Below are 51,965 nucleotides of genomic sequence, written 5' to 3' on the forward strand. Positions count from 1 at the left end.
AAAGACAGCTTTAAAGATCGTCTCAGACCATCAATAAACTTCTTATGCTGGGCTTTTAACTGTTTCAGCGTTCGTGTTAAATCCCACCTTGAGCCTTTCTTGGGGCTCAGCAGCAAAACACACCTCTGGCACATTTCGGGGTGGGCAGAGCGGCCCCTGAAGCCCTGAAGAACAGTCCAGGCAGCAGCAAAGCAGCTGAATGTCAGCATTCGCAGCCAGGGCACATCTCTTCCCACAACTTTTCTCTGCATTAATAAACTCAGGCCCAAGAGGATTTCTTGCCACAGGCAAAGAGCTACGTAAACAAGGCCAATGTCAAGCTTCAAGCCTTCTCTTACTGGATTCTTTATAGATCTCATTCAATATCTGTACCACGGGATTCCCGATGCTTCGTAGGTGTGGCATCCCGATCCATCAACAATTCAGAGCATCCTTCTCTCGGGGAAGGAGATTTCCTTTGGCAAGTTCTCAGCATCACCACGGACTGAGGCCACAGCTGGGATACAACCACCTCTCCTAAGAGCAAGGAGCGTGTGGAGCATCCGTGAAGTCAAAAATCAAAAAACCATTTCCCCACACAACGTCAAAACTGCTTGTGCGCTGAGGGAGTGAGGGATAGGTAGTCCACTTCCCTCTCCTAAACTTAGAAGATATATAGCACAACGTCACACTCTAATGCAGTGCTTCAGAACAACAACCAAGAGCAATAAATCAGTACCAAATCAAACTGTTTTCCTGAAACATTAAACACTTCTGAACAAAGAAAATAACAGCGTGGTCATACCGGTGGCTTTTGCTACTCCAGGCAGCCTTCCTTGGCAGTTGCTCAGCCTTCTTCCCCTCTTCTCAAGTTCTTTCTCAGGCTGGGGAACCACTGCAAGTAGGAACCGCAAGTGGCTAAGCGAGCAGCTGGGAACAAGGCAGCTAGCGTGACAGGAGGGACAAGCAGTTTCAGAGACGGCGCTTGGTCACACAGCCCGCTGGCACCGCACAGGCCAACCTCGGCACTTCTGGGCAAGTCTGTTCCTCACTTCCTCTTTCCCTGCATAAGGAGGAACACAGAAAAGAAAGACGGCATCAACAATGGCAACTCTCAGAGCTCCACTTTAGACTGATGTCCCTTTTGCCTAGACCTTACCGGGTCACGGCGAGAGGGCTTTCTACTGCACATCTCTTCGGTGAGCCCAACGCAGTATAATCTGAGAGCCTCTCTCCCTCTCCTCCCAGTGCTGCTACTCAATTCACATCTGATTTCCCATCCGTTTCCCCGAGGGGGGAAGTCACATGTGAATTGAGTAGCTCCTGCCCAGAGAACCGGGCCTCCACTCCACAGAGAGCGCAGACAGATCCGTTCCGAGGCACAAAGAACAGGCGCCGCCTTTGGCAAGTCAACTGGCCTTGTAAAATGGGCAAAGCTCATACAGGTTGGTGGATCCTTTCATCATTTGGAAGACGAACACCCACACAGGGACCTTACAAAGTTAAAAAACTGCTTTTGTCCCTTACCTCTGGCAGTCAGAGATTCAGTATGAAATGAACATGGGCTAGCATGGAGAAACAGACTTCTGCACGAAAACAGCCTGAAGTCTAGAAAAGACAGCAAAAATCAGAGAAATAACCCTCAATGCACTTGTTCCCACGAAAGACCAAACCGATGCATTGCACCTGGTTATTTACTATCGTCGTATCTCCACCCCACAGGAACACCAACGTTTCCACCTGTTCTAGCAAAACAGCAGCACTAGTCCCAAGATGCCCAACAGCGACTGCAAGAGTCGCAGCACAGTTACAGGCTGCTCAGTTTTCTGCTGTGTTCAAAGTTTACTGACAAATCTATTCGTACTGTTATGGTCGTCCAGCATAAATGGCGCTGCCATAAGTAGAACAGCGGGATGCAGAGCAAGACGTTGGGCCTCGTTGGGAAATCTTTCTGTCTGATCAGGGTCATCTTGGCTCATTCCTCTTGGTTGCCTGGAGTAGGTATAAATGTCTTCCACCGACTTGAAGAAGACAACTGGTATTGAGGACTCTTCAAGAGAGGGAAGTGTCTGCAAAGGTATATCAAAAACTCATGAGAAGGCATGATTAGTACATTCGCTTCATCGGCTGCCCTGGTCTGTATCCTCTCTCAATTGGAAGGAGAGCAACTGGATAATTTAAAAACAAAACACCAGTAATTACTAACAACTTTGGCCAAAGGGCAGCTCTCCTGCACAGCAAGCTGGAAAGAGGGACACGTTAGCACAAGATACAAATCACCATGTCTTAGCAAAGAGCGAACAGCTGGCTCACCTCTCGGCAGCCCCACGCAGAACAAATTATGGCAGCAGAGGGAGTTTCTGCAAGGGAGCGGGAACACAGTCAGAGGCCGTCGCTCTGCATTTTTGCTCAAATTAAGCAAGTTCCAGGGACGATTACCCACCTTTCGGCCACAGACAGGTAATACAGCCAACGTTTGTATTTGTTAACGCAGCCCGGACGAGAAAAATAGCGAAACAACAGATAAGCAACTATTCCCCTTGCCCAAGTACGGCTGTTCAAAAATCCGGCACTTGCTCTCTAGGCTTCTTCTGTTGTCAAGGCAGCAGAAGAGAGCCATCCATCCTCACAAGGGGTGAATCGCCATTCAAAGCTGCTTCACACTTGGGTGGAAGTGTGTTCAGAGGATTAGCCCACAACAAAACAATTGTTTTCACAAAAAAAAAAGGATTTAAACAACATAAACTGGCCTCCCCAGGGGACCACAAGGTGCTCCTGAAGCAGCACGGAGAGCTACACGGCTGGGCAGCAGAAATTCTGTGCTGATAGGACACCCATACAGAATAACTTGGGTGAGAGGTGAATCCAATTAACCAACCGGACTCTGCTCGATACCCACCAGCCCACTGTAAAATCCCCACCTGACATGCAGTAAAAATAAAAACTGCTAGGACAAGAGTTTAAAAAAAAAAAAAAAGAACCAAACAGATGTAAAAGATGACTATCACCTCCTCTTGCCACCCATGCTATCCTCACTGGGACAGGCAGCATCACTGCCGCTCCACAGCAAAGCAGAAACAGACAGGGTGCAAGGGTGGACGCTAAAAACGTCTGTTAGCACACAAGAGGCAGATGAGAGCAGGTACCCTAGAGAGTGTCGTGAGGAGCAGGGAGTAGCCAGGCCTTCTCTGCTCCAGTTAGCAAATCCCTATGCTTTGGAACTCGCCGTTTAATACTTGTGGGGAAGTACTTAAGTCAGCTCACAAGGACCCTATTGCTATCTGCTCATCTGCCTACTTCTCATCTCACCTCATTGTACTTTCTCCCCACGCTTCCTAGGAGAGGTTTTCCCTCCTCTCTCCTTCTCTCAAGGTCCCTTTCCAGCTTGCTTTCCCTCCATCCCCTTCAGGTAACATCTCCCAGCGCCACCAGTTCTTCCAGCTCTGCTTTAGACTATCTGAGAGCCAACTTCCCCCTCGGCCTTCTACAAAGCGCTTTGTCTCAGTCACTCTCAATCTCCAGATGGGTAAGGAGCTGCGGATATCCAAAACCTTGCAGGCACACTCCCATTTCCAGCTCTATAACACCTTCTGTGACTCGACAAACCCTGAGTGACGCCGGCTCCCTGCTGAACCCAAAGGAGAGCGCAGGCCAAAGGCCATGCTGCAGGCCCGGCCAGACTCATTACCATTATCATTAACCACTATTTAAGCAGTAAAGTTGTGTTACTGGTGCCACACAATGCCTCAAAGCACAGCCCAAAATGCCACGCTCTCAAACCCATCCCCCTAACCCAGGGGGGACCTCTGAGTGATCCAGGAAAACCCCACAATGACTCCCAGTAACCCTCAGGACTGTGCATGAAAGAGAAAGAAGAGTAGTCTGCTGCCCACCACACCTCAATGCACCAGCAGAGCACTAGTCGAGCACCCAGAAACAACAGCAAGGAGGAAAACACAGCCCCGAGGCCATGCCAGACACTTTAAAAAAAACAAAACAAAAACCACAGGTCAAAGCAATTCACACAACCTAAAACCAAGAATAACCCTCCTCAACTGCAATAGCTCTGCTCAGGGCTCTCACCTTAGCCTCTGTGATGAGCTCTGGAGGACTTTCTTTTGTATCCTCCTGGGCAGGTTCAGGGTCTCGGTCCGTTGTGCTTTGGACACTGGCTTCATCCAAAGCTGGCCACACATCCCCCTCTAACTCCTCCTCAGCAGAGAGGTGCCACTGCCAAGGAGACGGACAAAGCAAGGAAAGCTACTGACTCCCACTTTCATTTCTGTACTCCACAGGAAAACTTACCACCTGGAAAGGACAGCTTTATCTGAGCAATCTTTTCTGGTTATTGCTTGCTGCCTTCTGAGGAATTTCACCATGGAGAAGTGCCTTCACACAGCACAGCTGAGACAACTCAGCGTCCAGCCATTTCGCACTTAAGGGCAGAGGAGGGGGTCGAGTTAATCCTGACAAGGCAAATCTAAGATTGGACAACACAAAGGGAGTTCCCCACTGCCAAAGAGGAGTTCCCAGAAAACGCTAGCCGAGCAGTACCAAGAGTCAGACGTATTTCATCCCAGTTCTAAACACTTTGAGCAATTATTAGAGCTGATACCGATGGTGACATCAGTGATGCACCGAGGAGGAGAGGAATCGTTTCGAGCAACTAAACAGAATAGCAGAAAAGAGAGGATTACTGTTCGTGGAAAAGGATTCTAAGACCCTTCAACACAGAAGAAAACCTGAAGGCACTTACATTCCTCTAGTCTCCAAATTGCCAGCTCTGTCTGACATTTACACACATGGATCTTGCTGCACTTAACCAGATTTTACCATAAAAATCACAATAAACTCAGATTTGCAGAGTCTCGGTCACATTCATTTCTCCCACATAAAGACGATGTTTGGGACCTTCAGTTCAGATGATGTATTGACAGTGCAAGCCCACCAATATCCAACACGTGCAGCTTATAGTTTCCCTAGCCCAGACACACAGTTGGCTAAAATAAAACCTGGCTAAAATGACCGCTTTACAAGTTACCGACATTACAGTAACTCTTACGTTTTTACGTTTCAGAGGAATGTCAGAAAAACAGCCCTGGAGCCGGCCCACTGCTGAACACTTCAACAGCTGACAGTTACTTGGCGTCAGTAGTAAAATGTGTCATGAAAAAACTACAATTTAAATCACACAAAAGTAGAGAGACTGACCTGTAAAACAATACCCCTGGTGTTTCTAACGGTACCGTGCTAGACTGCACTCAAGACCTGGATTTTACTCCCTGCTTAACCCCTCTGTTCATCATTCTTTTTCATCCATTAAATAATAGCAAAGGGCTCCTCTCTTCAACCTGCTCTGAAATCAAAGGCGTACAGCAGTATCCAGACCTGGGTATCGGTCGCTTTTAGAGTTAACTTTTAAAAAAAACTCCAGTCGTGTACAACTTTAACCCCTGTAACAACCAAGACTGCAAATGGATTCCTTTCGGAGAAGTTTAAAATGAGCAAGACCCTTAAGGCAAACAAGACATCACTAGTTCTTCTGGTCCTTTCCCACACGTAAATGACACCCCGAGTTATTACACATCCTTTGCCAAACCCCAGAGACACTAGAGGAGACCACACCACCTCTTGGCTCCTGGGGTGCAAACTAGGAAAGTGCTAAGTCAAACTGATCTCAGGGATCTGGTACTGGTCTGAGTTCTTGGAGTCCATTCTCCCTCTAACTCAAAAACGATGGTGCGTATGGAAGGTTGGAGAACTCACTGAGCACAGACTCCCTGACGTCTGCAAAGGGATCAGAGGTCAAGCAGCGACGGACGTATTTATGGTCCACGTGTAATTGTTGTTACGTCACGGTTCTGCTTGCTTTTTATAAAAGCAAAGGAAAAAAAACCACTCCACAAGACACTGCATAGGACTAAGCCAACACATCTACTGATCCCTGGAGCCAATTCCACTGAACGATAGTCACACCGCAGCCAAACTCTCACCTGTTCCCACAGTTCATCCTCATCCAGCTTCGAGCTTGCTATGTCACTATTTACGTTCAAAGATTCCTGCTGCAAGCGAAGGTGTGGCTCCACGGGTTCAGCATTCTCCTGCTTTCTGCTGGGCTCAAGATACAAGGCTGAAGGATTCACTTCCTCAAATCCCTACGAACAAATAAAACCCCAACAGCTGAGTCAAGAAAAGTAAGTTGTCACCACCATAAAGAATAAAAAGAATTCTAATGGGTTTTACAAAGAAGCACACCACCCACAAGTGAGCTCTGAATTCTTGGAGAAATTGTCTTACTAAGAAAATCAACTCCCTCCAGCAATAAAATCACCCAGCAATAGCCCCCTACCCGCTAAATGGAACACACACACGCAAAAAGACAATTATTGGATTTAATCCTGCCAAAATACGCATTCTGCATCTACTAAACGAAACAACAGATACGAGCACTCCGGGCTGCAAAGCCTGACTTTCTGCTGAGATACAAAACTGTTGCAGCACCTTTCTAAAGGTTTTCGTATCCACAGACTTCTTGCTGAAACGGAGCTGAGACATTCAGGCAACACTGATGGGCCTAAATCATAAATGCTCTCTGTGCTGGCTCACAGCTTCAATCTCTGCTCAAGGCACAACATGCAATCTACCCTGGTTACACCGTCCAGCACTATACATGTCACTAGCAAAGAAAGAGACTTTGTAAGCCAAGACCATATCTATAATTCAGTTTAACGGCACAACCAATCTCCGGGGCCTAGAGCAGGAAAGGCCAAAATTATTTATTTAACTACCCTGTTCCTCACTCAACTGCCCGTGCCACTGGCTAGCAGAAAAAATGGATATCAGACTGGATATCAGACAAAAAAAATTTCACAGAAAGGGTCATCGGGCACTGGTAGAGGCTGCCCAGGGAGGTGGTTGAGTCACTGTCCCTGGAGGTGTTTAAAAGACAGGCAGACAAGGCGCTCAGGGACACGGTTTAGCGGCAGATAGGAATGGTTGGACTCTACCATCCAACCTGGCAATTCTACGATTCTATGCAGCGCTACTTGAAGCCAGACAGTAACATCTAATGGACTTGCTCTCATGGTCTGGATGACTCGGAGGCCTCAACTTATGACTAACAAAACCTACCGGATTTAACAATGTTTAGAAAAGTTACAAATACAACTCCTCAATTCCATCCCAGCTTGGCCTCATGTTCAGAACATCTATTTTCCTTTTCGGCAATATTAACAAGCTAATCCACTTTAAAAATCCGTACCGAAACCTTCTAATCCACTCTTAGAAGTCAGGATGAAAAGAGTTTGTTCTGCTAAACCAGAACATCTCTGCTGTATCATCGAATTCCACCTTAACCAAAAAGAAAGCCGTCACCATAGACACCGTGGGATACAGCCCCAAAACAGTAAATTGCAGGGAAGCAGGGAATACCGGTTTTGCTCTTCACAAAACTACTTGCTTCAAGGTAAAGATCTCTCCACTACAGGCACCCAACCAATCCTTTCCCTGCCTTTCCTGTCAGAAGCACACGCCTCCCTCCTGACCTGGGAAGGAACGTTCTTCCCACAGATGTCAGCACATCCCCTACTGCTCAAGACAGCGTGGAAGTAGATATCGTCCTTAGTGGCTGCGTCACACAGGAAGAGATGACAAATGCCAGAACTTCCTCCTCTTCTGGGTTTTAAGATCAGCTTAGGAATAGAGAGGCACATATCGCATTTTGTGCTTACGAATAAAGCCCGACAGCAGCTTTGGAAAACACTCCGTAGCCAGAGAAGGGGCACAGCAGAAATAGCAATAACAACTGGTCCCTTACGCCTTCCCTTGCCCAAGCATCCTCTCCTCATAACCTCTTTTGATAAGAAAGTTATGGACAGAGAAAAATCACTTTTGAAACACAGAATGCCTACGGCCAGGCATGAATAGAGGCAAATGAGAGGGCAGAAGCAAATATGGGGAAGGTACTGAATTACAGAGGAGAACGAGTACCTCTGACACCACAAATGCTCCCAACTGGGAGGATGTCTGTTCAAGAGATGTTTACCTCCATTCACAAAACTCAGGGAAGAGGATTAGGGAGCTTGCTCGAAAGGGACAGAAAGGGGCAAGAGTGAATAAAGGAAGAGGAAAGGGTTTAGCCCACAGCGATGATAAGCAAAGGGCTTGGAGTGATCTGCACCGCAGATCTTGTTCTTAACGTCACCTCACGCATTAACATGTAAGCAAGGAAGTACCTGCAAGGCACTGCTACGGGAAAAAAAAAATCCAAATAGACACTTTCTAGGAAACCCGCGTGGTGGGACGTCTTCCTGGAGAGTGACAGGCCCAGCAGCCTCACCCTCATCCCTGGGAAGGCGATGGAACAGCTAATCCTGAGAACCATTTCCAGGCAAACCTTCGGACGATTCCCAGGTTTCCGTAATCTGCGTAGAACACCTCTGCTTCTTGGTCATTGATCACGCGGTGGATGATAACGCGGTACCACCATTTTGAGACCGTTACACAGCAAAGCTGTCCAGGACGTACTGAAGACTCAGGCATGACAGAACGATCAGAAACAAGTTTACTCAAGTAACAGTGTCTGCCAGAGATCACAATGAAAAACTGTGCTTGGTAGGACGCAGGAGATGGATAAACAGAAATACACTTCAGGGTTCAGAAGAATCCTCATTTCTCAAAGCCTCCACGAGACCGATTTTCAGGAGTTGTTCTAATAGATAGTTTATGTTTCTGTTCTACTTAAACCAAGTGACAATAAATACACAAACCTAAACTTTTAACATTTAAATTGTATTCTTGGGGTCCAACAAAAAGTTAACTAATGGGCGCTAATCAGCGACTAAATACAGCCATTCTAGTCGTTCACTTTTAACATTACCCTGACTTGGCACAGGGCTTCTTACGAGCCAGGTTCCGGAGTCCTGGCTTACACACACAGTACCTGTCTGCAGCCTGCGATCACACGTTTGCCCCACGGACATCCAGTATTTACTTTGGCACACGACTAACAGCAACTGCAGCGTAGTGGAAGAGTCCCAAACGCACAACGTACCTGACAGACAAACCCACTGATGGGGTTTTGCTTTCAAATATAGATATGACTAACGCTTATTACCTGCTGCTTTTGGTAAGTGCTGGAGATGGAAGTAAAAGCCTTAACCAAGCACATCAGCAATAGCAATGTCAACAATACAGAACCCTCAAGTTCCTTTCCACAACTTTTCCAGGCTTTTAAAGTTTAAGACCGTCTAGGACACAGCCAAACTATTAGCGATACTTACTGCTTGCTAGATAAAAGGAATGCGGAAGCATTATGATTATGTGATTTAGTACGGCACTGGCATCTCCATATCCAGAAGTCAAGCCTGTAGTGACGGTAACAAACAGCCGGGTGCCCTGTTCCCTCAGTGCAAATACCCAGGTAATAGCACAGAATCAGCATAGCACATCCTCACCTCATCTCAAACATCATATCCTGGAGTTTATCGGATGTTTCTGCGTGGCACGCTTGGATGTAGAACCGGCTAGGAGAGATTATACATTCCACAAAGACTCCCACCAAACACAAGCGCTCCAATGGTGGGAAACTGCAAAGGCTTCTGTCCTGAACAGCATCAGGGGGAATTTCTGGAGTCGTTGCCAGATTGAAGATTGACAGCTTCAAATCTAAATCTTGACACTACAAAGGGACAAGAGGAAAGTAGCGCTCAGAAGTCTTGCTACGCCCTGAACACACATAACTGGCCTCTGCATTAAGGTAAAAAAGTAGTTCTGCTTTCCTGGGAACCCATGAATTACTGAAGATCAGAGAATCCCAACAAATAGCGCAAACTCGGATTAAAACTGTCCCTGGGATCCTAACACCTATTTTCACACCCTCCACCTTCCTTCTCTCTTTCCTCCCTCCAGTGTAAAGAGGGGTGCAACAAAAATACCTTCCTCATATTCCTTCAAGGAATAAAGAAGAGGAACCGATGACACGTTAGGTATTTAGACAAAGATATTGAATGGCTACTGATAAAGAGAAAAAAAAAAAATCAAAAACTCACACCAAAAAAACCCACCTGCTTGTTGGATTTTACCCCAAAGATGCTGTTTCTATCTTCTGTCCCCATGAAAGAGCACATGACTGAAGTAGAAAAACTATCTGAAAACAATTCAAGACACAGAAGGCACAAATGCATCTCACACACACCAGAGCTATTTCCCAAAAGATAAAAACATACAAACGCTACAAATCCTATTCTTTTCTCATTCTAGGCAAATTTGTACATCAGTTCTTGGCACAGCTTGCAATTTTGCATCATTCTTTAGCTGCTGTAAACTTTATTCCACTTGAACCAGCGTGCATGGAAACCTTAATCAGACATCAGCTACTTTCACTGCCTCCAGAGATTCGGTTTGTGCCAACAAACAGCACTCCTCCAGCGTCCAGAAGTCAAAACTATTCCAGTTTTACTCATTGTGAATATGCTACGAGTTACCACTGCATCACACACCAGACAACTTACAGGAAATTTGTCTTCCAGCACACCCCACTGCTTACACGGCTACAGTCAACCGAGAGACAATACTAGCCCTTCGAACCGTTTTTTAAAAAAGCAGATTAGAGTCTCTCCTGCAGACTGAGCGAGGAAGAACACCCTTGAATTCTTTTTGTTAAAAACTTTGACTAAAACATTGAGTTAACCAGGCAGTTAACATTTTTGAGTTAAAGAGTACCTGAGGGAATTCTTGCCTGAGCAGCAGCAGCACCTCTAAAATCCCCTTACATTTCATGGATTTCCTCCCAGAAGTGCCAGTCAACAGTGATATTGCCAAGGGACAGGTTTGCTCCATGAAAGCTCCTCGTGTCAGACTGTTACGGGCACACGTGATGTTTATCACGTAGTTCACACGTTGGCAGAGACAACAGACACTTCTTTGAAAGACGTAGAAATGTCTACTTAAAAAACACCTTCACAAAATAGCAAGAAAATTATAAGAAAAAGGTAAACAACCGAACACACTGTAAAACTAGCCCTAGAAGAGGCACGGCTCGTAAGACTGGCTAACTCCTTGCCTTAAGCCAGAGCGGCAGCTGCCAAGAGTGGTGTGGATGACAACTTTCCTTCTGCTCGGCACGGCAAGAAAAAGCTGCCAAGAGCAGCAGCTCTATATATTTGACCCTTCTCGGGGCCGAGCAGATTGACTCGGCCCTTGTCCCTCATTTGTCCCTTACAACGCTTCCGCTATTGGCGTCTCATCACCAGATACTTCCATACCTTACAGCAGGCCAGGAATCAGGTCGCATCTTTCCCCTCGACTTTGCAGCATCTTGAAATCTTGGTTCACTGCCTACCCAAACACATTCCAGCTCACTTTCCTCCTCTCTAGGGCACTTTTAAAACAAACCAGCAAAACTGGTGCTTCACGGCAAACACGAGTTGTACAAACACGTTCCAAGACTCGCCCTGCTAGAATCTTTAAACAGATTCCCTTTGCGACACATAACAAGAAAAAAATGGGGCTACGTGGACCATCTCTCTCCCTTTTCTACCCTTCCCACAAGCAGACTTTGTTTGATCTAGGGAAATTCCCCACGGACTTCATCCCACCAGACGACAAGGTCTTATCAGAAGAGCCTGCCAAAGTTTTCTAAAGGGTATGTTTCTTGAAACACCGCAGAAAGTCCGACTCGTAGCCCTAAGCTTTCAAGTTCATTAAGTGAACAGCACACCAAATTCAGAAAGAATCCCTGCAACCCTTTCCCTGTCTAGGTACTCCAACTGTACAGTTGTGTAGAACCACCAGATGAGCTTGGCAGAGGAAATAATTCGCAGCAGGAGAACTTTCCTGAGAAAACAAAGGCCTAAAGATGCTCAAAAGAGGAAAAAAAAATAGAGGGGGCACAAAGAAATTCTCCCAAGCAGGTCTGGCAGGTCAGAGCCTCTGTACTTCTCCATCCCTTTCTAAAAATACATTGCTAAACCACAACAACAGCAACAAAACTTTCAAGTCCAACCAAAGAGCAGAGTGGCAACGACAGGACTGAGGTCTCCAAGGACCATTCCTCAGCTCTGCCACGTAGCTGCTAGACACTTAAACCCATGCTACTGCAGCAGGGGAAATGCCACACAGCTACTCTCAGAAGAAGGCTATTAAGAACACAAAAAGAATTGTCTCCACTCTTATTGGGGAACAAGATTATGCTTTACTGGCTTTGGACGATCTCCAACAGAGATCTCAAGACCAGAAAGAGACAAGAAAAAGACCTAGGCTGGAGGGCACATAGAGTTATATATCAGGTCAGTATGACTCTGGTCACCTCCAGCCTCATCTAAACTAGGTACAATTTTTTTTTGGAAGCAACAGTGCATCAACAATACAAACCAAGCAAAAACAAAAGCAGTGAAAAAAATTATCACCCCCTGGACGAAGACATGACAAAGCTACAGATCACTCATCCTGCCACTTACTTGTTTGAGGACATCACTCATATCTAGTGCTTGTCCTTCCACCGGCTCTGACTTCTCTTCTGCCGGCAGGTGAAACCACTTGGCATCACGGATGGGTTCCAAAGGAGGCATCTCAATTGCAGGTGCAGCTGTAAAGAGAGTTTAGTTGTTATTCTTTATTTACATATTAAGCAGAAGGAGAATACACCTGGCCATGAAAGCGTACAAGTACTAGTGCCATTTTCCTCATCTCTTGTAGCACCCACAGTCACAGGGATTTGCTTGAGAGGCATCCTTCGCCGTACTAATAAATTCAAGCAAAATAAAACACACTTGCTCTTGCAAGCATGACAAGGGCTAAATAAATTCCTAGAATGATGCTAAGAAAAGTCAGGCATTTGGCAGGAACCTTATGCAATCCTCTGCTTTCTCTCATAGTTGTTAGGGGAACGCTGAGGATATCTACAGGCTCTTCTTCAGAGAAGCAGTATAGCTATGCCTTTCAGATTAGTGCTTCAGCCTCAAAAAGCGCATCTGGAAGGCTTTACCAGCCTGCGGAGCCGACGTGCCAGAGATCCTTCTAGTTTTATTACCTGTTGCCTGGAATTACTAGAAATTCCAGTCCTATACACGCATTCAGAAAGGGCCTTAACATCCCTTCTTTCACCTCGCACTGAAAAACAGTGGCAAACCGTAGAAAACTTCCAGTTAAGCTCTCTGCTACCACAACAACACCCTTGTAACAGCTGCTTCTACAGTACCTCGCAGCCCTTCTGCGCTAAAGCCTAGGGAAACCAGGACTACGACAGCTACTGGAAAGGCAGCAACATCACTTGAAACACAGCTGCTTGGCAGCTACATACTTTCAGTTAAATAATACCCTCCCTCACCTTCTGGCACCTCTTTGCGTGCCCCACCGTGCGGCACCTCTTCCTTCGCTGTCTCACCTTCCAGCTACTTCCTCAGGGTCAGCAAGGAACCTGCTTTTGTCTGCTCAACAACAATGATATCGGACACACTTTCAAGGACTTGAAATACAGAGACAAATCCATATCGCCTATACTGGAACGGCCGGCCAAAGCGTCTGCGATAGGCCCTCTCAAAGTTCCTGAGCAGAAGTGGTGAGGAACTCAGCAGATCCTGCAGCTCAGCCTTCCCAGTCGCTGGCTGCGAGGGAGACACTTTGTGTTCCTAGAGGGAAAAGCAGCACGTGCCTTCACGGCATCATTCTTTCGTGACTTAACACTTTCCTCCTGCCTGGCAACCAGTTTTGCAATACCTTTGGTGGTGTCATCTGCAATGGCTACCAAAGAAAGAAAGAAAGAAATTATGAGATTACCAAGACAGCAAACTACTGAAAGCTTTATACAAGCAAAGGTCCTCCTCTTTCCTATTCTCCCCACCCTCTTCAGAAGCAGGCGTGTCTTTCAAAACCAATCACGCTAGATCGCATTTCCAACAGGGTAACTTTTACTCTCCCTTTGTGAACTGAAATGAACCAGATGAAACAGCCAAGAACCAACCTGCACCCTCATCCCTAGAAATCCAGATCCAAGCAGAAAGGCGGGTCCAATTCTTGGATACAGGATCACAAAAGGAAACTCATCTGCTGCAAGTTTTGTTGGGAAAATGATAAAAGTTCTTTGATACAGACTGAACTTCCTATAGAAACGTTACTGCAGTTTCTAAACCAAGAGCAGAGTGCAAAATGTACAAAAAGAACTGGAAGCCTCTGTTATTTTCCAGGAGGAAGGAGGAGAAAGGTACAAAAAGGCAGATTAAGACACAGCAAAAAACATCAACGGCAAAAAAATTAAACAGAGCTATATGAGAAAAAGAGTGACAGAGATACATGACCTACAGCTCTGGCAATTCATTCTGCACCTCCTGGTTTTAGAGCATCGCTTCATACCAGTACGAGGTTCCAAACAACTCCTCCACTTTTACGGAAATAAAACCTCACCTTTGAGGATAAACGTGCCTTTCTCCTGAGGACAGATTCTGACAACGTCAGGCATTTTTGCCACCAGCTCCAAGGTGGATTGGAAGCCCAGGTCACGTAGAGGGAGAGGTTTGCCCATCATGGCCATGTACTCCCCTCTCCAGCTGTGCTGGGGTTAAACCCTCTTTATCGGTAATAAGCAGCGACCTCACCTCCTTCTTCCAGGCGTGGGGTCTCCTTGCTCTGTCCTACGTGCCCCCTTGCCCCTCGCAGAGCTCCCTGCATCCCTAATCCCAGGCATGGGGAGTCCCCCCTGTACCCCTCACACAGCTCCCTGCATCCCTAATCCCAGGCATGAGGAGTCCCCCCTGTACCCCTCACACAGCTCCCTGCATCCCTAATTCCAGCCCCAAGCGCTCCCTTGCCCCTCACAGAGCTCCCTGCACCCCTAAACCCGGGCATGGGGATTCTCTGCCCCCCAGAGAGACCCCCCCTGCCCTTAATCCCAGGCGTGGGGTCTCCTTGCTCTGTCCTACGTGCTCCCTTGCCCCCCACAGAACTCCATGCATCCTTAATTCCAGGAAGGCACCCTCGCCCCTCACAGACCATGAAGAACCTTCCCTGTACCCCCAAGCGCTCCCCTACTCACCCCAGAGCTCCCTGGGCCCCTAATTCCCTCCTTCTCCTCCTCCTCCGCGAGGGCGGAGCCGCCGCCTCCTGGCGGGAAAATGGCGGGGTGGGGGAGGAGGAGGCGGGAATTTTCCCCTGTTGGAGCAGCCCCTGCGGGTCAGTGGCACCTGAGCCCCCCTTCTGAGGGGGGAAAGGCAGAGCCCGAGGGCCAAAAAGCACCAGCTGTGCTTCCCCGCTGGGCTCCACGTGCCCCCTTGCCCCTCGCACAGCTCCCTGCATCCCTAATCCCAGGCATGGGGAGTCCCCCCTGTCCCCCTCACACAGCTCCCTGCATCCCTAATCCCAGGCATGGGGAGTCCCCCCTGTCCCCCTCACACAGCTCCCTGCATCCCTAATCCCAGGCATGGGGAGTCCCCCCTGTGTCCCAAGTGGGAAACGCTCATTCACTGGTAAAACCTTGAAAAGGATCAAGTCTTTGAGGCAAAGGCAATAACATTTTTGGTTTACAATTCGGCGCTGAGTTGGATGCCCTTCTAGAAAAAGGCCTCACGCTTTACAAAAGCAGTGGGTATATATACTAGTTTTAGGCAAAGAATAGTGTAAATCCTCAAAGAATGAAACGGAGGCAATGGCATTGCTGGACAGTGAGCAGCAAGAGGGAGGTATGGATTATGGAAGGGGAAGGGCTGGAAAGCTGTGGGCTCTTTGACCCTGTACGGCCACAGAATAACTCCGCACGGTGAGTGCCATCGCACCCACCTGGCACAGACACAGTTTTCCTTGGGGTGAGACACGGGAGACCCCAGCCAGCCTCACAGCCTCCTGGTGCTGTAGAGCTAGAGTGATCACGCAGGTTCTTGGCATGTGAACCTCCCTCCAGACCTGCTGGCTCTGCAGAGAGCTCCAAAGGCAAAGGGGCAAGAAGGGAAGAGCTCGAGAAGATCTAAGTGGGAGACGTGCAGGGACGCTAACTTCACTGCTGGTCCGCCCTCTGGGTCTAGGTACCCCAGAAGGAATCTATTTCCAGGCCATACCTGCAGGTTTTCCCTCACAACAAAGGTCAGCCAGGTCAAGACGCCCCGTCCTGGCTTTGGGGAGATGGGGAAGGTCATTTTGACCCGAGCACCCCAGTCAGCCCCCACGCCTCGGTGTGACCGCTGGAGGGCGCAGGGAGATTTCAGTAGCACCAGCGGCTCGGTCCCACCGCATCAGGGAGCTGGGATGCGACTGAACTCCTGTTCCAAAGGGCCTGAGATCCTCTGACAGGGAAGGGCGCTTCAGGCTGTGCACGTTGAAATCAACTTCCTATTCGCCATCTTTCTCTTTGCCCTTAGCTCACCTCTCCCGACGAACTTCTGGGCTCCCAGGTCAGCCAACAAATTGCTCCTTCCAAACCCTTGGACACCGCTTGGTGGCTGCAGGTCTTCAGTCTGAAGGCTGCTCTCCAGTCGAGGCCCCACGGGGAAGCACGGCTCCATTTCTGGCAGTAAAGCGGGGACGAAACCTGTCGGTGCATCCTGGCAGCTCCTGCTCACCTGAGCCAGCTCCAGGGAGAGCAAATGGTTCACACGCGCCGGGTTTAGGCAAAGGCCAACACTGAAGCTGACGGGCCCGGGCGCTTGTCAGGCTGTCGGTATTTTGGGAGCTGGCCTCTGCTAACACAGTCCTTTTGTATTTCTCCCTAGGAGTAAAGTCTCCAGGTCTGGGCATCTGTGAGTGGCTTCTGACCATCTTGTCTTTCCTGTTCATCATAATGACCTTCCCCGTTTCTGTCTGGTTCTGCATGAAGGTGAGAATGGTCATGGGGCCTCCCCAGGCTTAGTAGTCGGTGTCTGATGTGGACGTAACTCACTGGTTCGGCACGTTTTGGACGTGAGCATAAAGCTTTTTCTGGGTCTAAGGTTCTATTTACACTTCTTCAACCCATCGTTAATTTTGACTTTCCTTCCTCGCACATTGCTGCAACAAAGGGCTGCACAGGGATCTTCCGCTACCTCTCAAATACTCCTGCTGAATTATCAGCAGGCAAGGGCTTAGGTTTCTCTTTTGCTGAACAGCTTGCAGGTCTGTTCACTTTCAAACATCGCCTTCAGCACACCCAGCCCAGAGAGAGTGGCACTTCAGCAGCAGGTAAATAGGTTTTGAATGTAAAATGTTAAGAGAGTTTGGTCTCTCAGGTACCGATGGATTTGCCCTCTTTTCCCCCTTTTCTCACATTTCTAGCGTGGCTACAAGTAGGCATATTTTGGTTCCCACTTCTGGGGAAATTTCACGTGAATCTTGCCCTCAACAAGGGTGTCAGTGTCATCCCTCGGATCTCACAGGGGTGAGCACATGCACACACGGTTCCCTCGGAGGCAAACAACCAGCACGCAAAATTTTAGCTCAGGATGTTTGAGTTTGGCCAGGCTCTGAGGAAGCAGAACGCTGGCCTCATCCTGGGAAAGCCCAGGCCCCTCTAACATGGGCTGCTCTCCCAAATCCTGGGTGTCTCGTGGCTGCTCCTTCTCTGCTCACACACAAGGCCAGCCAGCAGTTCTGTGTCAGGTCCTCTGCGGGGGTAAAGGGACACAGGGACAGGTAACTCCGGCAGCTCACACCTGCTGAAACCCTCCCTTTGCAGCGCATCCAGCTTTTGTTTCCCGTGCAGGTAGTGCGGGAGTATGAGAGAGCCATCGTTTTCCGACGTGGGCATCTCCTTCCTGGCAAAGCCAGAGGGCCTGGTAAGGTGGTTACTGAGATCCCTCCAGCTGCGTCACTCCCCTTCCTCGTGCGGAACCGAAGCTCACATGCTGGTGCCCTCCAAGCAGGCACAGCTACACAGGAGACGGGAGGGCTTTGCTCCCTCTTAGGGCCAGTGGCTTCTAATGCCTTTTCCCATCACAGAAGCAGCCTCTTAATTAAAGCCCACGTATGTTCCTTTGCAGTTTTGCATGCGAAACCCTCCCCTGTTGTCCAGAGCAGGAGAGGCAATTCCTGAGAGCTGTCCCAGAAACGGGGCCCACGCCGCCTCTGGTCAATCGGAGTGGAGCTGGGCTACTGGCAGCCACCAGCGGGTCCTGGTCTGGACGCAGGAGGGAAGGCAGCCCAGGCGTGTGACGTGAAGCGGGTTGCGCATGGTTCCAGAAGCCTCTGGTTTTTTGGAAAGGGAAAAATATAGAGCGTAAGGAGCAGTGGCTGAGGGAACATGGGTGTCATCCCTTCCCCTTCACAGGGCCAGATGCACCTTGACACCCTAGAGCCTCGTCTTTCAATCCATCACCTCCGCAGGAAGGACAGACATAAACGTCCCCGTCCTCAAACCAAACAGGCAGGAGGACGGCGCAGGGTGAGCCTGGAAACGGGAAGGGGCTCAGTGTACAGGCAGGTTCTCCTGGGACAGGGGAACAAGCTGGGTCCCGTGTGCAGCCCCGGGCGTGAGATTTCACTCACACACAAACGCACACAGGTAACCAAGGATTTTGTCCCTAGTTCTGAGCTGAGAGGAAAGGGAAGAGGAGGAAGGGGCAGCCTTCATGGCTTGGCACTTCCCTGCAAGGTCCATCAGCTCTCTGGAGGGAAGGGAGGCTGTGCTGCTCCCGCTTCCGCTGGGGGTGCGGCAGGACAAGAGCTCAGCTGAGGGGCATCCGAAGCGTGAGAAGCGATCCATTGAACCAGCTCCCACCGAGCTGACAAGGGGGAATCCGGCTCACGTTGTATTTAACCAGCCCCTCGGCTCCCTGGAGTCGCCTCCTCAACACTCGGAGCTCCCATAATACTCTCTCTGCGAGTGCTTGCCGGCTTTTTCACAGCAAGGGCACCGCGCAAACCAGGCCACTCACAAGTGGCTGGGAAGTGGAAAAAATCCCCCCCTTCGCGTCTCTCTGCTCACACGAGCATCTGAGCTCCAGGGGCATCCTCACGTACCAGTCATAGAATCATAGAATCATAGAATAACCAGGTTGGAAGAGACCCACTGGATCATCGAGTCCAACCATTCCTATCAAACACTAAACCATGTCCCTTAGCACCTCATCCACCCGCGCCTTAAACCCCTCCAGGGAAGGGGACTCAACCCCCTCCCTGGGCAGCCTGTTCCAGTGCCCAATTGATGGATGGTTACGAACCAGAGGACGTTTAATGAGCACCCCCAGCACTGAGCAGCTTATGCTAAATGAAACAAAGGCACCTTAGCATAAGGCCTCACAGCTTTTGCACCGGAATTAAAGCTAACTTTGCAGAAGCAGCAGCTGCTGTAAATGACACACTCCCTTCAAGGTTTCTCTTTGCAACAATAGAGAGTCGTTCTACCCTAGACGCCTCTCATTTCTCAGGGGAAGCTTTCCTCGGTAGTCCTTGACTTGTTACTTTGTAGTCTATCAATTTGTAGACTGAAATGCTCACACAGCTATTTCTCATGGGAAAACATAATAATGTATTGTAACTAATGATTACTTGTTGCAAATGGAGAATTGTCAAATCAGCTTGTAAAACAATGGCTTGCTTCAGCAAGTAGGGTATAAAATGTGTTGGGAACTTCGATTAAATGGCTTCACTTGGATCATATTGATCACTGCGTGTTGTCCCATATTTTCTTCCGTCACCCAATGACCCTTTCTGTGAAGAATTTTTTCCTAATGTCCAGCCTAAATCTCCCCTGGCGGAGCTTGAGGCCATTCCCTCTCGTCCTGTCCCCCGTCACTTGGGAGAAGAGGCCAGCACCCTCCTCTCTACAACCTCCTTTCAGGTAGTTGGAGAGAGCAATGAGGTCTCCCCTCAGCCTCCTCTTCTCCAGGCTAAACAACCCCAGCTCTCTCAGCTGCTCCTCCTAAGACCTCTTCTCCAGCCCCTTCCCCAGCTGGTTATAAAACCTGGTGATTCTGTGTGTGATTCTGTGTGTGTGAAGAGCAGCGGAGATGCTGAGACCCCACGGAGCTGTAGGGGGAGGAGGTAAGGAGTAACAGCAGGGGACGAGGAGTGCAATGCTACTAGGAAAGGACACCAAGAATGTACTCGGGCACTGCTGTTCTTTAATGTTTGCTTTGTCTCGATCCCTGGAACTGGCCAAGCCTTGACTCCGGAGAGACTTCCTTGGAAACACGTTTCTGAAAGGAAAACTAAACAACAAAGCAAATCCATTAAAAATTCCATGGAGTTAAAACATGCCCAAGGTATCACATCCATAAGAAAGTTCATCTCCCCTCCCGCTTTGATGTCAAAGAGACAGGACGCACGGAAGGACTAAGGGAAGAAGTTTTAATTGCCATTCTTTCTCCTTCTCCACACTGACCCACGCTGTGGATCCAGCTGGGAAAGGACACTGGGGAATGCTTTCACCCACAACAAACGTGCAGCCTAAGGAACCACTGTCACACCCTCCGGGCAAGACCACTGGGTCAGCAGTGTTCACACAACTCCTGGAGACAGCAGGAGAGCCCTGGGCTGGAAACACAAAAGGTCTGTAGCCTCTCACAGTGAAGGCACTTGGAACGTTATTTCTTTCCTAGCCTGAAATCAGTGACCCTAAATAGATCTTCTGGAGTGCAACAGGGAACGCTCACTTACAAGGGAGACAAAGTCAGTTACAGTGACCTCCTGGATATTGAGCCTGTCCCACATCTCAAAATCAGACAAAATTACTTTCTCTCAAAACCAGACCACGCTCAGCAATTCTTTCTGCCCTGAGCCGGAGTCAAGGTAACAGCCTCCCTGCTCGGCCTCTGCCAAACACACTGGACAAATCCCTCGGATGTGCCCAGGCGGAGAGAGCCCTGCCGGCACAGGCGGGAAATGAGGTGCCCTCAAATATTGCCTCCCTCTCGGCCTGGGAGAGCAGACTGAGTCGCTCTAACAGGTCTTTGTCACTGGCACGTTGGGGATTCCAGAGCTGAACACAGGGCTCCAGGTGGGGTCTCACCAGAGCGGAGCAGAGGGCCGCAGTCACCTCCCTCGCCGGTCCCACTGCACAGAACATCTCTGCCACAGCCACTGCTCCCTCTGTGGGGACAAAAGAGGATGAATCCCAGCAGTTAATTTTCCACTCAGTAAGTCACCGACACAGAACAATCCAGTTCCACGCCCTGCCGAGGGCAGGGACACCTCCCACTGGATCACGTGGCTCGAAACCCCTTCCAACCTGGCCTTGAACACCTCCAGGGATGGGACACCCACCACTTCCCTGGGCAACCGGGGCCAGGGCCTCACCACCCAAAGCACCAAGAATTTCTTCCTACTGCCTAATCGAAATCGTCCCCCCTCCAATTTACAGCCATCCCCCCTTGTACTGTCACTCCACGCCCCTGTAAAGAGTACCTCCCCAGCTTTCCCAGAGCCCCTTTCAGTTCTGGAAGCTGCTCTAGGGTCTCCCCAGGGCCTTCTCTCCTCCAGGCTGAACAACCCCGACTCTCTCAGCCTGTCCTCACAGCAGAGCTGCTCCAGCCCTCGCATCATCTTTGTAGCCCTCGTCCAGACTCGCTCTAACAGCTCTGTGTCAGTGGCATGTTGGGGATTCCAGAGCTGAACACAGGGCTCCAGGTGGGGTCTCACCAGAGCGGAGCAGAGGGCTGGAATCCCCTCCCTCGCCGGTCCCACTGCACAGAACATCTCTGCCACAGCCACTGCTCCCTCTGTGGGGACAAAAGAGAGTAAATCCCAGCAGTTCATTTTCCACTCGCTAAGGTCACCAGCATCAGAAGCACAAGGATTTTCAGTTCTTGCAAACAGAGAAGCTTCCTACATCCCTTTCGGCAACAGCAGTTGCCCTGCGTCCAAGGAAGCTCTAGGCATCTGTGTAAGGCAATGATGCACCATGGACCTCCAGAAGCCATAAGCACAGATCCAGACGGGGGGGGAATTCTCTATGATTTTTCAGATCCATCATCTGGACTCGCTCTAACAGCTCTGTGTCAGTGGCATGTTGGGGATTCCAGAGCTGAACACAGGGCTCCAGGTGGGGTCTCACCAGAGCGGAGCAGAGGGCTGGAATCCCCTCCCTCGCCGGTCCCACTGCTTTGGACGCAGCCCAGGACACCGTTGGCTTCTGGGCTGCAGGCGCATCCATCACCAGAGCTTCTCATCCCATGGCGTTTCTTGGGGGCTGAGGTCAGAATTGACACAAACAAACCATAGCTGCTTCCTTCAGGACAAGCTTTGAAGCAGATATTCATTCAGTCTGGTTCAACACAGAACACCACATGCTGTCTCCAGATACCTCTGATCCAAAGAGGTTTCTCAGGTCTTCTAAATCCAGAGAGGGGACAGGAGCGCCTTTGATCTCTGGAAGGAGAAGACCGTACACTTGAATCCAATTACAGCACTCGCTCTGGGAAGACCTAACAGAAAATTATTACTAAGGGAAGAAAAAATGAGCCGTTCAAATATTCCCTCATCAGTTAAACAACCTGTCACTGGCTGATCACTGCCACCAACCGATTCCTTCTGGCCAGCACAGAACACCTCTGCCACAGCCACTGCTCCCTCTGCGGGGAGAAAGGAGGATAAATCCCAGGAGTTAATTTTTCACTCCCTAAGGTAACCCACAACAGAGGCACAGGGATTTTCCATTCCTACAGAGAAGCTTCCTACATCCCTGGAAGCAACAGCAGTTGCCCGGTGCTGAAGGAGCTTTAGGCGTCTGCGCAAAGGAATGTTGCGCCAAGGACCCTCGGCAGGGCGAAGCCTGTCAGAGCACACTCTAGGAGCCCCAGAAAAGCAGAGTTTGTAAGTGAGCTGAGGGGCGTGGGAACTCCTGTTATCCAAGAGCTGTACATTTCTCCTACCCGATTTCCTGACCCCATGCAGAAGGAGGACTTACTTACCACCCCTCTGGCTAAAAGTTCCCTCCCGTTCTGGCCTTTAACCCTCTGTGGAAACAACCTCTGAAAGTCGCCTGCATCCATACACCAAACGCAGACACGGGTGAAAACCCACCTCCTTGCTTTTCAAATGTCAGTCCCTGGTTCTTCTCTGCAGTTTTCTCTGGAGAGGCTTCCCGGGCTCAAGGACGGTTCTCCACTCCCAACTCGGCGCTGACTCGACTCGCATGGAACGGATCCACCTGTTGATTCCTTCGACCTGGAGCTGCGTGTTGTTTTCAGCACCTGAAAGGGTCCCTTCCAGCTTTCTGGAACTTCCGCTCTCCCACGGCTTGATGTCGACGGAGTCTCCGGGCTGGAAGGGGCGTCCTGGAGAATCTAAAGCGAGAGGCTCAGGACACGTTACGCACCGCCCCAGGTCATTCACTCTTTTACCCGACAACAGCAGAGAAGATTTTAGCTCTGTTTCTCCTTCCAGCAGCACGTCTCGAGGAAAAAGGGTCATTTGATAAGGCCTCCCAAACACTGATTCATACAGACTGCTCTTAGTCTCAGCTCTCGGCTGTAGCCTTGTTCTTAGCACAGCCAGTACAAGAGCTCGAGGCCACCACAAAGAAGTCTCCTCACAAATTTTACCCTTTTCCCTCTGCAGAGTTTGATTCACCCTTTCCACCTTCCCACTACTCTGGGGGCTCCAGGGCGGGTGCAGGGCCCATTTTATTCCTCGGACTCGGCTCAGCTCTTGTACAATCCCCGCCAGAAAGCGAGGACCTCTAGCTGACAACAGACCTATGGCAATTCCAAACCTTGGTCAAATTCCCTACAAGGAGGTTTGAGTCACCTCTCTTGCTTTGACGGTGCTGCAGGGCAATGCCTCTGGCCAGCCTCAAAATGTGGCTCCTGGTCCCCACAGGTCCCGGGATCCGCCCTGTCTGGGCAGCTCAGAGAAATCTCTCTGCCAGGGATCACCGGGGGCATTTCCTCTGCGAGCAACTCCTAGGGGAGGGCGCTTGAGAGGGACGGGATTATTTTTCAAACAGATTTCAGGCCTCCCCACAATGGATTTAGCAAGCCTGCTCATCCTCACGCTAACTACTTGTCCCCTTAAATCATCGATTACAGCCTCTGCTCCCCAGTGAGTTTCTTGATGCTTTTTCTCAATGAATTTTAGCACTACCAGGGAGAAACTACAGCCTCTTTTGTAGGGGTCACCATCCACCCCCTCTCGTTTGCTGTTGCCCTCACTGATTTTGCCAGTTCCAGATCAGCATCGCTAGAAATGGCACTTGAGAGGGACGGGATTATTGTTCAAACGCATTCGCATCCCCCCACAACGGATATTCAGATCCCTCTCCACAGAAGGGATTAATACCAAGATACCTTTTCCTGCTGCCCTCGAGCTGCTCGCTCTGCCAGTCCACTACATACCTTCATCGGGGACTTTCCCACCCGAGGAGCCTTGCGATGCATTAACGCCGCTTCTCTCTGTTGCCCGACGTCTTCCCGCAACTGCAGGATTTCTTCTCGGTGCTTGACGGGGGATCCTCGTGCAGTTAACACTCCTCTTCCTTTCCACGTTGCCCCACGGGCACGGACCAACCCCAAAGCGTATTTGGAGGCCATCCATCTATTTACCTTCTGAAAGCTGTCCTGATTCGATAATTCCCCTGTTACCTTTACCCCTAGAAAGGCAGCTGCATTTCCTCCCGTAGCTCTTTTCAGCTCCTTGAATCAGGAGCACCGGTGTCGCCGCTGCCCGCAGGCCCTGGCCACCCCCGGCTCACGTTATTCAATTCCTTAGAAAAGGACCCACCGGTCCCCACACGAGCAGCCCTTCCCCAGAGGCCTTAAGGGCCTTCTAGAGAGCCTTTACCACAAGTCCGTCACGAGGTATCCCCAGGCGACACCATCAGCCGTTCCCAGGAGGTCTCTCAGCTCCCACACGCCTCTGGGCTCGGCGGTTCGGCAGACGCTTCCCTGCGATCGCTCCCGAGTCGCTGACGTCCCAGCCGTCACCCCAGGGCTGTCTCTGTGAGCAGCACGCAGGGCGCAGGGCGCTGCAACCTCCTCGGCACGCAGGAAGGCAGGGGACCCAGGCTTGGAGACCGTCCTGCTGGGACACCGCGGGACTCGTCCTCCGCATCCACGCTGGGCTTGCTCCCATCAGCCACGGCCTTCTCTTCCAGCAGACTCCATAAAAAAGACAAAGGAAAGCACTTGGTTAATTTTAAAACCTTAATTAACATTTATTAACATTTAAACTACGTACAGGGGAAACCATTGAAACTATGTACAGGGGAAACCATTGAAACTATGTACAGGGGAAACCAGGTTTCCCCGCTCCCCCCCCACCCCCATGCCCTCATCGTATGGCCTGGCGAATGAAGCTGCTCTGGACTATGTCTGCCTTCTCTCTCTCCTTCTTCCTGATGGGATCCACCGCAAAGCAGCGCCAGAGTCGCAGCGTTTCATCCGCAGCAGCCGAGGCCACTGTTTCGCCATCGGGGCTCAGAGCCATGCTCAAGACTCTCGCCGTGTGACCTGAAGAGGAGGTGTGCGCTCAGGGACGGGCCGCTCGGCGCACGCCCCGCTCCCTCTGCTTCTGCCACCACGCTCACATTTACTGCGTGGGCCCCGGGAACCCCAGCAGCTCGCAGAGCTGGCCCCGCACCGGGCTGCAGCAGCAGGAATTCACAGCCCAGGCGGGCATTTGCACCAACAGCGTTCCTTCAGCAGCCCCCAGGAGGGCCTCCCTCGAGCAGCACACGCCTCTGCTCAGCAGCCCGCACCAGCCGTGCTCCAGCTCGGGCCACCGCTCCGCTCCACCCAAGGATCACATCTCCTTCAGCCGCCAGCAGCCCTCCCTGCCCCAGGCAAAGGGCCCTGCCTACCTTGCAGCTCAGTGACCTTGGACATGGCTGGATACTTCCAGATCACCAGCTGATTCTTTGCGGAGCCGTGGCCCGAAATGAGCTCCTTGTAGGTGGTCGACCACACGATGGAACAGACCTGGCAGGAGGCGGCAATGCAGGGAAGACAAGCTGCTCGTGCCGATGCTCAGCACCCCGAGAGGAGCACGGCCCCCTCCTCGGCCCTGCCTCGGGGCCTCAGGAGCCAGCAGCTCCGCTCAGGCGTCCCACCACAAGCTGTTTACATCCAAGCCGACGCTCACGTCTCACCTGGGAGCGGGCATCGATATTGCCCAGGCAGGTGCCAGAAGACACGTTCCAGAGGCGGATGCGTTTGTCGCCGCCTCCGCCTCCAGTGGCCAGAACGCTGGGCTGCCACGGACACCACGCCACAGCCTGCCAGAAGAGGGGTCAGCCTGAGGCGTGCAACGAGCACCCTGCGCGCAGGCAGTGCCGCACGGCTGCCTCGCACACAAACGCGAGCCCACAGCTGCCCCGCGCTCACCTTGACAGCACCCTGGTGCTGACGGAAGCTCTGCGCTGGAGCAAATCCTCCACGGCCCCCCTGGCTGCTCGGCCAGATGTTCACCACGTGGTCGTCACCACCACTGGCGAGGAAGCGGCCGTTTGGAGACCACTTGAGGCCACACACCTCCCGCGTGTGACCAGCAAGCGTGGCCACCTGGTGCTGAGCGACTCTGACGTCGTGGTGCTGGATGCAGCCGCTGCGAGCCCCGCTGCAGAGAGAAGGCTCACAGGGTCAGGCTGCACACAGTGCTGGGAAAAGCCATCCTGGCGCTGGGGCAGGACGGCTGCACCTGCCGCAGGGTTTCACACCGGTGCTGCCGGCAGATCCGGGCTCTTGGCGTGAGCCGAGCACATCCACAAGGATCTGCACCAGCTCCGCTCCGCCCTTCCAACCCCACCCACTGCTTTACCTGGACAGGATGTAGCTGTTCCAGCTGAGACACCCGACACGGGACACGTGGCTGCTCAGCGTGCGGACACGTTTCCGACGCTCCACGTCCCACAGCTAGGGAAGCAGAACAACAAGTTCTCCAGAGGGCCAGGAAACACCAGCCCCGTTGCTTTGCCCTACAAACCGCAGCGCGCAGGCTCTGCCATTCAGCCTGCTCACTCTGGGAGCAGGGAACAATTTGTATCCCCTGCCCGCAGAACGGAAGGAGAACGCCAGGGGTCAGGAACCCCAAACCCAAGCTCTGCCTCACTGCCGCAGCTGCTCACTGCCGGAGGACATCTCCAGCCCACACCAGGCAAGTCGGAGCGCGTTGCATCCTTCTAGCGCCAGCCAAGCCTTCGTCCCAAGGCCCCACAGCTCCAGCAACCCCTAAACAGCTCCAGCTCGACTCCTGCACTCACCTGGACCTCACCGTTGCTCAAGCCAACAGCCAGGCAGCTGCCTCCGTTACCCCACGACACAGACGAAACGTAATCAGCTATGTGCTCCGTCTCCATGAGGTTGATGATCTCCCCAGAGACGTGGTGCCACAGGTAGACAGTGGTGTCCAGAGCCAGCGCCAGGAGGTTTTGAGAGCTCCAGTCCAGGAGATTCAGATCTACAGTTTGGAAGAGCAATGCAATGCAGGCCACCCTGCGCTGCCCTGGAGAGCCCTGCCCTTCACCGGTGCTCATCATAGAATCATAGAATAACCAGGTTGGAAGAGACCCACCGGATCACCGAGTCCAACCCTATTCCACCTCCACCAGGTATGCGTGTCCCCCAGCCCCAGTCCAAGCCACCTGCCCAGCACTCGGGACCACTGCTCCTACAAGGCTTCACCCCAGAAGTGGTCCATGCCAGCCCGAGGGCAGAAGAGACCGAAACAGCCCAGGCAGAGCTCCAGTCCCTCAGACCACGCTGGCCTAGGAACCGCACTGCGCTACACAACGATCTCAATGCCCAGCACGCGACATCGCAGCCCACTTACAATAGTCATCACGGATGTCTGGGGCATCCAGGACCCCCTCTGGCGCGCAGGGAATGTATCTGCCCTTCCTCCTGCCGCACCCAGGCATCACCTCGTGCCCGCAGAGCGCTGTGACGTTGTTCTGAAAGCCTGTGTGCAGAGAAACACTTCTGTTAACCGGAGGTCCCGTTTCCTCCCAGCTAAGCCCTGCTCACCCGAGGAGAAATCCCTCCCGGGGAAAATGCAGCCCTGAGAGCAGAGCCACGCTCAGAAGAGTGCAGGGCGCTAACGGCACTGCCGGGGTGAACTGCTGAACCAGCTCTGGTAAATCAGTTCTCTGGAGCTGTCACACAGCCCCTCAGCCGCTGGACACCTAAGGATTAGGGAGAGCCCGGTGTGCACAGCAGCTCCCAGAAGCCGGTCGATGCCTCCAAATGCGGAGCCTCTGTGCCGCTGTTCCCCTGCCCAGGGCTCTCCAGCCGAGTCGACTCACCCAGAGCCTGTCCCTCACCTGCCGCAGGGCTCGGAGCCTTTCCACTGAGGCTCAGGATCTTTGCCTCTTCCACATCGAAGCCGTTCAGCCTCACTGCCCAGGCTTTCTGGCGCGCCTGTCAAGGCAGGTCGAACAGGACAGGTGACCCCAAAGCGACCAACGGAGGATTCCATCCCATCTACGTCACCCTCGCTTTGAAACCCAAAGACCACGAGGGTCGGCCCCCTCCTCTGTGACGGCCGCTGAGGACCTCGTCTCTCTCTTTGCCCCCGACCCTGGACCCGCGTGTTCCTGACTCCAGTTCCTGAGCTCAGCTCCCTCCTGGCTGTGGAGCCATTCCCTCGATTCTGCTCTGCAGGATCTGTGGTGACGTTGAGTCATCGAGGGCGCGATCTCAGATATTTGTGTGTATATATATTACCACTCCTAATAAGATCAATAACCGTTATTATTATTATTATTGTAATTTTAATTAAAGCTGCGGTTTTAGTTTCCAACTCACAAGTCTCATTCCTCTCATTTCCCTTTCCCCCTTTCCAGGGGTAGGGAGTGGAGGGATTTGGGAGCGCAACTGCACGGTTTTAGCTGCTGAAATCAGCCGGGCTGGGGCTAACCCGTGACACAGCTCCAAGGGTTTTTTCCTCAGACACCAGCAAGCTCTCCTGCTCACATTTGAGCACAGAAGAGCGGCCAGGTCAGCGTCTCACGGCCAGCGGACACAGCCACAAGGAACCAAATGCTTCCTACAGAGATTTCAGAACCCAGCAGACACGTTCCAGAGCGGCTCCCCACGCAGACATTGTGCTGGAACAGCTCCCGCCAGCAGTGTCCCTGGGCACAGGCTCACAGCCTAGGAGCTCTGTACCCTGGGCCGATGAGGCTTTAAAACGGAGCAAAGCTGTGTTTGGCTCCCACAAGGGCCAGAGGCTCTTCCCAGGGACACGTCCCTACAGAACAGCTTCGCTCAGGGTCCCGCGTCCCCGTTCCATTCCCAGGCCCTACAGCTCCAACCTCATCCCCGGCTCCTCAAGGGCAGAGCTGGAGGCAGCGGCGCTCGGGGCTGTCAGCCTCACGCAACCACGCGACACAACTTACAGTTTGCTTCCCTGGGAAAGGCCGCGAGGGCGTTTGGGAGGGAGCAGCGCAGTCCCTGCAACTCAGCAACACGCTCACCTTCTTGGTGGGTGACACCAAGGCAGGGTCCTGCTCTTGGCTCAGGAGGAACTTGGCCACCTCCATCCTCAGAGCGCGACGGCTGGGAATGTAGCGATCTGGCCGAGCGGTCGTTTGGCTCCTCTGCATTTTGGATCCTCGTTTACCTGCACTCACATGCATCAATATTGTCTGACAGCTACGCAAGAGCCCAGAGGAGAGCCTTCCCGAGGCAGCCAAGCCGGCGCTTTGCCACATCCCCCCTCGCAGACGAGCGGGACTCCCAGCGCTCGTGCCATCCAAAGCCCAACTCGCTCGTAGCTCTGCCCCCCGTCTAACGCACCAGTTAGAGGCTGCCGAGCTCTGTGCCCCCGGCCTCCAGAGCCCCTCGGCTCCCCGCACCCCCCTCTGCCACCGCTCCCCGCTCACCGGCTGCGCCGCACCACATCGCGCTGGAGCTGCGGCTGATGGGGCTGAGCCCGGGGCTGAGCTCTGCCGGGCCTCGGGGATCGCCGGGAGCGGCTGCAGCAGCACCGCGGGGATCACTGCAGGGATCGCCTTGGGAATCGCCTCGGGAATCGCCTCGAGAATCGCCTCGGGAATCGCCTCAGGAATCGCCTCAGGAATCGCTTCGGGAATCGCCTCGAGCGGAAGGGTCGCCTCGAGCATCAACTGCACGTGGGACGCAGGCGAGGGCGTCAGCGCAGGCAGCAACGGGACTGGGCTGCAGCCTGGCTGCCAGGGCCCTGGGCTGATCCTCAGCACCCTCAGCACTGAGGCCTCCTCTGGCCCGGCCTCTCCCTCTGCCCCCCTTCTCCTGCCCCCTCCCTCTCCCCTCTTTCTCTCTCTCTCCCATCCCTCCTCTCCCTCTCCCCTCTCTCCCTCCCACCCTGCTCTCCCTCTCTTCCCTCCTCCTCTCCCTTTCTTTCCTTCTGCACAGCTCCTCTAGGACCCCCCAGAATCCCTTTAGGAACCCCCCAGGATCCCTCTAGGACCCCACGAATCCCTCTAGGAACAGCAGAACCCCTCTGGAGTCCCCCAGGACCCCTTTGGGACCCCCAAACCCCTAGAGGGAACCTCAGGAATCCTCTAGGCACCCCCGCAAGACACCCATAGGACACCCCAGAACCCCTCTAGGGACCCCAGGACCCCTCTGGAGTCCCCCAGGACCCCGTTAGGACCTCCTAGAACACCCCGGGGACCCAGAACCCCTCTAGGGCTCAACAGAACCCCTTTAGGGAACTCCAGGCCGCCTCTCGAGCTCCCCTGCAACAAGGTGGGGATCAAAGGGGAAAAGAGCGCCCCCCCCAGCTCAGTGCCGCCGCCGTGTGGCCGCATCGCGGTACTGCAGGAAGGGCTGCAAGAGTCTCTTCCACAAGCTGCTCCTTCTCCCTTTTTCCCACCCCAATTCCCCCAGGCGGGAACCCCAGACGGGTCCTGGGGGGTCCTGCAGGGGTTTTTGGGGTTCTATAGGGGTTCTGTGGGTCCCTAGAGGGGTCCTTGGCATCACTAAATGGGTCCCGAGGCTCTAGGGGGCTCCTAGGGATCCCTAGGGGGGCCCTGGAGGTGGTGGAGAGGTCCTTCAGGGGGTTCCTAGAGGGGTCCTGAGGAGTCCTAGCGGGGTCCTGGGGGGCTCTAGAGGGGTCCTGAAGGACATAGAGGCATCCTAGTGGTCCCTAGAGGGGTCCTGGGGGTCCCGAGACGGGGCCGGGGGGGGTCCTAGATGGGGCCTGGGGGGCTCCAGAGGGATCCTGGGGGTCGTGGAGAGGTCCTGGGGGGTCCCTAGAGGGGTCCTGGGGGTCCTAGATGGGTCCTGGGAGGCACGTGAGGCCACTCCCCTTTCCTCCTCCCCCCTCTCCCCCCATTCTCCCCCCCTGCCCCTTCTCCTCTCTCTCCCCTTCCCTCCCCTCCCTCTCTCCCCCTCTCCCCGCCCCTCCCCGCCTCCCCCGGACCCGCCGCTCGCTGCCTCCCCCGGACCCGCTGCCGCCCGAACCTCCGCGATGCGGTTGGGGCTCCCGCAGCCCCGACGGCGGTTGGACCCGCGCGGACGCGGCTCCGATTGGCTGGGGCGGGGACGGGCCCCTCCCATTGGCTGCGGCGGGGACGGGCCCCTCCCATTGGCTGCGGCGGGGACGGGCCCCTCCCATTGGCTGCGGCGGGGACGGGCCCCTCCCATTGGCTGGGGCGGGGACGGGCCCCTCCCATTGGCTGCGGCGGGGCCTGGGGGCGGGGCTAGGGCGAAGCCCTAAGGGTGTTGGGGGGAACTGGGGGGCTGGAGGGGGAAGAGAGTCGTGGGGGGTCAAGGTGCTGGTGGGGTTTACAGGGCCCCCTCTAGGGACTCCAGGACCCCTCTAGGACCCCCAAAACACCTAGAGTGAAGCCCAGAACTCCCCTGGAGCTGCCCAAGCCCTCTCTATGACCCCTCAGAACCCTCTAGAGACCCCAGAACCCCTCTAGCAACTCCTCAGGTCCCCTCTAGGATCCCCCAAATCCCTCGAGGGACACCAGGACCCCTCTGGGGCCCCCCAGGACCCCTTCAGGACCCCCAAAAGCCCACAGGGAAGCCCAGGAATCCTCTAGGCCCCCCCCTCCCCCAGGGCCTCTCTAGGACCCCCCATAACCCGTGTAGGGACCCCAGGATCCTTATAGGGAAGGCCAGGACCCCTCTGGAGACACAACTCCCCCCCTCCCCAGGACCCCTCTATGGTCCGGGGAAGGTCATAGAAGTATCCTGGGGTGTTCTAGAGGAGTCTTGGGGGTCCCTAGAGGGGTCCTGGGGATCTTTACATGGGTTCTGGGGGTCACTACATGGGTCTTGGTTGTCCCTTGAGGGGTCCTGCGGGGATCTAGAGGGGATTTGGGGGTTCTTAGAGGGATTCAGGGGGGCCCTGAGGGGCCCTAGAGTGGTTCTGGGATCCCTAAAGAAATTCTGCAGGTCCTTAAAGGGGCCCTGGGGGGGGTCTTAGAAGGATCCTAGGGGATTCCAGAGGGGTCTTGGGGAATCCCTAGAGGGTTCCTGGGGGTCCTTAAAGGGGTTCTGGGGGTCCCTAGAGGGGTGCTGGTTGTCCCTGGAGTGGTCCTGTGAGGATCTCGAGGGGACTTGGGGCTTCTTAGAAGGATTCAGGGGGTCCTGGGAGTTCTTAGATTGGTCCTGGAGGGTCTAGAGAAATCCTGTGGGTCCCTAGAGGGGCCCTGGGGCTTCTTAGAGGGATTCAGGGTATCCTGCGGGGGCCTAGAGGGCTTCTGGGGGTTCTAGAGGGATGCTCGGGGGTTCTAGAGGAGTCCTGGGGTCCCTCGAGGGGCTCTAGAGGGGTCTCGAGGAGCCTTAGAGTTATTTGGGCGGTTCTGGGGACCCCTAGAGTCATCACGGGGGTTCTGGAGGGGTCCTATGCATCCCTAGATGATTTCTAGGCATCCTTAAAGGAGTTCTGGGGGTCCTAGAGGGGTCCTGGGGGCCCCTAGGGGCCTGCTGCATGGTTCTAGCGGGGTCCCATAAGGCTCTAGGAAGGTCTTAGAATGATTCAGGGGGTCCTGGGGAATCCTAGAGTCATCCTGGAGAGTCGAGAGGCATCTTGGGGGTCTGTAAAGGGGTCCTGGAGGTGCTAGAGGTGTCCTGGTGGTCCCTAGAGGGGTTCTTGACATCACTAAATGGGTTCTGGGTGGCTGTTTAGACGTCCTGTGGGTGCTGGTGGCTTTAGAGGGATCCTGGGTGTCTCTAGAGGGGTCCTGGTTGTCCCAAGAGGGGTCCTTCGGGGCTCGTGAGGGACTCTGGGGGACCCCGTGGGGGCCCTAGAGGGCTCTATAGGGGTCGCTAGACGGGCCCTGGAGAGGTCCTACGGGGCCCCTAGAGGGGTCCTGAGGAGTCCTAAAGGGGTCCTGGGGGGCTCTAGACCTCGCCCAGTCCATCCATGCCAGAGCCCGGGAGTTGGATCATAGTCCTTACCCTTCACGGACACGCAGGACAGAGTGAGATTACGCAGGGAGATCGTTAAGAAAAGATTTTATCCCAAATTTCTTGTGCGGTTAGTTCTGCAGGCGCTTTTCTTGTTGTGTGTGTCTATCATGGGTAATAGAAAGTGTGATCGGTGGTGGGAAAGATACAGGAAGAGAAGGAAAGAGAAAAGGTTTAAGGAGCAGACAAGACACTCAGAGATGCGTCCCGATCCAATATCAGGGAGGGTTCTTAAACGATCCCAAGAGACCAAGATTAAGGCACAAACGAGGTCAGATGCCGTACAATCTTGTGAGCTTTATTTTAACAACTGACAACAGCGACAGGACAGAGAGGAAAAGAAAGGAAAAGTTAGAACCCCTAAGCAAGAAGACGGTAGAGATGCGGCTAATTACCACCACCACGAATCCAGCGATGTCCCGTTGGATCGGTCTCGGTGCAGGTGATGATGAAGACACAGCCACGGGGTGATGATGATGTTCCAAGCTCCAGGAAGTCCGGGGAAGGCACACACAGCAACACACACGAGGTCGAGTCCACCAGCAACGAAGAAGCAAGCAATGAAGGAGTCCAGCACCCCGAGCCTGCCGAGCAATGGGGAAGTCAAGCACCCTGAGCCCACCGAGCAATGGGGAAGTCGAGCACCCCGAGCCCACCGAGCAACGAAGAAGCCAGAGGCTCCCCCATTTATCGCCCCAGTCCACGGTTTCCCCGAATAGTCCAACCATTTTCAGGAATGCCCAGGTGCCACTTGGTAAGCGCACTTCGGGTGGATGTCATGGTTTTTCCGTTGGGGACAGTTTGGCAGCGCTCACGAGATCGGCTCTTCATTGCAATAAAGATCCCTTACGAGATCGTGGGGGCGTTGGCAGCGATGTTGAGCCAAAGCAGTTCAACGGTTACGGCCCCTTACACCGCCCCGTGGCTCAACATCGCTGGCTTCACGGCGGTGTGAAAGACAGAAGGACAGAGAGAGAAAAAGGCCAGAAGAATGCGCAATACAACAACAAACAAAACGTCCAGCAAATATTACAATCACAAGCATCTTCTTGACAATATCCTTAACAAATATTACAACCTTAACAAATATAAACATCTTACAAACCCACAAGTCTTATCTTAAAAACTACTTAAGCCTACAAAACCGTAACATCTTATCCTAAAACTAATCAACTCGACAAAGCTTCAACATCTTATAAAACAGTTTTAAACCTCCGATTCGTTGACCGTCGGTGCCTCCGGGCCCGCCTCTGATGCCTCCGACGAGTCAGCACGACAACACAATAGTTTACATTGCGGACATTCATGAGGAAAAAATACACGTATACAAAGGCAAAACACGAGAATCAATGCTATAACGCTAAGGGTATAAACGATGGGGACTAACACCAACATTTTTAAAGAAAAATACCAAGAAGCGTCTGAGGCCCTGGCAGTCCACGTGGTCACCGCTTCGCCCGATTTGGAGGTCGCATGCGCAGTGGGAAAATCCCTTTCCACACCTCCTTATAAAGCGATTTTAAGGCGTAACGCGCATGTGCTGTTTGGGTCTAGAAACTTCTAGGTGGTTCTATCCTAAACTTAGAAAGAAAAAAAAACCTCTTGCAGCCCTTCCTGCAGTACCGCGATGCGGCCACACGGCGGCGGCACTGAGCTGGGGGGGCGCTCTTTTCCCCTTTGATCCCCACCTTGTTGCAGGGGAGCTCGAGAGGCGGCCTGGAGTTCCCTAAAGGGGTTCTGTTGAGCCCTAGAGGGGTTCTGGGTCCCCGGGGTGTTCTAGGAGGTCCTAACGGGGTCCTGGGGGACTCCAGAGGGGTCCTGGGGTCCCCACAGGGATTCTAGGGGTTCCTAGAGGGGCTCGAAGGGGTCCTAGAGGGAGCCTAGGGGGTCCCTAGAGGGGTCCTCGGCTTCCCTATAGGGGTTTTGGGGGTCATAGAGGGGTCCTGGGGGCTCTAGAGGGGTTCTGTGTGTCCTCTTATTAAACCTTTTCTTAACCATCTCCCTGCATCATCTCACTCTCCCCAGGACCCCTCGAGGACCCCCAGAACTCCTTTAAGGACCCCTAGAAACCATCTAAGGATGCACAGGACCCCTCTAGAATCCTCGTGACGACTCTAGGGGTCCCCAGGACACCCCGAATAACTCTAAGACTCCTCAAAACCCCTCGAGAGCCCTGCAGAACCCTCTAGGGCTCCCCAGAACTCCCCGAATCCCTCGAAGAACCCCCAAAGGCCCCTCTAGGGACCCCAGGACTCCTCTAGAACCCCCGAGCATCCCTCTAGAACCCCCAGAACCCCTTTACAGACACCCAGAAGCCCTCTAGGCCCCCGCAGGATACCCTGAATCCCTCTAAGAGGCCCCAAGGCCCCTCTAGGGACCCACAGGATCTCTCTAGACCCTCCAGGACCAATCTAGGGACTCCCAGGACTCACTAAATCCTTCTAAGAAGCCCCAAGTCCCCTCGAGATCCTCACAGGACCACTCCAGGGACAACCAGCACCCCTCTAGGGACCCCCAGAACCCCTTTAAGGACCCCCAGGAACCCTCTAGGGATTCCCCAAGACCCCTCTAGAATCCCCTAGGATCCTTCTAAGACCCCCCCCAGGGCCCCTCTAGGGACCTGCAGAATTTCTTTAGGGACCCCAGAACCACTCTAGGGCCCACCAGGGCCCCCGAATCCCTCGAAGAACCCCCAGATCCCCTCTAGATCCCAGCAGGACCCCTCAAGGGACAACCAGGACCCCTCTAGTGACCCCCAGAATCCATGTAAAGACCTCCAGGACTCCTCTAGGGACCCCTAAGACTCCTCTAGAACACCCCAGGATACTTCTATGACCCCCCCAGAGCCCAAGAGGGGTCCTAGAGGGGTCCTGGGGGTCCCAGAGGGGGTTTCATCTCCAGAGGGGTCACAGTCACTTTACAGTCCCCTGAGGCACCTTTCTCTTTTTCCAGTGCCTTAAGGAACAAATGTACAAACAGGGACCTGCCAGGCATGAGAAATGTGAGCTGAGATGCTCTGAGATGCACCTTTTCTCTTGATTGAAAGGGCGTGGAAAACTATTCAAGCACTCGCTGACACGTGAATGGCAAAAGCTTGTAGGAAAACATGCTATCCTGACAAGCGAAGCACCAGCAAAGGTACATGGGAGCACAGCAGAGCCCTGCGCCCGCCTCCAACAGGTACCCAGGAGTGTGCAAGAAGAGTGATGTGCAGTGCTAACAGCCCAGAATATGCTTCCTCCCTCCCAGACTGGCAGGTTAGGGTGCTCCCAAGTCACAGGCAATGTCCCGACGCTGCTTAATACTTGCTGGCTGCTCCCTTGCTGCACATAGAAGCCCCTGGTGTCCACGCACCCTGTCTTCCAGACCCTGACAGAATCTCCCCGTTCCCAATTTCCCGGGACATCCCATGCTGAGCCGCAGCGGAAGCCGTCCCCAAAAGCCCCCAGCAACACTTCCAGGCAGCTGCAGGACCCACTCCATCCCAGGCAGGGCACGGGGATGGAGGCAACCCCAGCTGGGAACAGGGCTGCTGCCCACCCAGCAGTCTTTGCAGCTCCTCATCCCCCACAGAAGAAGAGTTCTATGCTGCAGGGAGCCAAGCTGTGGAGCCCAGCAGGGACACGGCAGCAGTGGGGACAAGCAGGGGAGGACACGCGGGTCTCCTTCGGACACCCCAGCCCAGCCCCAGGTCCCACGTGCTGCAGCAGAAAGGGTGCTGTTGGGACAAACACCCCATCGCCCGGTGCTCCGAGCAAGCTCAGCTCCCTTTCATCCGCTCCCTTCACTGGACGACAAACGTGTGAGACAAGCCCCCAGTCTGAAGCCAGAAACCTCCCCACAGGGTTGTACAGCCCCTGCCTGCTCAAGCCATAGCTCCCCACCTCTCTGCTCCCATCTCCTTCACTAGCTTTCCCTGCTAATAAGCCCCAGATTCTCTCTGCATTTTTTTTTTTTTAGCCCTTTCACATCCAAATCCACCCCCAAATGCTGAAATCAAAACAAAACAGTCACAACATCCTGAAAGAGTTTGGGTTGAAAGACAGCTTTAAAGATCGTCTCATACCATCAATAAACTTCTTATGCTGGGCTTTTAACTGTTTCAGCGTTCGTGTTAAATCCCACCTTGAGCCTTTCTTGGGGCTCAGCAGCAAAACACACCTCTGGCACATTTCGGGGTGGGCAGAGCGGCCCCTGAAGCCCTGAAGAACAGTCCAGGCAGCAGCAAAGCAGCTGAATGTCAGCATTCGCAGCCAGGGCACATCTCTTCCCACAACTTTTCTCTGCATTAATAAACTCAGGCCCAAGAGGATTTCTTGCCACAGGCAAAGAGCTACGTAAACAAGGCCAATGTCAAGCTTCAAGCCTTTTCTTACGGGATTCTTTATAGATCTCATTCAATATCTGTACCACGGGATTCCCGATGCTTCGTAGGTCTGGCATCCCGATCCATCAACAATTCAGAGCATCCTTCTCTCGGGGAAGGAGATTTCCTTTTGCAAGTTCTCAACATCACCATGGACTGAGGCCACAGCTGGGATACAACCACCTCTCCTAAGAGCAAGGAGCGTGTGGAGCATCCGTGAAGTCAAAAATCAAAAAACCATTTCCCCACACAACGTCAAAACTGCTTGTGCGCTGAGGGAGTGAGGGATAGGTAGTCCACTTCCCTCTCCTAAACTTAGAAGATATATAGCACAACGTCACACTCTAATGCAGTGCTTCAGAACAACAGCCAAGAGCAATAAATCAGTACCACATCAAACCGTTTTCCTGAAACATTAAACATTTCTGAACAAAGAAAATAACAGCGTGGTCATACCGGTGGCCTTTGCTACTCCAGGCAGCCTTCCTTGGCAGTTGCTCAGCCTTCTTCCCCTCTTCTCAAGTTCTTTCTCAGGCCGGGGAACCACTGCAAGTAGGAACCGCAAGTGGCTAAGCGAGCAGCTGGGAACAAGGCAGCTAGCGTGACAGGAGGGACAAGCAGTTTCAGAGACGGCGCTTGGTCACACAGCCCGCTGGCACCGCACAGGCCAACCTCGGCACTTCTGGGCAAGTCTGTTCCTCACTTCCTCTTTCCCTGCATAAGGAGGAACACAGAAAAGAAAGACGGCATCAACAATGGCAACTCTCAGAGCTCCACTTTAGACTGATGTCCCTTTTGCCTAGACCTTACCGGGTCACGGCAAGAGGGCTTTCTACTGCACATCTCTTTGGTAAGCCCAACGCAGTATAATCTGAGAGCCTCTCTCCCTCTCCTCCCAGTGCTGCTACTCAATTCACATCTGATTTCCCATCCGTTTCCCCGAGGGGGGAAGTCACATGTGAATTGAGTAGCTCCTGCCCAGAGAACCGGGCCTCCACTCCACAGAGAGCGCAGACAGATCCGTTCCCAGGCACAAAGAACAGGCGCCGCCTTTGGCAAGTCAACTGGCCTTGTAAAATGGGCAAAGCTCATACAGGTTGGTGGATCCTTTCATCATTTGGAAGATGAACACCCACACAGGGACCTTACAAAGTTAAAAAACTGCTTTTGTCCCTTACCTCTGGCAGTCAGAGATTCAGTATGAAATGAACACGGGCTAGCATGGAGAAACAGACTTCTGCACGAAAACAGCCTGAAGTCTAGAAAAGACAGCAAAAATCAGAGAAATAACCCTCAATGCACTTGTTCCCACGAAAGACCAAACCGATGCATTGCATCTGGTTATTTACTATCGTCGTATCTCCACCCCACAGGAACACCAACGTTTCCACCTGTTCTAGCAAAACAGCAGCACTAGTCCCAAGATGCCCAACAGCGACTGCAAGAGTCGCAGCACAGTTACAGGCTGCTCAGTTTTCTGCTGTGTTCAAAGTTTACTGACAAATCTATTCGTACTGTTATGGTCGTCCAGCAGAAATGGCGCTGCCATAAGTAGAACAGCGGGATGCAGAGCAAGACGTTGGGCCTCGTTGGGAAATCTTTCTGTCTGATCAGGGTCATCTTGGCTCATTCCTCTTGGTTGCCTGGAGTAGGTATAAATGTCTTCCACCGACTTGAAGAAGACAACTGGTATTGAGGACTCTTCAAGAGAGGGAAGTGTCTGCAAAGGTATATCAAAAACACATGAGAAGGCACGATTAGTACATTCGCTTCATCGACTGCCCTGGTCTGTATCCTCTCTCAATTGGAAGGAGAGCAACTGGATAATTTAAAAACAAAACACCAGTAATTACTAACAACTTTGGCCAAAGGGCAGCTCTCCTGCACAGCAAGCTGGAAAGAGGGACACGTTAGCACAAGATACAAATCACCATGTCTTAGCAAAGAGCGAACAGCTGGCTCACCTCTCGGCAGCCCCACGCAGAACAAATTATGGCAGCAGAGGGAGTTTCTGCAAGGGAGCGGGAACACAGTCAGAGGCCGTCGCTCTGCATTTTTGCTCAAATTAAGCAAGTTCCAGGGACGATTACCCACCTTTCGGCCACAGACAGGTAATACAGCCAATGTTTGTATTTGTTAACGCAGCCCGGACAAGAAAAATAGCGAAACAACAGACAAGCAACTATTCCCCTTGCCCAACTACGGCTGTTCAAAAATCCGGTACTTGCTCTCTAGGCTTCTTCTGTTGTCAAGGCAGCAGAAGAGAGCCATCCATCCTCACAAGGGGTGAATCGCCATTCAAAGCTGCTTCACACTTGGGTGGAAGTGTGTTCAGAGGATTAGCCCACAACAAAACAATTGTTGTCACAAAAAAAAAAGGATTTAAACAACATAAACTGGCCTCCCCAGGGGACCACAAGGTGCTCCTGAAGCAGCACGGAGAGCTACACGGCTGGGCAGCAGAAATTCTGTACTGATAGGACACCCATACAGAATAACTTGGGTGAGAGGTGAATCCAATTAACCAGCCGGACTCTGCTCGATACCCACCAGCCCACTGTAAAATCCCCACCTGACATGCAGTAAAAATAAAAACTGCTAGGACAAGAGTTTAAAAAAAAAAAAAAAAGAACCAAACAGATGTAAAAGATGACTATCACCTCCTCTTGCCACCCATGCTATCCTCACTGGGATAGGCAGCGTCACTGCCACTCCACAGCAAAGCAGAAACAGACAGGGTGCAAGGGTGGACGCTAAAAATGTCTGTTAGCACACAAGAGGCAGATGAGAGCAGGTACCCTAGAGAGTGTCGTGAGGAGCAGGGAGTAGCCAGGCCTTCTCTGGTCCAGTTAGCAAATCCCTATGCTTTGGAACTCGCCGTTTAATACTTGTGGGGAAGTACTTAAGTCAGCTCACAAGGACCCTATTGCTATCTGCTCATCTGCCTACTTCTCATCTCACCTCATTGTACTTTCTCCCCACGCTTCCTAGGAGAGGTTTTCCCTCCTCTCTCCTTCTCTCAAGGTCCCTTTCCAGCTTGCTTTCCCTCCATCCCCTTCAGGTAACATCTCCCAGCGCCACCAGTTCTTCCAGCTCTGCTTTAGACTATCTGAGAGCCAACTTCCCCCTCGTCCTTCTACAAAGCGCTTTGTCTCAGTCACTCTCAATCTCCAGATGGGTAAGGAGCTGCGGATATCCAAAACCTTGCAGGCACACTCCCATTTCCAGCTCTATAACACCTTCTGTGACTCGACAAACCCTGAGTGACACCGGCTCCCTGCTGAACCCAAAGGAGAGCGCAGGCCAAAGGCCATGCTGCAGGCCCGGCCAGACTCATTACCATTATCATTAACCACTATTTAAGCAGTAAAGTTGTGTTACTGGTGCCACACAATGCCTCAAAGCACAGCCCAAAATGCCACCCTCTCAAACCCATCCCCCTAACCCAGGGGGGACCTCTGAGTGATCCAGGAAAACCCCACAATGACTCCCAGTAACCCTCAGGACTGTGCATGAAAGAGAAAGAAGAGTAGTCTGCTGCCCACCACACCTCAATGCACCAGCAGAGCACTAGTCGAGCACCCGTAACGTAACACCAGAAACAACAGCAAGGAGGAAAACACAGCCCCGAGGCCATGCCAGACGCTTTAAAAAAAAACAAAACAAAAACCACAGGTCAAAGCAATTCACACAACCTAAAACCAAGAATAACCCTCCTCAACTGCAATAGCTCTGCGCAGGGCTCTCACCTTCGCCTCTGTGATGAGCTCTGGAGGACTTTCTTTTGTATCCTCCTGTGCAGGTTCAGGGGCTCGGTCCGTTGTGCTTTGCACACTGGCTTCATCCAAAGCTGGCCACACATCCCCCTCTAACTCCTCCTCAGCAGAGAGGTGCCACTGCCAAGGAGACAGACAAAGCAAGGAAAGCTACTGACTCCCACTTTCATTTCTGTACTCCACAGGAAAACTTACCACCTGGAAAGGACAGTTTTATCTGAGCAATCTTTTCTGGTTATTGCTTGCTGCCTTCTGAGGAATTTCACCATGGAGAAGTGCCTTCACACAGCACAGCTGAGACAACTCAGCGTCCGGCCATTTTGCACTTAAGGGCAGAGGAGGGGGTCGAGTTAATCCTGACAAGGCAAATCTAAGATTGGACAACACAAAGGGAGTTCCCCACTGCCAAAGAGGAGTTCCCAGAAAACGCTAGCCGAGCAGTACCAAGAGTCAGACGTATTTCATCCCAGTTCTAAACACTTTGAGCAATTATTAGAGTTGATACTGATGGTGACATCAGTGATGCACCGAGGAGGAGAGGAATCGTTTCGAGCAACTAAACAGAATAGCAGAAAAGAGAGGATTACTGTTCCTGGAAAAGGATTCTAAGACCCTTCAAAACAGAAGAAAACCTGAAGGCACTTAACATTCCTCTAGTCTCCAAATTGCCAGCTCTGTCTGACATTTACACACATGGATCTTGCTGCACTTAACCAGATTTTACCATAAAAATCACAATAAACTCAGATTTGCAGAGTCTCGGTCACATTCATTTCTCCCACGTAAAGACGATGTTTGGGACCTTCAGTTCAGATGATGTATTGACAGTGCAAGCCCACCAATATCCAACACGTGCAGCTTATAGTTTCCCTAGCCCAGACACACAGTTGGCTAAAATAAAACCTGGCTAAAATGACCGCTTTACAAGTTACCGACATTACAGTAACTCTTACGTTTTTACGTTTCAGAGGAATGTCAGGTAAACAGCCCTGGAGCCAGCCCACTGCTGAACACTTCAACAGCTGACAGTTACTTGGCGTCAGTAGTAAAATGTGTCATGAAAAAACTACAATTTAAATCACACAAAAGTAGAGAGAGTGACCTGTAAAACAATACCCCTGGTGTTTCTAACGGTACCGTGCTAGACTGCACCCAAGACCTGGATTTTACTCCCTGCTTAACCCCTCTGTTCATCATTCTTTTTCATCCATTAAATAATAGCAAAGGGCTCCTCTCTTCAACCTGCTCTGAAATCAAAGGCGTACAGCAGTATCCAGACCTGGGTATCGGTCGCTATTAGAGTTAACTTTTAAAAAAAACTCCAGTCGTGTACAACTTTAACCCCTGTAACAATCAAGACTGCAAATGGATTCCTTTCGGAGAAGTTTAAAATGAGCAAGACCCTTAAGGCAAACAAGACATCGCTAGTTCTTCTGGTCCTTTCCCACACGTAAATGACACTCCGAGTTATTACACATCCTTTGCCAAACCCCAGAGACACTAGAGGAGACCACACCACCTCTTGGCTCCTGGGGTGCAAACTAGGAAAGTGCTAAGTCAAACTGATCTCAGGGATCTGGTACTGGTCTGAGTTCTTGGAGTCCATTCTCCCTCTAACTCAAAAACGATGGTGCACATGGAAGGTTGGAGAACTCACTGAGCACAGACTCCCTGAAGTCTGCAAAGGGATCAGAGGTCAAGCAGCGACGGACGTATTTATGGTCCACGTGTAATTGTTGTTACGTCACGGTTCTGCTTGCTTTTTATAAAAGCAAAGGAAAAAAAACCACTCCACAAGACACTGCATAGGACCAAGCCAACACATCTACTGATCCCTGGAGCCAATTCCACTGAACGATAGTCACACCGCAGCCAAACTCTCACCTGCTCCCACAGTTCATCCTCATCCAGCTTCGAGCTTGCTATGTCACTATTTACGTTCAAAGATTCCTGCTGCAAGCGAAGGTGTGGCTCCACGGGTTCAGCATTCTCCTGCTTTCTGCTGGGCTCAAGATACAAGGCTGAAGGATTCACTTCCTCAAATCCCTACGAACAAATAAAACCCCAACAGCTGAGTCAAGAAAAGTAAGTTGTCACCACCATAAAGAATAAAAAGAATTCTAATGGGTTTTACAAAGAAGCACGCCACCCACAAGTGGTGTGAGCTCTGAATTCTTGTAGAAATTGTCTTACTAAGAAAATCAACTCCCTCCAGCAATAAAATCACCCAGCAATAGCCCCCTACCCGCTAAATGGAACACGCACACGCAAAAAGACAATTATTGGATTTAATCCTGCCAAAATACGCATTCTGCATCTACTAAACGAAACAACAGATACAAGCACTCCGGGCTGCAAAGCCTGACTTTCTGCTGAGATACAAAACTGTTGCAGCACCTTTCTAAAGGTTTTCGTATCCACAGACTTCTTGCTGAAACTGAGCTGAGACATTCAGGCAACACTGATGGGCCTAAATCATAAATGCTCTCTGTGCTGGCTCACAGCTTGAATCTCTGCTCAAGGCACAACATGCAATCTACCCTGGTTACACCGTCCAGCACTATACATGTCACTGGCAAAGAAAGAGACTTTGTAAGCCAAGACCATATCTATAATTCAGTTTAACGGCACAACCAATCTCCGGGGCCTAGAGCAGGAAAGGCCAAAATTATTTAACTACCCTGTTCCTCACTCAACTGCCCGTGCCACTGGCTAGCAGAAAAAATGGATATCAGACTGGATATCAGACAAAAAAAATTTCACAGAAAGGGTCATCGGGCACTGGTAGAGGCTGCCCAGGGAGGTGGTTGAGTCACTGTCCCTGGAGGTGTTTAAAAGACAGGCAGACAAGGCGCTCAGGGACACGGTTTAGCGGCAGATAGGAATGCTTGGACTCTACCATCCAACCTGGCAATTCTACGATTCTATGCAGCGCTACTTGAAGCCAGACAGTAACATCTAATGGACTTGCTCTCATGGTCTGGATGACTCGGAGGCCTCAACTTATGACTAACAAAACCTACCGGAATTAACAATGTTTAGAAAAGTTACAAATACAACTCCTCAATTCCATCCCAGCTTGGCCTCATGTTCAGAACATCTATTTTCCTTTTCGGCAATATTAACAAGCTAATCCACTTTAAAAATCCACTCTTAGAAGTCAGGATGAAAAGAATTTGTTCTGCTAAACCAGAACATCTCTGCTGTATCATCGAATTCCACCTTACCCAAAAAGAAAGCTGTCACCGTAGACACCGTGGGATACAGCCCCAAAACAGTAAATTGCAGGGAAGCAGGGAATACCGGTTTTGCTCTTCACAAAACTACTTGCTTCAAGGTAAAGATCTCTCCACTACAGGCACCCAACCAATCCTTTCCCTGCCTTTCCTGTCAGAAGCACACACCTCCCTCCTGACCTGGGAAGGAACCTTCTTCCCACAGATGTCAGCACATCCCCTACTGCTCAAGACAGCGTGGAAGTAGATATCGTCCTTAGTGGCTGCGTCACACAGGAAGAGATGACAAATGCCATTCACATATTCATCCACGACGCCCACAAGTAGCTTGGAATCACACAGCTTCTTGAATAGGAGAATCGCATCATTGGACCGTGAACCCTGAAGAAGAAACGAGAATGTTAAGTTACTATAAACAGATCAACATCCAGTGCCCGAGATTTGTCCTTGTGAGTACTTGTCAAGAAGGCAGTGAAGCCAGGTCAGGCTAGGGACAAATACAGGGAAGTCAGGCAGACAAGCTTCCCAGCACTGAAGTAAATCAAACTACCCCAAGGCCGCAGTGCTAGGCACACTGGGAAGCCCTTTCACCCTAAACGTCTGTTTTCAAACACGCTTCAATGGTGTTCACCGCTCATTTTTACCACAACTGCCTAAAATATTGTTGCGTCTTTCTTTTTTAATTTCTGGAATCACATAATTAGAGACTTTAAAAGTGTCAGGTTTTGGAAACTGCTAAGCTTCACTGCAAAGAAAATTGTGATTCTTTAACCCTCAAAAAAACAGAGGAAATAACTTTTTTAAAATAATGTCTTTACAATGCAGAAGAATCAACCGTGCTCATGCGCTTTGCTTCAGAGACTGTATTTCTCAGGTGTCTTGACCAAGAGGCTTCCCAGCACGGAGGAACTTTTTTTATGACCTCTATAATCCTTTGGCTACGCTGACTGCATCAAACCAACTCACTCAAAGAAAGCTCTGTCAGAGAAGACAGATTTAAAACAGAGGCCTGGAGCTAGCAAGACTTCAGAAGGACCAGGGAGAACTACCGGCAGGGGAAGAAACAAGTCTGTTCATTTGCTTAACGGCAGCTATCTGTTTCTGCAACAATATGAGCAAGAATACTCTGACTGGAAGGAAAACAGACAGCGGAAGAGCAATCCCCTGCAGAGACAGACACTTAGGCAGTCACACTCCGCTGAACGTAACAGCAGCAGGACCCAAATTATTCCAAAGGTTTGCCCTTGTCAGGAGAAAAAGCCAACCTCGACTTGATGGCTGTCATGCATACGTCAAAGAAAACTGCATGTGAGCACGTACCCCCACGGGTTTTACCCACGCCAAGGAACACGGGATGGCCTGAGCAGGGAGCTTCAAGTAGCACCGCCTACAACGCAAAAAAAACCAAAACCTGTTACAGGAGTAAAGGAGCAAAACCAGGCAGAAGAGCAGAACTTCCTCCTCTTCTGGGTTTTAAGATCAGCTTAGGAATAGAGAGGCACATATCGCATTTTGTGCTTACGAATAAAGCCCGACAGCAGCTTTGGAAAACACTCCGTAGCCAGAGAAGGGGCACAGCAGAAATAGCAATAACAACCGGTCCCTTATGCCTTCCCTTGCCCAAGCATCCTCTCCTCATAACCTCTTTTGATAAGAAAGTTATGGACAGAGAAAAATCACTTTTGAAACACAGAATGCCTATGGCCAGGCATGAATAGAGGCAAATGAGAGGGCAGAAGCAAATATGGGGAAGGTACTGAATTACAGAGGAGAACGAGTACCTCTGACACCACAAATGCTCCCAACTGGGAGGATGTCTGTTCAAGAGATGTTTACGTCCATTCACAAAACTCAGGGAAGAGGATTAGGGAGCTTCCTCGAAAGTGACAGAAAGGGGCAAGAGTGAATAAAGGAAGAGGAAAGGGTTTAGCCCACAGCGATGATAAGCAAAGGGCTTGGAGTGATCTGCACCGCAGATCTTGTTCTTAACGTCACCTCACGCATTAACATGTAAGCAAGGAAGTACCTGCAAGGCACTGCTACGGGAAAAAAAAATCCAAATAGACACTTTCTAGGAAACCTGCGTGGTGGGATGTCTTCCTGGAGAGTGACAGGCCCAGCAGCCTCACCCTCATCCCTGGGAAGGCGATGGAACAGCTAATCCTGAGAACCATTTCCAGGCAAACCTTCGGACGATTCCCAGGTTTCCGTAATCTGCGTAGAACACCTCTGCTTCTTGGTCATTGATCACGCGGTGGATGATAACGCGGTACCACCATTTTGAGACCGTTACACAGCAAAGCTGTCCAGGACGTACTGAAGACTCAGGCATGACAGAACGATCAGAAACAAGTTTACTCAAGTAACAGTGTCTGCCAGAGATCACAATGAAAAACTGTGCTTGGTAGGACGCAGGAGATGGATAAACAGAAATACACTTCAGGGTTCAGAAGAATCCTCATTTCTCAAAGCCTCCACGAGACCGATTTTCAGGAGTTGTTCTAATAGATAGTTTATGTTTCTGTTCTACTTAAACCAAGTGACAATAAATACACAAACCTAAACTTTTAACATTTAAATTGTATTCTTGGGGTCCAACAAAAAGTTAACTAATGGGCGCTAATCAGCGACTAAATACAGCCATTCTAGTCGTTCACTTTTAACATTACCCTGACTTGGCACAGGGCTTCTTACGAGCCAGGTTCCGGAGTCCTGGCTTACACACACAGTACCTGTCTGCAGCCTGCGACCACACGTTTGCCCCACGGACATCCAGTATTTACTTTGGCACACGACTAACAGCAACTGCAGCGTAGTGGAAGAGTCCCAAACGCACAACGTACCTGACAGACAAACCCACTGATGGGGTTTTGCTTTCAAATATAGATATGACTAACGCTTATTACCTGCTGCTTTTGGTAAGTGCTGGAGATGGAAGTAAAAGCCTTAACCAAGCACATTAGCAATAGCAATGTCAACAATACAGAACCCTCAAGTTCCTTTCCACAACTTTTCCAGGCTTTTAAAGTTTAAGACCGTCTAGGACACAGCCAAACTATTAGCGATACTTACTGCTTGCTAGATAAAAGGAATGGGGAAGCATTATGATTATGTGATTTAGTACGGCACTGGCATCTCCATATCCAGAAGTCAAGCCTGTAGTGACCGTAACAAACAGCTGGGTGCCCTGTTCCCTCAGTGCAAATACCCAGGTAATAGCACAGAATCAGCATAGCACGTCCTCCCCTCATCTCAAACATCATATCCTGGAGTTTATCGGATGTTTCTGCGTGGCACGCTTGGATGTAGAACCGGCTAGGAGAGATTATACATTCCACAAAGACTCCCACCAAACACAAGCGCTCCAAAGGTGGGAAACTGCAAAGGCTTCTGTCCTGAACAGCATCAGGGGGAATTTCTGGAGTCGTTGCCAGATTGAAGATTGACAGCTTCAAATCTAAATCTTGACACTACAAAGGGACAAGAGGAAAGTAGCGCTCAGAAGTCTTGCTACGCCCTGAACACACATAACTGGCCTCTGCATTAAGGTAAAAAAATAGTTCTGCTTTCCTGGGAACCCATGAATTACTGAAGATCAGAGATTCCCAACAAATAGCGCAAACTCGGATTAAAACTGTCCCTGGGATCCTAACATCTATTTTCACACCCTCCACCTTCCTTCTGTCTTTCCTCCCTCCTGTGTAAAGAGTGGTGCAACAAAAATACCTTCCTCATATTCCTTCAAGGAATAAAGAAGAGGAACTGATGACACGTTAGGTATTTAGACAAAGATATTGAATGGCTACTGATAAAGAGAAAAAAAAAAATCAAAAACTCACACCAAAAAAACCCACCTGCTTGTTGGATTTTACCCCAAAGATGCTGTTTCTATCTTCTGTCCCCATGAAAGAGCACATGACTGAAGTAGAAAAACTATCTGAAAACAATTCAAGACACAGAAGGCACAAATGCATCTCACACACACCAGAGCTATTTCCCAAAAGATAAGAACATACAAACGCTACAAATCCTATTCTTTTCTCATTCTAGGCAAATTTGTACATCAGTTCTTGGCACAGCTTGCAATTTTGCATCATTCTTTAGCTGCTGTAAACTTTATTCCACTTGAACCAGCGTGCATGGAAACCTTAATCAGACATCAGCCACTTTCACTGCCTCCAGAGATTCGGTTTGTGCCAACAAACAGCACTCCTCCAGCGTCCAGAAGTCAAAACTATTCCAGTTTTACTCATTGTGAGTATGCTACGAGTTACCACTGCATCACACACCAGACAACTTACAGGAAATTTGTCTTCCAGCACACCCCACTGCTTACACGGCTACAGTCAACCGAGAGACAATACTAGCCCTTCGAACCGTTTTTTAAAAAAGCAGATTAGAGTCTCTCCTGCAGACTGAGCGAGGAAGAACACCCTTGAATTCTTTTTGTTAAAAACTTTGACTAAAACATTGAGTTAACCAGGCAGTTAACATTTTTGAGTTAAAGAGTACCTGAGGGAATTCTTGCCTGAGCAGCAGCAGCACCTCTAAAATCCCCTTACATTTCATGGATTTCCTCCCAGAAGTGCCAGTCAACAGTGATATTGCCAAGGGACAGGTTTGCTCCATGAAAGCTCCTCGTGTCAGACTGTTACGGGCACACGTGATGTTTATCACGTAGTTCACACGTTGGCAGAGACAACAGACATTCCTTTGAAAGACGTAGAAATGTCTACTTAAAAAACACCTTCACAAAATAGCAAGAAAATTATAAGAAAAAGGTAAACAACCGAACACACTGTAAAACTAGCCCTAGAAGAGGCACGGCTCGTAAGACTGGCTAACTCCTTGCCTTAAGCCAGAGCGGCAGCTGCCAAGAGTGGTGTGGATGACAACTTTCCTTCTGCTCGGCACGGCAAGAAAAAGCTGCCAAGAGCAGCAGCTCTATATATTTGACCCTTCTCGGGGCCGAGCAGATTGACTCGGCCCTTGTCCCTCATTTGTCCCTTACAACGCTTCCGCTATTGGCGTCTCATCACCAGATACTTCCATACCTTACAGCAGGCCAGGACTCAGGTCGCATCTTTCCCCTCGACTTTGCAGCATCTTGAAATCTTGGTTCACTGCCTACCCAAACACATTCCAGCTCACTTTCCTCCTCTCTAGGGCACTTTTAAAACAAACCAGCAAAACTGGTGCTTCATGACAAACACGAGTTGTACAAACACGTTCCAAGACTCGCCCTGCTAGAATCTTTAAACAGATTCCCTTTGCGACACATAACAAGAAAAAAATGGGGCTACGTGGACCATCTCTCTCCCTTTTCTACCCTTCCCACAAGCAGACTTTGTCTGATCTAGGGAAATTCCCCACGGACTTCATCCAACTCGTAGCCCTAAGCTTTCAAGTTCATTAAGTGAACAGCACACCAAATTCAGAAAGAATCCCTGCAACCCTTTCCCTGTCTAGGTACTCCAACTGTACAGTTGTGTAGAACCACCAGATGAGCTTGGCAGAGGAAATAATTCGCAGCAGGAGAACTTTCCTGAGAAAACAAAGGCCTAAAGATGCTCAAAAGAGGAAAAAAAAATAGAGGGGGCACAAAGAAATTCTCCCAAGCAGGTCTGGCAGGTCAGAGCCTCTGTACTTCTCCATCCCTTTCTAAAAATACATTGCTAAACCACAACAACAGCAACAAAACTTTCAAGTCCAACCAAAGAGCAGAGTGGCAACGACAGCACTGAGGTCTCCAAGGACCATTCCTCAGCTCTGCCACGTAGCTGCTAGACACTTAAACCCACGCTACTGCAGCAGGGGCAATGTCACACAGCTACTCTCAGAAGAAGGCTATTAAGAACACAAAAAGAATTGTCTCCACTCTTATTGGGGAACAAGATTATGCTTTACTGGCTTTGGACGATCTCCAACAGAGATCTCAAGACCAGAAAGAGACAAGAAGAAGACCTAGGCTGGAGGGCACATAGAGTTATATATCAGGTCAGTATGACTCTGGTCACCTCCAGCCTCATCTAAACTAGGTACAATTTTTTTTTGGAAGCAACAGTGCATCAACAATACAAACCAAGCAAAAACAAAAGCAGTGAAAAAAATTATCACCCCCTGGACGAAGACATGACAAAGCTACAGATCACTCATCCTGCCACTTACTTGTTTGAGGACATCACCCATATCTAGTGCTTGTCCTTCCACCGGCTCTGACTTCTCTTCTGCCGGCAGGTGAAACCACTTGGCATCACGGATGGGTTCCAAAGGAGGCATCTCAATTGCAGGTGCAGCTGTAAAGAGAGTTTAGTTGTTATTCTTTATTTACATATTAAGCAGAAGGAGAATACACCTGGCCATGAAAGCGTACAAGTACTAGTGCCATTTTCCTCATCTCTTGTAGCACCCACAGTCACGGGGATTTGCTTGAGAGGCATCCTTCGCCGTACTAATAAATTCAAGCAAAATAAAACACACTTGCTCTTGCAAGCATGACAAGGACTAAATAAATTCCTAGAATGATGCTAAGAAAAGTCAGGCATTTGGCAGGAACCTTATGCAATCCTCTGCTTTCTCTCATAGTTGTTAGGGGAACGCTGAGGATATCTACAGGCTCTTCTTCAGAGAAGCAGTATAGCTATGCCTTTCAGATTAGTGCTTCAGCCTCAAAAAGCGCATCTGGAAGGCTTTACCAGCCTGCGGAGCCGACGTGCCAGAGATCCTTCTAGTTTTATTACCTGTTGCCTGGAATTACTAGAAATTCCAGTCCTATACACGCATTCAGAAAGGGCCTTAACATCCCTTCTTTCACCTCGCACTGAAAAACAGTGGCAAACTGTAGAAAACTTCCAGTTAAGCTCTCTGCTACCACAACAACACCCTTGTAACAGCTGCTTCTACAGTACCTCGCAGCCCTTCTGCGCTAAAGCTTAGGGAAACCAGGACTACGACAGCTACTGGAAAGGCAGCATCATCACTTGAAACACAGCTGCTTGGCAGCTACATACTTCCAGTTAAATAATACCCTCCCTCACCTTCTGGCACCTCTTTGCGCGCCCCACCTTGCGGCACCTCTTCCTTCGCTGTCTCACCTTCCGGCTACTTCCTCAGGGTCAGCAAGGAACCTGCTTTTGTCTGCTCAACAACAATGATATCGGACACACTTTCAAGGACTTGAAATACAGAGACAAATCCGTATCACCTATACTGGAACGGCCGGCCAAAGCGTCTGCGATAGGCCCTCTCAAAGTTCCTGAGCAGAAGTGGTGAGGAACTCAGCAGATCCTGCAGCTCAGCCTTCCCAGTCGCTGGCAGGACGGGAGCACTGGCTTTGCGAGGGAGACACTTTGTGTTCCTAGAGGGAAAAGCA

General features: G+C 51.1%; 2 protein-coding genes and 1 pseudogene across 2 annotated transcripts; all 3 read right to left on the minus strand.

Moving 5' to 3' along the window:
• Positions 1 to 355: 355 nt before the first annotated feature.
• LOC138723317 (tudor domain-containing protein 5-like) lies at positions 356 to 16,791 on the minus strand. The gene is given in 15 exon segments (XM_069862265.1): positions 356 to 516; positions 1,844 to 2,048; positions 4,063 to 4,209; positions 5,967 to 6,134; positions 7,524 to 7,653; positions 8,375 to 8,560; positions 9,435 to 9,658; positions 12,438 to 12,565; positions 13,307 to 13,585; positions 13,588 to 13,719; positions 14,380 to 14,512; positions 14,514 to 14,576; positions 15,008 to 15,075; positions 16,328 to 16,468; positions 16,524 to 16,791. Coding segments are annotated over 15 exon segments (2,433 nt in total).
• An 8,352-nt stretch (positions 16,792 to 25,143) lies between these two features.
• LOC138723318 (cell division cycle protein 20 homolog) lies at positions 25,144 to 33,173 on the minus strand. The gene is made up of 11 exons (XM_069862266.1): positions 33,156 to 33,173; positions 32,914 to 33,031; positions 29,285 to 29,433; positions 28,130 to 28,226; positions 27,640 to 27,768; positions 27,071 to 27,267; positions 26,629 to 26,723; positions 26,196 to 26,427; positions 25,961 to 26,086; positions 25,673 to 25,790; positions 25,144 to 25,322 (listed from the first exon to the last, which is right to left on the minus strand). The coding sequence occupies exons 1-11, from the start codon at positions 33,171 to 33,173 to the stop codon at positions 25,144 to 25,146; spliced, it is 1,458 nt and encodes a 485-aa protein (XP_069718367.1).
• A 4,906-nt stretch (positions 33,174 to 38,079) lies between these two features.
• Positions 38,080 to 51,965, minus strand: part of LOC138723319 (tudor domain-containing protein 5-like) — a 17,349-nt pseudogene continuing 3,463 nt past the window's right edge.

This window comes from Phaenicophaeus curvirostris, chromosome 8 (genome assembly GCF_032191515.1).
Source record: "Phaenicophaeus curvirostris isolate KB17595 chromosome 8, BPBGC_Pcur_1.0, whole genome shotgun sequence".
Taxonomy (NCBI): Eukaryota; Metazoa; Chordata; class Aves; order Cuculiformes; family Cuculidae; genus Phaenicophaeus; species Phaenicophaeus curvirostris.

What these genes read in the sequence shown, in the direction of transcription:
- LOC138723318 (XM_069862266.1), bottom strand. An exon ending in GGCTCCGAGCCCTGCGGCAG is followed by an intron (nt 27,769 to 28,129) that starts GTGAGGGACAGG and finishes CTCTGCACACAG; the next exon opens with GCTTTCAGAACAACGTCACA. An exon ending in AACAGCTACATCCTGTCCAG is followed by an intron (nt 26,428 to 26,628) that starts GTAAAGCAGTGG and finishes TTCTCTCTGCAG; the next exon opens with CGGGGCTCGCAGCGGCTGCA.